At 36.9% G+C, this 72,089-nt stretch overlaps 1 pseudogene; it reads right to left on the bottom strand.

The window, feature by feature from the left end:
- Positions 1 to 13,251: 13,251 nt before the first annotated feature.
- Positions 13,252 to 24,959, bottom strand: LOC110635296 (branched-chain-amino-acid aminotransferase 2, chloroplastic-like; annotated as a pseudogene).
- Positions 24,960 to 72,089: the final 47,130 nt, after the last annotated feature.

Below are 72,089 nucleotides of genomic sequence, written 5' to 3'. Positions count from 1 at the left end.
AATGCCTCCATATCTTCAGTGCGAAGATAATTTTGCAAGCTCTAGATCATGGGTAGGGTAATTCTGTTCATGTGGCCTTAGCTGTCTGGAAGCATAAGCGACCACCTTTCCCTCTTGCATCAATACACACCCTAACCCATTATGAGAGGCATCACTGTAGACCACAAAGTCCTTTCCCGACACTGGCTGTGTTAATACTGGTGCCTCAGTCAACATAGCCTTCAACTTCTCAAAACTGGTCTGACACTTATCATTCCAGTCGAATCTGACATTCTTGTGTAACAACTTGGTCATTGGAGCAGCTATTAAGGAAAATCGCTTCACAAATCTTCTGTAATACCCAGCTAGCCCCAAGAAGCTTCTGACCTCAGTTGTATTTCTGGGAGGCTTCCATTCCATCACTGCTTCTATTTTCTTGGGATCCACTCTAATCCCATCCGCTGACACTATGTGTCCAAGGAATGCAATTTCATTTAACCAGAAGTCACACTTGGACAACTTAGCATACAGCTTCTTTTCTCTCAGGGTTTGCAGAACAATCCTCAAATGCTCATCATGTTCTTCACTGGTCTTGGAATACAATAGAATATCATCAATAAAGACCACTACGAATCGATCTAAGTGTGGATGGAAGATATGGTTCATAAGGTCCATGAATACCGCTGGTGCATTTGTTAGGCCAAAGGGCATCACCAGAAACTCATAATGCCCATACCGGGTCCTGAATGCAGTCTTTGGCACATCTACATCCTTCACCCTCAACTGATGATACCCTGATCTGAGATCAATCTTAGAAAATACTCCTGCTCCCTTCAACTGATCAAACAAATCATCAATTCTAGGCAACGGATATTTGTTCTTCACAGTCAATTTATTCAACTGCCGGTAATCGATGCATAACCTCAAAGTCCCATCCTTCTTTTTCACAAACAGCACTGGAGCTCCCCATGGTGACACACTGGGGCGTACGAACCCCTTATCAAGCAACTCTTGCAACTGAGTCTTCAACTCCCTCAATTCAGTGGGTGCCATCCTATAAGGAGCAATGGAAATGGGTGTGTGCAGCATTACCTCAATAGCAAACTCGACTTCCCTTTCTGGTGGCAAACCAGGCAATTCTTCAGGGAACACATCTGGGAAGTCTTTTACTATGGGTATGTCACACAGATCTGGCTTAGCCTGCCTAGTATCCACCACATGTGTTAGGTAAGCTTCACAACCTTTTCTCATCAGTTTTCTCGCAACTGTGGCTGAGCTAACATTGGACAGGAAATCTGTCCTTTCACCCACAACAGTGATCTCATTACCCTCAGAAGTTTTCAGAGAAATTCTCTTCAATTTACAATTAACTATTGCCTGATGACGTGACAACCAGTCCATTCCCAAAATCACGTCAAACTCGTGGAAGGGCAACTCAATTAGATCTGCCGAGAATTCATACCCCTGAATCCTTAACGGGCAACCCTTGTACACTTTGTTCACCACTACACTGTGGCCCAACGGATTAGTGACCAGAATGTCTTGGTCACTCTCCCCTACTAGTATCCCCCTTTCTACGGGTAGGTTGATGCAGATGTATGAATGAGTGGATCCTGGATCCACCAATGCATGCACAGATGTAGTGTAGAGGGAGAATGTACCCCTGATGACGTACGGGGTATCTTGCTCCTCCTGAGCTCTAATGGCATAGGCTCTGGCAGGTGGTCTGCTCTCAGCCTCTCTGCTGGCTCAGATGCAGGCCTCTGTGATGGTCCCACTGCCTCAGATTTGCCAGATTTCCTACCCCTTTGTGGTGCAGGAGTAGGTCTGTCTGCTTGTGTTGGAGCAGCTGTAGTAGTTCTGCGTGGACAGTTCCTCAGCTGATGCTCTGTCGACCCACACCTTAAGCAGGCACCAGTCACTCTCCAACACTCCCCCTTATGCCATTTCAGACAATGTGGATATGCAGAAGATCTTTGGGCTGGTCCTCGAACCCCATCCTCGAGAGCGCCACCGATGGTGTGGTGACCTCTCCTAGGGGTAAGCGTAACTGGGCCTGGGCCCCAAACCACGACCTTGTGATTGACTGAACTGCGTGCGGTGGACCCTTGAACTTCTTCCCGGATGCGGAGATGAACTAAACCGATCCGGGCCCCTCTTCTTGTCTCTCTCTTCCAGTGCTCACTTATTCTTACTTTTTCAACTTTTATTGCAGCTTCCACTAACTTGGTGAAGTCGGTGATTCCCAAGGCAGTGATCATGATCTTTATATTGTCATTTAATCCCTCTTCAAATCTCTTACACCTTTCAGCTTCATTAGGGACTATCTCCCTTCCGTAGTGGCTCAATCTGACGAATTCCTTTTCATACTCGGCCACTGACAGCTGTCTCTGCCTCAGATTAATGAACTCTCTTCTTCTCTCTTCCAGGTATACACTACCCACATATTTCTTCTTAAATTCGGAGAGCAAGAAGTCCCAAGTTATTACTTCTGGATGTACTTCACTGGACACCGTATCCCACCATTCATATGCATCATCTTGCAACAGAGATACAGCAGCTTCTAGATTTTGCTATAGAGTGCAGTGGAGTTGTTTTAAAACTCTGCCTGTTCTGTTCAACCAATTTTTGGCTGCAACAGAATCATCTTCTCTCTTGCCAAAGAAGTCCACTGCTCCAAATTTTCTTAATCTTTCCAGATGTGATTTCTGCTGTAGAGGTGGTGGTGGTGGTGGTGTTGGCATTACCCCAGCCATTTGTCTGAAGAATTCAGCCATTTGCTGGAACATGGCCTGTGGAGGCTGAGCAGGCTTTGCTTGAGCTGGCGGAGTAGGTTCTCCCCTACCCCCAGTCTCAGCTGCTGCAGGTGGAGCATGACTCTCCACTTCTTCCTCAACTGCTCTCTGTGATGTAGGGTCCATATCCTATTCAAAATAACAAAGACAAACAGATCTGCATTAGTGTTACCTCAACTCTTACAAATGCAATGCATGGTATGGACTCAATCTAGGCCCAGAAACGCCTAAACCGTGCTCTGATACCACTAAATGTGACACCCCTTACCCGTCTACAGTATATTCGAGTAAGCTATGTCACACGGTGTACCGGAACACTCCATTTTATCTTAATTATTTTTATTCTTCCTTAATTAATTTTTAAGATAGTTTTGAATATAACTTGTGAAATATAATTTATTTAAGTCATTTATTAAAATTATAATTTATTTGAGATTCCAAAAATTTTATAGAAAATCGGCAGAGTACCGGCTAAAAATGGAGAAAACAGTTCTTCAGAACCTGTGAAAAACACTTCCAATAATCATATTCAATCATTCTCAAACTCCAATATTAAAATCTCAATATAATTTTTATTGTCAACAACATCTCCATTTCTCAATCATTCATTTCTCATGGTACTCATATATAAGCAGTAAGTAAATACTCAAATTTTCCATTCATAATCACAATTTTCATTATTTACGTGAACATCGAAATACATTACATAAGTTTCATTTACCCAAAAGAAAATTAAAGTTAATTACAAAATACCAAAATGAAACCTAGTGTCCTACCAATGCACTGAAAATGGTGAGGTGACACGGACACTCTGCAGAGCTGTAGGAGGTCTCACCCAGTCTGTGGTCTACCGGGCTCTCGGTCAGGATCTCCAGAACCTACGCGTGGCAAAAGCAACGCGCTAAGCAATAATGCTTAGTGGTGCCAGTAATAAAATAAAAAGAAATAACATAAAATAAATATGCAGTGAATATAATGGTTTATTATTGCAAATAAATTTCCGATGAGTATTTGTAGTCTTACTTATTTTGTACTTGTCATATTCATTATTTCATTAAATTTGTCTACTTTTATTTTTGGTTGCCCAAGTAACCTATACTGGACGACTGGACTGGATAAACGGGTAAACTGCCACTGGGTATCAAGTACCTCGGGCCGTCACACCATCGGTCACATATGTATCTCCCGGTGTGCAACAGAACAGCTAATAAGCTGTAATAACATCAGGTACTAGGCCAAATTTGATACAAGGTCAGAATGGCTAAAAGCCATGAAATAACAGAATGGCATAATGCCATGTGCAGTACTGCTAACTGAACCCTATTGGCATGCCAAACTATCCAAACCAATCTTGTTAGGTATACTAGGGCATTTGTCACTTTGGAATCTTTCAATTTTTGAATTTCAAGTTTTGGTGTTACTATTTCCTTCATTAGTCAACAAAAATGTTGACTTTTGTAAAGAAAATAGGTATATTAGTTTTAACACTCCCAACATACCACATTTTGCATTCAAAATTTGTTGGCATTGATTACCAATACCATTTCTAAGCTTAAAATTAATGGAGCAGAATTTTCAGTTTTTATACCCTATCTTTACTATTCCATTAGTTACTGTTGCAGTGGGAATTTGAGAAAATGATAAACATGAAAGTTGTTCCTTATTTTATCTAGTTGAATTTATTTTTTTGAATCACTCCATTTGGAGTTTTGTATCTCAAGTTATGGTCCAAAAACCACAACTGGCCGGATTGAAAAATTTCAGAACTGACCATATCTATAGTGCAGTAAACAGTAACTCCATCTCCCTTGTTGGATAGGTTCTGGTCATAATTTGGGGTAGGTTCCTTCATGAAAGTTGTTGGTCTATATCTCAACTAGTTGCTGGTAAAAGTTCAGGTAAATTGGACCATTCTACACTGAGTTATAATAAAATGAACAATCACTGTTCATTTGGTCATTCTGCAGAAACTGGTTGCAGGACACTCGGGTTGAGGCAAGTTTTTGGTCCAATTGGTTTGGTCTTTTGGGCTGGGTTTCTTCACCAAAGTTGTGCCATTATGTGTCTAGTTTCATGTCCAAATGGCCAAACACCAATTGAACTTACACAGCCCAAGTTATGGCTGTCCAAACAGGCTGGACTCACAGCCACACCTGCAAGTCACCTAGGGCAGCCACACTAATCCTAATTCCTATCACTAAACACACTTCAATTCTTATTTACCAATAGCCAAATGGTCAGTAATTGACCATTAAAACTTTAGTTTATGTCCATTTTTATCCACCACCAAAATTAAATTTCAAAACCCTAACCCTAATTGACCAAGCCTCCAATTCATGCATCTTACTCCTTATTTGCTATACTAATCATATAATTTATAAGAGGGGCAGCTAATATGTCACTTTAAACCAAAGAATTCTCCTAACTCTAACTCATATCAAGGCTGCCAACATTTCATGGAATATAACCATGCTTCATTAATTCAATTTTTGTCAAATTTTCAACTTAACTTAGCTCAAATTCATGATTAGAAAGATGTAAAAGCAAAGAATATGGCACTAACCTTAGTAGGGCAGAATTTTCTCTTATGAATTCTTCACTTTTTTTTGTTTTCTTGGCTGCCAAACACTCTAGCAAGGTTGGGTAACAAATTTTAGTGAATGACTTTATAGAATTTGGGATGAGAAATCAAAGGATTGAAGGTATGAAAGAACAAGAGTTATGGAGGAAGAGGGAAAGGAATTTCGGTTGGCTGAAGAAGAAGGAAGACACCAGAATTTTTTTTGTCCATTTTCTCTCTTTTAAGTGTTTTAAGAAGGCTTGTTAAATTTTGATTGGTTGGGAGTATGTAAATGACATCATGTGATGTCATTATCCCTAATTTCCTTCATTTTTCTTTTCTTTTCTTTTCTACCAAATTTCAATTTAATTTTTAGTAATATTTATTCATATTTTATGTTATAATAATTATTTACTTAACTGGACAAGTAGGCCAAAAATCGCCTCTGAAGGCGAAATGACCAAAATGCCCTCCGTTTGGCTTAACGGGTCAAAATTGTCCGTACCGATTGAAAATTTTTTCTAAATATTTTCTTGGTATTCTAATGCCATAGGAACCTCAATGACCCTTCTCTGGAGTCCCAAAAATTATTTTATAAATTTTTTCCCTGGGTCTAGGGCTCCTAGTTGCGAGAACCGCAACTTCTCACTAGGTTACCCATCGCTAGGGCACCGGCTCATTTAACTTGGTTATATTTTATTTTTAAAATTTTTCCTAAATTTTTCTTATTAATATTTGAGTTAATTATAGTTCCTCACTTTAGTTTAAATATTTTTTCAGACGTTCTAGCTGTCCGGACCGACACTGGTCACCGGGACAGTAGAATGTACAGAGTTGCTACAGGGAGGGTGTTACAAGAGCCATCCTTTAAGGAGGAATAGATATAGGTCTAGTACTAGGCACTAGATCAATTTCAAAATCTATCACCCTCTCAGTTGGTAGACTAGGTCGTTCCTCAACAAACACATCTGGAAACTCTCTTACCATAGGAACTGATTCTAGTTCTCCCCTATTCTCCACAACTTTTCTAACATGGGCTAAAAACTCTTTACATCCTTTTTGGAGCATCTTGCCTCGCAGAGATCATCCCTTTTACTGCTAATGTTTAATCTCTCTAGAAAACTACTTATGCCCCATCCTGTCCTCTAAACCTTACTACTTTGTTTCTATAGTCTAAGGTGGTATAAATGGCTGAGAGCCAATCCATTCCCAGATTAATATCAAAATCCGTCAATTCTAAGACCGCCAAGTCAGCTGGAAAACATTTATCCTCCATCATCATTGGACAGGCTTAACAGATAATCTTTATCATCGAAGAATCACACTTAGGCCCATTGATAAGTAACAGACATTGTAGACTCAAAACTACTAAACCCAACCTTAAAACTATTTCAGGGTTAACAAAAGAATGAGCTGCACTAGGATCAATCAAAATATGCACATTAAAACTTCCAATGCATAGGTTATCTGACACCACAGTGTTAAAGGTATTAGCTTCCTGTTGTGTCATGGTAAACAGCCGTGCCAGTGCTATTGAACCCTTTCCTTGAGAGCTTGTTGTACAGGAAGAAGAGCCTCGTCCTCTACCCTATCCCCTTCCTGATGATGGACCCACAAAAGTTTGCCTCACTGCTAGTTGAGCCACACTGCCTGACCCAGTCTTTCATTGTAAAGCCACCCTTTCCATGTTAGGACACTCCCTACACATGTGCCCCTCATGTCCACATTTGTAACATTGGGAAGTTCCAAACCTATAAACTCCTCGATGAGGCTTCCCACATCTGATACAATTAAAGGTATCTGAACTCGAACTAGAGTCGCATCCCATCCCAAGGCTTAACTTGATTCCGTTCCAGAACTTATTCTTCTTTTACTTCTTTCTAAACTTCCTTCCTTTATCTTTCTTAGTTCTAAAGGAAAAAAATAGTCTGGGTTAGGTGATCAAACCTCCCTGCATAAGTGGCTTTAAGAATTGCATATTGCTCAGCTTTTGTACTTTTCAGCTTCAGACTCTCTTCAATGATAGCCCCAGTCTCCATCTTTCTTACAGCATCTACTGTAGAATAGAAGCTGTGGGTTTCTGCGACCAAGATCAATAAGAAGTATCTAGAGTGCAACCTCTGAATATACCTTTTCACATTCTTCTTATCTATATTATACTTCTACCCCACATATTGCAAAAGCTTAACAAAGTTGGCTATATGCTTTCCACGCTTATATCAGCAGTTCATCTCAACTGTTCAAACTCTACTACCTTTAGTTCTCTAGAGCTTTTTAGAAAAGCCCAATTTGTAAACTCTTTTTTAAACTGAGACTAGGTCATACTATCAACCCTATCTTCAACATAGGACTCATACCATTCCTTTGCCTTCTTACATTTTAAAGTAAAGCCGGCCATTGGTATCACACCTTACCCCTTTATAAGATATGACATATTCCCCTAGTATACCTAATGAATTACTGAACTTCACCTACCGATAACCCATTAAATATACTACAAGGGATTTTAACTTATCAAATTCATTTCTAAGTTTAGCATGGTGATAAAAGAATTATTAAAGAGGCTTTGATTCAAGTATAAGCCATAAAATTTATTTAAGAAGAAATAAGAATTTTTAAAACTTTTACAGAAAATTCGTGTGGTAACGACTATAAATACGCAAAACCAGTTCTTCCAAACCTGTTAAAAATCAATCTGTAAAAATATATTATGCACAAACTGAATTCAATTAAGCTCAAATCATTTCCTATCATTCAACCAACATCAAGAAAATATACTTATTTCATTTACAAATCAAAAGAAATATTCATATACAAATTTACAACTCAAAAGATATCAAAATATCATTACAAGTTTGTTTATACAACTGCTCATTGTCTTTTATATACATATGGGCTAATTTACATCAAAATGAATCTAAAAAGGGCATAACTAATATACTAAAAAAATAATCCAAACACAGCTACAAGCAGCTCACTCTACTACTTTGAATTTCTCTTTACCCGCGACAGCATAAATAAGCTATCATTGAGTATATCACTCAGCGGTTTACAACTATAATTTTAAACTCAATATAAAATATGCTTATGTAAGGCATAGCCAAAATTTTGAAATATCCAAATTTCCATAATTTATAAAACCAATCTCAATATTTTCAATCATATAAATCAATTGTTTCAATAACATTTTATCAAAGCAATTGCAAACAAAGGTGTTGCCAATAATTCACACAGTTAAGGCTATGACACAAAATTTCACGATCAATGTCGTGTTGTACATCAAGACAAAGTAATCTACAACCTCACTAACCAAAATTAATGAGGGAGGTGGCTAGCTAGCAATATGAGCACTCATCCGAACTCAACCTCAACTGGCGAGCCAGAGAGGGAGGAACACAATATCAAGGCTAGCTAGCAATATGAGTACTCATCCAAACTCAACCTCAATTGGAGAGCCAGAGAGGGAGGAACACAATATCAATTTCACCTCATATAATGAGGGACACAAATCAAATTACCAACTGTGGTTTCAAAACAAATTCAAATAATTTCATTCCAAGAATCACATTGCAAATCAAATAATCACATTTTATTCATCGAATTCCCCTTATAGGGTTGGTAACATATAATTTCTCAAAACACTTCTAAAAGCATTCAAAATCGGCTCACCCCCTTGCTACAGTAAAATTGATAGCCAACATCTGCCTTTCCACAATCATAAATTCATTTCACAATTTAAAGTTTTCAAATGCAAAGGAAAATCGTAACTCATTCAAATCAATTACAAATTTAAAAATATAGAAAAAGGTTAGTTGTGCACAAACCTTCAATGAATCTCCTTTTTCTTTACTTAATTCTCCTTGTCCTTCAAAGCCTCTATTTCTACTGAAAATACACAAGTAGAATGTCTCAATAATTATCCCAACTATTGCCAATAACTAATCAAATAAACGTCTAATGAACCCCTGAGTTAACTTTGCAATTTTAATGAGTTTTGGGTTCTAGACAGTTTTGTACCCTGACTTTTGATCTCAATTTTAATAGTTCAAATCATAATTTGATGAGATGTTCTTCATAAAAATTATTCCTTTATGTCTTACTTTTATTTTTCTTTTTTGAATCACTCAATTTAGAGTTCTGGATCTCAAGTTATAGAAAAATTACTAAACATTATTCTGGGTGCCATATCTTAAAATTCTAGATTTTCTAAGTTTATACCTTAAAATTGCATTCTATATCCGGGCATCTTAAGCTCATAATTTGGCCCTAGTCCCTAAAATAATGTTTTAGGGCTTTGTCATAGGTTTCAAAATCAATTTGAATCACTTCAATTGGAGTTTTGTAGAGGAAGTTATGGCCTAATAACCATTCAAAGGTCATAGGACAATTTTGTTGAAGTGCAAGATTTCCAGATTTGACATTCTTGAATTTTGTCAACATTTTCCCTATGTTGCCCTATAAATTGGGCTCTGGTCAAAACATGAAGTTTTAGTTCTATGTCTTATGAGAATTTTGGCTATGAAATTACTACATTTGCAGTTTTGTAGCTCAAGTTATGGCAATTTTGGCAAAACTGGTCGGATAGCTAATTGTTCAGGGTTTCTAGGTTAGTCCAGAATTAGGATAGGTTTGTTGGACTAAATTTTTCTAGCAGTTTGATAATGTTAAGGTCATAATTAGGTTTCCTGATCTCTAGGTAAATTGTTCTCCTATGTCTCAAGTTTCCATAGGTTCAAAAATCACCTAAATTGGAGTTTTCTAGGGTGAGTTATGCTTAATTGAATAAGTACTATTTACATGGTCATTTTCTCCAAATTCAGAATTAGTAACTCGGATTCAAGCCTAATTTGAGGTAACTTATGATCATTTTCTGGGCAGAGTGTCTTCATGAAAATTTTAGCATTATGTCTTAGGTTTCATTTTTAATTATTTTCACACCAATTAGAGTTGTGTAGCTCAACTTATAGGCTTTTAAGTGTGTTGGACTCAAGTGTCCAGAATTCCAGACCTAATGCACCACATCCAATTCATCACTTCCCTCACCAAAACAATGTCAATTCACACTCAAGACACTTCAAATGACCATAATTTGTTATTATAAACACTAATTGCATTTCATATAATAAAAACTCTAATTTCACCAAAACCCTAATTGCTAAACTTCAATTTCAACAAATCCAATCAATTCCAAACATATAAATCATATATACATCTCCATGCAACACGAAAATCAAGTTTAATTAAGCTAAAACATCAGAACCCTATCCTTCACAAGGCTGGTTGAAATTCATGGTCTTCCATTCATGCATGATTCTTCAATTTCTCATGTTATTTCTACTCAATTAAACCTAAATTCAAGTAATATACCTATAGCTAAGCTTGAAAGTTAACTTACCTTAATTGGCAAATCTTGTATCTTCAAATTCTTCAATTTTTTTCTTCAATTCCTTGCTTCCAATCTTCAAAATAAGGTTTATTTTCACTTTTCCTCTTGATAAACTATAGGATTTATGAGGGAAATGGAGATCTCAAAAGCTTAAAATGGGTTGATAATGAAGGGAGAGAGAAGAGAGAGCATGGCCAGCCAAGAGGGAGAGAAAAAGATGATAGATTTTTTTTTTAATTTTAATTATTCCTTGTCTTCTTATATAGATATTTATCCCATAATTTAATTAATTTAAATTATAATTTTAATTGTGTCATGATGATGTTATTATGATGTCATAATTGCAAAATTTTAATTTCTTAATTCCTTTGTTTTTCTTTTCTTCCTTTCCATACACTTCTTCATATTTTTAATTTCTTTTCAATATTTTAATCTCACTCATTTTAATTGACATTTAGGTCAAACGTCAACTCTTGGAGTGAATTGATCAAAATGCCCCTCATCGGGTTATAGTCCATCTTTTTCCATAGTACCCAATGAGTCCTTAAGTTTTGATTCACTTAATTGTATTTCTTTCCTTTTTATTTCTTTGATTTCCAAATTCCCAATAATTTCTAATTAATTCCCTCATTAAGGTCTCCATATGGCGCCACACGAATATAGGATAGCAACTGATCTTACAGCCACTTCTTGTATCAGTCACCCATCGCCGGGACCTCAGCTCATTTAACCTATTTGTACTTCATTTTATTTACTTCCAATCTCATTTAATATTTATCAATTTTATTTATGGCTTTTCTATTTGATTTAGTGATAGTTCCATACATTCTAAATGTCTGAACATGCATTAATCACTGGAACAGTAGAATGTACGGAACTACTTAATATGGGGGGGGGGGGGGGGGTTACAATTCTCCCCTCCTTAAAAGAACTTTGATCCCAAAATTTACTTGCTCTCAATCTCTGAATAGCTGTGGGTACTGTCTCCTTATGTCCTCTTCACATTCCCATGTAGCCTCCTAGCTCGAATGATGGTTCCATAGCACTTTAACCAGTGGTATCTGCTTATTTATCAGCTTTTTCACCTCATATGCTAAGATCTTTATGGGCTCTTTATCATAGGTTAGGTCTGGGTTTATTTTAATCTCTTCTACTGGTAAGACATGAGATGGGTCTGATTTGTCCCGCCTTAACATGGAGACATGGAAGATATTATGAATCTTTTCCAACTCCGGAGGCAATGCAAGTCTGCATGCTAACGGACCCACTCTTTCCAGAACCTCATATGGTCTGATAAAGCGAGGACTTAGTTTCCACTTTCTGCCAAATCTTACAAGAGTTGACTATAGCTTTTAAGATGTAGAGCGAGCATTTATTCTGCATTTAATTCGGGCATTCTATAAAGTTGCAGTTTTAGTTTCATTAAAATTATTTAATTTTGGTTTTGAATAAAAGGCTTGATATAACCATTAAGGTATAAGTTTGCCCAAAGAGGTATCGACGAGCTACTTAAGGTATAAGTCCATCCAAAAAGGCATTGAGAAGCTACTTAGGCATAAGTCTAACATAAAGACATTGACAAGCCACCTAATGCATAAGTCTGCTCAGAGAGACGTCAATAAGCCACCTAAGGCATAAGTCACCGAAGAGACATTAATAAGCCACCTAAGCAAAATTTTGCTTAAAAGGTGTCAACATCGCCACTAAGGCATAAGTCTGCCCAAAGAGACATTAACAAGCCACCTAAGGCATAAGTGGCCAAAGAGACATTGACAAGTCATCTAAGGCACAAGTATACCTAAATAGGTGTTAAAAAGTCATGCAAGGCATAAGTTTGCCCAAAGAGATGTTAGTAAGCTATCTAAAGTACAAGTCTACCCAAAGAGGCATGACAAGCAACCTATGACACAAGTCCACCTAAAGAGGCACCAATAAGCCACTTAAAGCATAAGTTTGCCATTAAGGCATTAGAAAAGCCACTTAACATGATAAAAGTCCACCATATCAAGATGTGAGACCCCTAACCGTAAAGGTAACAAACCACCACTTAAAGATTATTAAGACAAAAGTCCACCACTTCAATATTTTTAAGACAATAATCCATCACTCATTAAGGCAATAGTATGTCAACAAAACTTTTAAGGTACTGATTTGCCTAAAATCTCAAAAGGCTTTATGACATGGCCAAAGCACCACCTAACAACGAACCTAATATGATACCACCCCAAAATACTCGAATAATAAAATCCTAATCTAATACGAATATTATCCACTAGGTATAAACACTATTATTTATGCGGATTCCAAATCCCACTCTAATTGGACTACCTCAAAAATAGGAATTTAATATGATCACACTCCTCATCTAAACAAGAGTTTATTTAATGCTATATAAGGAGCTAAATCATCCATAGTTAGATATATTGTTCTCTCCTATCAATTATATACTCTATTCAATTCCAATTACTGACTTAAGTATCGAAGAGGTTATCTTAGTTAACCCACTTGGTGTTTTATCTTGTCTTTTAAGTTCATATACGTAGGAAAAATACATAAACAATATCACTTAGTGAAGCATAATTGCTAATTCTTTTTGTTCCTTCGGCTCCGCCATGAAAAGTGCGGTGGTACTTATCATCGACATATAAATTCAATGTTGCCAATCCATTCTGTTTATAAAATGAAAGCAACTAAACGAACCCTTCAATTTTAAATGAATGCTAAATTGAAAAAGAATAAGAAAACACCTACCTTGAAGCAGCTGCCAATAGGGACAGCATATAAGATGAATGTGTATTCAAATGATGGTGCTTAACACAATACAAGACCAATACCCATTAGCAATGGCCTACTATATAATGTCCTTTTCCCTGGAGGAGCAGTCTACTCATAACAAAGCATATAGTTATGGTAGAAAGTGAAACAATATTCTCCAGTGTGTCATCAATGCTTTGAGCATCATTTCAAAAAGAAAAAAAGAAAGCAAAAGAATCACCCAACGCTTGTTGGCAAGGGAAGTTTGTTTCACTGCATCAAATAATTGATTGATGGAAGGAGAAGGCATGCACATTCTTTCAACACTAATCTTCATTCGGATGGCATTTTGTGTAACATCCTCACTTTAGCTAGTCCGTACGTTCTACTGTTCCGGTGACCAATATCGGTCTAGACAGCTAGAATATTTGGAATCATAATTAGACTAGAGTGAGGAGTTATAAATAAACCAAATAATGATAAGAAAAATTAAGGAAAATTTTTAGAAATGAAATGCACTAAGGTTAAATGAGCCGTAGCCCCAGTGATGAGTGACCTTAATGGGAAGTGACGGCGAAGGCCGTTAGTAATCCTAGACCCGGGGAAAACTCCATGAAATAATTTTTGAGATCTCAGAGAAGGATTATTGGGGTCTCAATGACAATAAATTGCTAAGAAAACACAAGGAAAATTTAATCAATCGGTACACACAATTTTAGCTCGTTAAGCCAAACGGAGGGCATTTTGGTCATTTCATCTTCAGAGATGATTTTTGACCAACCTGCCCATTTAAGTAAGTGAGATTTATGACATAAAATGTGAATTAATATTGATGAAAAATTTATTAAAAATAAGTAAAAGGAGTAAGGAAGAAAAACAAAACAAAAAAAAAATGAAATAAAAGTCAAATAATGACATAAGCATGATCTCATTAAAAACTCTCCCACCAATGAGAATTAAATAAACTCATTATAAGAGATAAAGAAGAACAAAATTTACTTCATCTTCCTCTTCCATCCATGGTGGCCAAAATCCCTTCCTAAAGCTCTCCACTATTTTCATTCATTCCAACTTGATTTCCTTAAGTTTTTCACCATAAAATCCATCTTTGTCTTCACAAAAAAATTATCCATACACCTTGGGCAAGCTAAAGACAGCAAAAAGAAGTAGAAAAGGAGGAGCTTTTACAAGCTTGAAATAGACTCCATTAAAGGTTAGTGTCCAATCTCTTCCCTCTCTTATTCAATTCATGTTTAAGGCCATGGGATAAGTGGAAATTGTAAGAAAAACAGAATAAAATTTATGTGTATTCATCCCTACAATTTCGGCAACTTAGGGATGGTTAGGTTTTGATGAATTTCCTTGGAACAAAGTGTATGTGAGCTGCCCTTGACATGAGTTGAGTGATTGAACAATTAAGTGCGAGTGTAATGCATGAATGGAACTTGAAAATTTGGAGACTTGAACAAAATTAGGGTTTGCTCATGTAATGGTATATGAACATTGTAATGGTCAATTAGTGACCATTTGACTATATGTGAGGAGGAATTGAAGTGATTTAGGACAATGGAATTGAGGTTAGGCATGCTGCCCTTGGTGACCTGCAGGACTGGGTGTGAGTCCAGCAGGTTTGGGCAGCTATAACTAGAGTTGTGTAGGGTCAATTGGTGAAAGGCCAATTGGGCATGAAACTAGACACATAATGGCATAACTTTGGTGAAGAAATCCTGCCTAGAAAACTAAATCAATTTGACCTAAAAACTACCCTAATCTGGGTGACCAACATGCTGTGCCTAGAAAATGACCAAATGAATAGTATTTGTTCAAATGGTCATAACTCAGTGTAGAAAAGTTCAATTGACCTAAAATTTTACCAGTGGAAAGCTGAGACATAACCCTAAAACTTTAATGAAGAAAACAAACCCAAATTTTGACCATAACATGTTCAAAAACTGACCTGCAGTCAGTGTATAAAAAACTGCAGAATGGATTCTGCTCAGAAATTCTGGAAAAATTGCAATCCAGCCAGTTTACGTGTTTAGGCTATAACTTGAGCTACAAAACTCCAAATAGAGTGATTCAAAAAAAGAAATGTAACTAGACACAATAAGGAACAATTTTAATGAAGAACATTTGGTCAAATTCTCACTGTAGAATGGCCTAAAGGAATAGTGAACTCTAACACTCAAAACTGAAAATTTTGAATTATTCTCCATTGGTTTTAAGTATGGTTTGGCAACTAATGCCAACACTTTTGTAAACTAAAATGTGGTATTTTGGTGAACTTAGATTTAACAAATCTATTATAAATTAAAAAGTCAACCTTTGAGTGAAATTAGTCAAGTGAATAGTGACCTTTACATTATAAAAAATAAATAATTGAATCATTAACTGTGTAAAATGCCCTAGTATGCCTAGAATGATTGGTTTAGATAGGTTGGCATGCCAATAGGGTTCAGTTAGCAGTGCTGCACATGGCATTATGCCATTCTATGATTTTATGGCTTTTAGCCATTCTGATATCAGTGTGATACTTGGCCTTGTGTCCAATGTTTACTACAGCTTATTAGTTGTTTTGTTGTACGCTGGGAGACACAATGTGACTGATGGTGTGATGGCCCGAGATACTTGATACCCAGTGCTAGTTTACTCATTTATGCAGTCCAGTTGGCTAGTATAGGTTACTTGGGCAATCTAAATAAATCTTACGAAATTTTAATCAAATAATACTAGAATAATTGCTAGGAACTGAATCTACAAAAATGTCTGCATACATTCTGCACATTGATTTTATTTTAGCTATTTTATTTTATATTGGCACCACTAAGCAGAATTGCTTAGCACATCGCTTTTGCCATGCGCAGGTACTGGAGACATAGCTGGGGAGTCCAACAGACTTTAGACCGGGTGATTGTCAGATCTGCACAGAGTCTAGAGTCACCTCATATCTGTAGTGCACTTGGTAGGATATTAGGATTTTGGGTTGTATTTTGTACTTTGCATTTTGTACTAGTTTTTGGTTGTAATTACAAACTCATGAAATCATATGATAATGTAAATATATAAAATTTCATGTTATTATAATTATCAGTATATTTTGTTGAAAAAAATAAAATGTTGAGGAGTTATTCATGAAATTAATTCAAATTGTGATGTGAACAAAAATTTTGAAATTTGTGATGAGAATTGGAGATTGAGTTGATATGTATGTATATTGGAGTTCTGGATTTGAAAACCATATTGGAAGTGTTTTAATAGGTTCAGAAGAACTGTTTTTTTTTTTTTCAATTTACAGCTGGCACTCTGCCAGATTTTTTATAGAAATTTATGGAAAAATTCAGATAAATCAAAGTTGTAAATAAATGATATAATTGGTAAAATTTAGCACTTGGTGAATAATAAATAAATTAAGAAGGATAACTTGTTATGAAATAAGATATGGTGTTGCGGCACACTGTGTGGCATATCTTGCTTGGCTACACTGTAAACGGGTAATGGGTGTCACATTTAGTTGTATCAGAGCATTAGTTTAGGCGTTTCTGGGCCTAGATAGAGTGCGTACTATTGCATTGCATTTGTAAGTGTTGAGGTGACACTGATGCAGATCTGTTTGTTTTCTTATTTTGATTAGGATATTGATCGTGCTTCTCAAAGAGCAGTTGATGAAGAGGTGGAGAGTCGTGCTCCACCAAGGGCTGAATCAGGAGGCAGGAGAGAAACTGCTCCACCAGCAGCTGAGGCACTTGCCCAACCTCAGTTTGCATTATTTTAGCAAATGACTAAATTTTACCAATAAATGATGGGGGCAATTCCACCACCATAACCACAGCCACAACCTCCACCACCACCACAGAAGTCCCATTTAGAAAAACTACAAAAACATGGGGCTGTAGATTTCTTTGGGAAGAAGGAAGATGACCCCATGACAGCTGAAAATTGGTTAGATAGAACTGTAAGAGTGTTAAAACAGCTTCATTGCACCCCCGAGCAAAACCTGGAGGGTGCTGTATCCCTACTTCAAGATGATGCATACCAGTGGTGGGACACAGTATCCAGTAAAGTTCAACCAGATCAGATTACCTGGAATTTCTTCCTCACAGAGTTCAGGAAGAAGTATGTCAGTAAAGTGTATCTAAAAGAGAGAAGAAGAGAATTTATCAGCCTGAGACAGAGGCAGCTATCGGTGGTAGAATATGAGCATGAATTTATCAGACTGAGCCAGTATGGGAGGGAGATAGTCCCTACAGAGGCTGAGAGGTGCAAAAGGTTTGAAGAAGGGCTAAATGACAATATCAAGGTCATGATAACAGTATTGGAGATTATGGATTTTGCTAAATTAATTGATGCTGCATTGAAAGTGGAAAGAGTCAGAATAAATGAGCAAAATAGAAGGGAAAGACAGCAGAAGATGGGTCCAGGTTAGTCTAGTTCATTCTCTGCACCCAGTAAGAAGTTTAAGGGTCCTTCTGCTCAGAGTTCGAGTTAGCCTCAAGGTCAGGGTCAGTCCCAAGGGCCCAGACCACAGTTCACACCTAGGAGAGGTCAGTCCACACCATTAGTAGGCAGCTCTCCAAGAACGGTGTTCAGAGGACCTGCCCCAGCATCATTTGCCTGTCCATACTATCAGAAGTGGCATAAAGGGGACTGTTGGTGAGTGACTGGTGCTTGCTTACATTGTGGGTCTATAGAACATCAGATAAAAAATTATCCGAAGAGGACTACTACAGTTGCCCCAACACAAGCAGATAGGCCTACCCCTGTACCTCAAAGGGGTAGGAAGTCCGGTAAATCTGAGATAGCTGGTCCATCCGTGAGGCCTACATCTCAGTCAGCCGAGAGGCCAGAGGCCAGAGTATCAGCCAGAGCTTATGCCATTAGAGCCCAGGAAGAGCACGATGCCCCAGATGTTATCAGGGGTACGTTCTTCCTCTACACTTTACCTGTGCATGCATTGGTGGATCTAGGATCTACCATTCATATATCTGTATCAAGCTACCCGTAGAGAAGGGAGTTTCAGTAGAGGAGAGTGACCAAGACATTTTAGTCACAAATCCACTAGGCCACAGTGTGGTAGTGAATAAGGTGTATAAATGTTGCCTGTTGAGGATTCAGGGGTATGAATTCTCGGTAGACCTAATTGAATTACCCTTCCACGAGTTTGATGTGATTTTGGGAATGGACTGGTTATCACGTTATCAGGCAATAGTTAATTGTAAATTGAAGAGGATTTCTTTGAAAACTCCTGAGGGTAATGAGATTTCAGTTGTGGGTGAAAGGACAAATTTTTTTGTCCAATGTCATCTCAGCCACAGTTGCAAGAAGATTGATGAGAAAAGGCTGTGAAGCCTACTTAGCACACGTTGTTGATACTATGCAGGCTAAGCCAAATTTGTGTGATATACGCACAGTAAGAGACTTCCCAGATGTGTTTCCTGAAGAATTATCTGGTTTACCACCAGAAAGGGAAGTCGAATTTGCTATTGAGGTAATGCCGGGTACAACACCAATTTCTATTGCTCCTTATAGGATGGTACCCACTGAATTGAAGGAGCTGAAAATTCAGTTGCAGGAGTTACTAGATAAGGGGTTCATATGCCTCAGTGTGTCACCATGGGGAGCTCCGGTGCTGTTTGTGAAGAAGAAGGATGGAACCTTAATATTGTGCATTGATTACAGGCAGTTGAATAAAATAACTATGAAGAATAAATATCTGTTGCTCAGAATTGACGATCTGTTTGATCAGTTGAAGGGAGCTGGTGTATTTTCAAAAATTGATCTCAGATAAGGATATCATCATTTAAGGGTAAAGGATGTAGATGTGTCAAAAACTGCATTCAGAATTCGGTATGGGCATTATGAATTCCTAGTGATGCCGTTTGGATTAACAAATGCACCAGCAGCATTCATGGACCTTATGAACTGTATCTTCCATCCATATCTAGATCGATTTGTAGTGGTCTTCATTAATGACATCCTGGTGTATTCCAAGACCAGGGAAGAACATGATGAACATTTGAGGATTATTCTGCAAACCTTATGAGAAAAGAAGCTGTATGCTAAGTTGTCCAAGTGTGACTTCTGGATGAGTGAGATCTCCTTCCTTGGACACATAGTATCAGTTAAGGGGATTAGAGTGGATCCCAAGAAGATAGAAGCAGTGATGGAATGGAAGCCTCCTAGAAATACAATTGAGGTCAGAAGTTTCTTGGGGCTAGCTGGGTATTATAGAAGATTTGTGAAGGGGTTCTCTCTCATAGCTACTCCAATGACCAAGTTGTTATACAAGAATGTGAAATTTGGCTGGAACGATAAGTGCCAAGCCAGTTTTGAGAGGCTGAAGGCTATGTTGACAGAGGCACCAGTGTTAACATAGCCAGTGACGGGAAAGGACTTTGTGGTCTATAGTGATGCCTCTCATAATGGGTTAGGGTGTGTATTGATGCAAGAAGGGAAAGTGGTCGCCTATGCTTCCAGGTAGTTAAGGCCACATGAACAGAATTACCTTACTCATGATCTGGAGCTAGTAGCAATTATCTTCGCATTGAAGATATGGAGGCATTATTTGTATGGTAAAAAGTGTTACATCTATACAGACCACAAAAGTCTAAAATATTTGCCAACCCAAAAGGAGCTCAACCTTAGACAAAGGCGATGGATTGAGTTCCTAAAGGACTATGATTGTGTGATAGATTACCACCCTGGGAAAGCAAATGTAGTTGCTGATGCCTTGAGCAGAAAGTCAATCACAGCTTTAAGATCACTAAATGCCCATCTGTCTTTAGCTCAAGATGGAGCTATTTGGCCGAGTTACAAGTGAGGCCAAACCTGCTACAACAAATACAAGATGGGCAGAAGGCAGATGAAAAATTAATGGTTATTATGGGAAAAATCTCAGAGGGGAAGGAAACTGATTATGAGGTGAAACTACAACAAATACAAGATGGGCAGAAGGCAGATGAAAAATTAATGGTTATTATGGGAAAAATCTCAAAGGGGAAGGAAACTGATTATGAGGTGAAAGTAAATGGGTGTCTGTACTACAAAGGAAGAGTGTGTGTACCAGATGATGGGGAATTGAGGACTAGTATTTTGAAAGAAGCACACACCAGTGTTTATGCTATGCACCCAGGAAGCACAAAAAGCCTTGGGCACACAACTCCACTTTAGCATGGCTTTTTATCCTCAGACGGATGGACAGTCGGAATAAGTAATCCAAGTAAACTTAAAAACCAATTGAATTCTTACAAATAATAAATTGAAATGATAGTAACAATGTGAATTATGTGATAGATCCTTGAGGACATGTTAAGGAGTTGTGTCATTGAGTTTGAGGGGAGTTGGGATAAATATCTCCCACTGGCAGAATTCGCATATAACAATAGCTACCAAGCTAGCATTCAAATGGCCCTATATGAAGCACTGTATGGGAGGAAGTATAGAACCCCAGTATGTTGGACTGAATTGGGTGAAGATAAGCTGGTTGGGCCAGACCTGGTGAAACAGACTCAGGAGAAAGTAAAGATAATCAAAGTTAATTTGAAGATTGCCTCAGATAGACAGAAATCATATGCCGACTTAAAGAGAAAAGAGATTGAGTATGCAGTTAGTGATAAAGTGTTTCTCAAAGTCTCACCGTGGAAGAAAGTACTGAGGTTTGGAAGGAAGGGTAAGTAAAGTCCTAGGTTCATTGGCCCATATGAAGTTATTGAACGGGTGGGATTAGTGGCCTATCGGTTAGCTTTATCACCAGAACTAGATAAGATCCATAATGTATTCCATGTTTTTATGCTAAGAAGATACCGCTCAGACCCTTCACATGTCATCTCCATGGAAGAGATTGAAATTCAACCAGACTTGACATATGCAGAAGAACACCCACTGATTCTGGCTCGAGAAGTGAAGGAACTGAAAAATAAACAAATTCCACTGGTGAAAGTACTTTGGAGGCACCACAATACCGAGGAGGCAACTTGGGAAAATGAAGAAACGATAAGGCGACGGTTCCCTCAACTGTTTACATCAGGCAAATTTCGAGGATGAAATTTTTATTAGAGGGGAAGAGCTGTAACATTCTCACTTTAGCTAGTCCATACGTTCTACTATTTCGGTGACCAATGTTGGTCTAGACAGCTAGAATATTTAGAATCATAATTAGACTAGAGTGAGGAGCTATAAATAAACCAAATAATGATAAGAAAAATTAAGGAAAATTTTTAGAAATGAAATGCACTAAGGTTAAATGAGTCGTAGCCCCAGTGATGAGTGACCCTAACGGGAAGTGACGGCATAGGCCGTTAGTAATCTTAGACTCGGAGAAAACTCTATGAAATAATTTTTGAGATCTCAGAGAAGGATTATTGGGGTCTCAATGACAATAAATTGCTAAGAAAATACTAGAAAAATTTAATTAATCGGTACACACAATTTTAGCTCATTAAGCCAAACGGAGGGCATTTTGGTCATTTCGTCTTCAGAGATGATTTTCGACCAACCTGCCCATTTAAGTAAGTGAGATTTATGACATAAAATGTGAATTAATATTGATGAAAAATTTATTAAAAATAAGTAAAAGGAGTAAGGAAGAAAAATAAAACAAAAAAAAATAATGAAATAAAAGTCAAATAATGACATAAGCATGATCTCATTAAAAACTCTCCCACCAATGAGAATTAAATAAACTCATTATAAGAGATAAAGAAGACCAAAATTTATTTCATCTTCCTCTTCCATCCATGATTGCCGAAATCCCTTCCTAAAGCTCTCCACTATTTTCATTCATTCCAACTTGATTTCCTTAAGTTTTTCATCGTAAAACCCATCTTTGTCTTCACAAAAAAATTATCCATACACCTTGGGCAAGCTAAAGACAACAAAAAGAAGTAGAAAGGAGGAGCTTTTACAAGCTTGAAATTGACTCCATTAAAGGTTAGTGTCCAATCTCTTCCCTCTCTTATTCAATTCATGTTTAAAGACATGAGATAAATGAAAATTGTAAGAAAAACAAAATAAAATTTATGTGTATTGATCCCTACAATTTCAGCAGCTTAGGGATGGTTAGGGTTTGATGAATTTCCTTAAAACAAAGTGTATGTGAGCTGCCCTTGACATGAGTTGAGTGATTGAACAATTAAGTGCGAGTGTAATGCATGAATGAAACTTGAAAATTTGGAGACTTGAACAAAATTAGGGTTTTCTCATGTAATGGTATATGAACATTGTAATGGTCAATTAGTGACCATTTGACTATATGTGAGGAGGAATTGAAGTGATTTAGGACAATGGAATTGAGGTTAGGCATGCTGCCCTTGGTGACCTACAGGACTGGGAGTGAGTCGAGCAGGTTTGGACAACTATAACTGGAGTTGTGTAGGTTCAATTGGTGTCAGGCTAATTGGGAATGAAACTAGACACATAATGGCACAACTTTGGTGAAGAAACCCTGCCCAGAAAACCAAATCAAATTGACCTAAAAACTACCCTAATCCGGGTGACCAACATGCTGTTCCTGGAAAATGACCAAATGAACAGTGTTTGTTCAAATGATCATAACTCATTGTAGAAAAGTTCAATTGACCTGAAATTTTACTAGTGGAAAGCTGAGACATAGCCCTAAAATTTTCATGAAGAAAACAAACCCGAAGTTTGACCATAACATATTCAAAAACTAACCTGTAATCAGTGTACAAAAAACTACAGAATGGATTCTGCCTAGAAATTCTAGAAAAATTGCAATCCGGCCAGTTATGGTGTTTAGGCCATAACTTGAGCTAAAAAACTCCAAATAGAGTGATTCAAAAAAAGAAATGTAACTAGATACAATAAGGAACAATTTTGATGAAGAATATTTGGCCAAATTCTCGTTGTAGAATGGCCTAATGGAATAGTGAACTCTAACACTCAAAACTGAAAATTTTTGAATTATTCTCCATTGGTTTTAAGTATGGTTTGGCAACTAATGCCAACACTTTTGTAAACCAAAATGTGGTATTTTGGTGAACTTAGGTTCAAAAAATCTATTATAAATTAAAAAGTCAACCTTTGAGTGAAATTAGTGAAGTGAATAGTGACCTCTACATTATAAAAAAAAAATAATTGAATCATTAACTGTGTAAAATGCCCTAGTATGCCTAGAATAATTGGTTTGGATAGGTTGGCATGCCAATAGGGTTCAATTAGCAGTACTGCACATGGCATTATACCATTCAGTGATTTTATGGCTTTAACCATTCTGATATCAATGTGATACTTGGCCTTGTGCCCAATGTTTACTACAGCTTATTAGCTGTTCCGTTGTACACCGGGATACACAATGTGACCGATGGTGTGATGGCCCGAGGTACTTGATCCCTAGTGCCAGTTTACTCGTTTATCCAGTCCAGTCGACTAGTATAGGTTACTTGGGCAATCTAAATAAATCTTACCAAATTTTAATCAAATAATACTACAATAATTGCCAGGAACTTAGTCTACAAAAATGTCAGCATACATTCTGCACATTTATTTTATTTTAGCTATTTTATTTTATATTAGCACCACTAAGCAGAATTGCTTAGCGCGTCGCTTTTGCCATGCGCAGGTACTGGAGACATAGCTGAGGAGTCTAGCAGACCTCAAACTGGGTGATTGTCAGATCTGCATAGAGTCCAGAGTCACCTCATATCTACAGTGCACTTTGTAGGATATTAGGATTTTGGGTTGTATTTTGTACTTTGCATTTTGTACTAGTTTTTTATTGTAATTACAAACTCATGAAATTATATGATAATGTAAATATATAAAATTTCATATTATTGTAATTATCAGTATATTTTGTTGAAAAAAATAAAATGTTGAGGAGTTATTCATGAAATTAATTCAAATTGTGATGTGAACAAAAATTTTGAAATTTGTGATGAGAATTGGAGATTGAGTTGATATGTGTGTATATTGGAGTTCTGGATTTGAAAACCATATTGGAAGTGTTTTAACAGGTTCAGAAGAACTGTTTTTTTTTTTTTCAATTTAAAGCTGGCACTCTGCCGGATTTTCTATAGAAATTTATGGAAAAATTCAGATAAATCAAAGTTGTAAATAAATGATATAATTGATAAAATTTAGCACTTGGTGAATAATAAATAAATTAAGAAGGATAACTTGTTATGAAATAAGATATGGTGTTCCGGCATACTGTGTGGCATATCTTGCTCGGCTACACTGTAGACGGGTAAAGGGTGTCACATTTTGATACGGACGGAAATAGAAGAAGGCCTCCATCTCTTTTTCTATATGATTTTGTGCCTCCAAAGACTCCCTAAATAGTTTTGCAGGTAAACAATATTAGGAATTTCCATGTTTTAGTAACTTGAATTTATGAAAATTGAAATCAAAAGCAATTTGGTTGTCCATAATTTAGGACTCTTGCAGAATGGCTTAACTTAATGTTGCCATAGTGACTTAGCTGTCCTTGTTCAAATTTCCCATCCTTAAAACATTTCATCATGTACATATAATCAATTGGCGAGAGACCAAATCCAAGATTATCTCAATCTAAATCAGCATATTCACTATTACTGAGATCATCAATAGTTCTTGGAGGTTTAAAGAAAGCAAATCAAGCATCTTAAAAACAAAGAACAAACAGGGCAATGGCTAGGAGGACAATTTCGTATGCAACAACATATATAATTAAGAGATCGAGAGAGAGTCCTTACCCGAATTCTCTTAGCTAAAGTTCTAATAAAAATATTTTAAGAGATTGAGAGAGAGTCTCTTAGCTAAAGTTCTAATAAAAATATTTTAAGAGATCGGGAGAGAGTCCTTACCCAAATTCTCTTAGCTAAAATTCTAATAAATATATTTTAAAAGATCGGAAGAGAGTCATTTCCTGAATTTTCTTAACCAAAATTCTAATAAAAATATTTTAAGAGATCGGGAGAGAGTCCTTTCCTGAATTTTCTTAGTCAAAATTCTAATATTCTAATACACACTACACCCTCAGTTATTTGAATGCCAATGATAAGGTACATAATGTGTGAGCCGAGAGTCCTCCTCACTCGTTATGAATCTTTAGGGACCAAATAACACCTCTTTAGAATTAAAGTCCTAATTCGAAGAGGGAGGAATTTGATAAAATATTTAAGAAACCAAATAAACATAACATCAATTCACTGTAGGGTCATCCCATATTCCCGCGTTCTTGGAAAACCTAAAATGGTGAAATATCAAATGTTTCTTTTATTAATAACAGGGACCAACATTATAACTCCAACCCCAAAATTATCAATCTTAAGTTATGAAGAGCACATCATTAAATTTGCTTACCCTCGTTGAGGGACGAGGTGGGGTGCTTAACACCTTCCCCACCCGTGAACGGATCCCGAATCTTAGAATCTCTATTTTTTTTAAAGTGATTTTTATAAATTTATAAGTTTTTATTTTCATAAATGTTTTTCTTTAATTTTCCTCAAAATTAAAGTGGTGACTCTTCACTTTTTCCACTTTGGTGAGAATCATCTAGCGATCGCAAAACCCTTGCGACAGCTTGGCGACTCCACTAGGGAGGAACCAAAATAACCCTGGTTTAGAAGTCCAAAAAGTGAATTTAATCCTGTGCTCTTATAAATTAAAATCAACAATTATGGGGGTTAACTTATGAAATCAAAATTCTTAATATTTTGATTATTACTATTCTTTCTAACCATTTTGTTTGTTTTGATTATTTGATTTATTGCAATAATCCTCATCTAAATTCTCCTGAATAAGGAAGAGGTAAATGTATCCCTTCACACACTGTTCACTTACACAATGTCCTCATACACTTTAGCCATAAACCCGAGCTTTCTTACCCTTTAGGAAGTAAGAAGGAGTCAAGTAGCGGTACCCGTGAGTTTTATCCCGTTAGTATCTGTGAAGACTTCTGCTCAGATTAGAACTTGTTTCACTTTTTTAATACTCGTGGATTTTTCCCATTAGTATCACAATGATGAAATGAGGCTCTAATGTTTACAGTAAGGACAATTGGGGACCTGTTACCTTAGAAAATTAGACCTTGAGCTAAACCGTCACATTAGTTGAAACTATAGTAAGCCATCCTTAAGGGTAGAGCCATCCATTTAAATAGTACCTACCCGGTGTTACGGCTTCCCTAGTTTAGGGCAAAAGGGACGTATTTGCTTTCACCTTTACTCTGTTTATATCTTTAGACTTTTCTTTAATAATATGAGGGTAATTTTGAATCATACTGTCAGGATAGTCTAAACACCTTCCTACTTTGATAGGTGTATAGACATTGTCACACTAGCAGTATAATTCAAAATTACCTAAATCTATTTTTCTGACTTATTTTCTTTGCAGATATTATAAATTGGTGTCTACGGAGGGTAAGGAAAACTCTAAAATGGCATCTTCGAGTCAGTCAGCCGAAGAGGTTTCAATATCCAGATTAATCCATGACTCAGAATCTTTACAATCTTTACACACTGATGAAATAGAAGTAGAAGCCCGTCCATTACCTCCATTTGATCCTAGTAAAATTGAGATCAGAATAGCTGGTCTTGATGATTTATTAAATAGTTTGAAATTATTGCCCAATCATGCCCAAGCAAAGTTCGAGGAAAAGTATGGGAAGATTGCCTCTTTGACACGGGTTAGAGCACAAACTCCTAAACTAAAAGCCATGTTATCTACTTGGAATCCCAGTTATAGATTATTCTCTTTTAACGATGTTGATACGACACCCACGGTATCGGGTGCTATTGGAGATCCCTTATGTAGCTTAGAATCGCATTTATCTCCATCTTGATCATAGACATACATGGAAATGGTTCACGCACATAATAGGAGCCCCGACAGAAGAAGTGAAGGTAAAAGAAACTGTTAAGGGAAACTCACAAGGGTGGTTTTGGACTTACATTAAGAAACATTTAGACCAGCATATTCAGGGTAAGAAATGGAACAAGGCTTTGTCAGCACTAGCTCTGGGAATTTATAGACTGGTTTTGTTCCCCGGACCTTTGGGAATTGTAACTCATAATGTCATAGAATTGATTTGGGCAGTAAAGAAACACAATGTCAATCCAATACCTGCCGTCCTCGCTGAAACCATTTTGACTTTGATGTATTACCGACAACAAGGTAAGGGAGTCATTAAATGTTGCTTCCTGTTGCTGTATCTTTGGATCCTCAGCCATGTCTGTCCACTAGAAACAAAGGGTTTAACCTGGTACTCCGATCAGCCTATCATTGAAAAGATGGCAAAGTTAGCAATAAGTCTAAAGAATGAACAACAATGGCAAGAGCAAATTCTAAGTTTTAATAGTCATAGTTATTACTGGAGGAAGTTGTGGACTACGGGCCAACCCATCTTGATCAGTACAGGAGATTATCATTTTGTGACTTTGGTAGGGCTAACTGGATGCACGAATTATATCCCAGCTACGGTAATGAGGCAATTCAGCTCGACTCAATTCATTCCCAATATTGAAGGGTTTTATCGAACTCATTTCTATCATGAACCCAGTAAAGAGGACGAACTGAAAGCCTTGTGCAAATTCTGGGAAAAGGTAATCTTGATGAAATGGTCACCTAAAGGGCCAAGTACAACAGGAGAGTATCTCCTATGGAGAAACAGGAGGGGCAAGGAGTATCAAGTCTCCAAACTGATAGGGTCCGAGGGTAGCATATCTCATCAAGAAGTCCATACCGGATTGGTTAGTCACCGAGAACCAGCAACTGAAGAAACGCATAAAACAGTTAGAAGATCAACAATAAATCCTAAAAAAGGAGGTAAAAAGGCTTAGAGAGGGAATGACGGCAGGGGAGGCAGAGCATGAGTTACAGAAAATCCAATGGGAAAAAGAGAAAGCCTTGCTCCAAAGCATGGTAAAAGAAGCAGGGATACAAAATGGCAAGTTACGAGAAAAATTGGAATATCATGAGATACTGGTGGAAGAATACAAACAAGAGAACAAAAGGAGGAAGCTTGAGCTTAAGGATCAGGCACAGCTAATCAACGATATCTCGAAGGAATATGCTAAGGAAAGAAAGGAAAAGGACAAACAAGCCACCCTCTATCAAGAACTGCGAGGAAATGTTGACCGGTTAGAAAAGAAGATAGCACAAGGGAAACGACAACTACTGCCAGAATTTGAATATGCTTTGAAGACGTTCAATCCTACAAAGAAAGAAGCAAGATTATATGAGTACCTCAAAAGATGTCATTGTATTTTAAGGAGCCTTCTCAAGCCTAGGCAATAGCACAACATATGTATGCTTTACGAGTAATAGAATCATGTTTTGGGGCCTTAAAATTTATGAATGAATAGTGTAACTCCCGTGGGATTTATTCTCGTTAGAGCTATGCAAAAAGACGTATGTGCCATATGAACAAATATCATAGCCACGCATACACCCCGTCATTCATGGTTGGACTATCGAATGATGCCATTATAAAGATTAACGTGATTCACCCTCGGCAGACACCATTTTGGCAATTACTTACTGCAGTATCCTTTAATCAGTCAGGACGTTAGTCACGATAAAATTATTTTAAGAAATAAAACTGATAATACGTTTTCTCTGTAGGAAACCAATATTGCTCCCAACTAAGCAAATCTGATTGAGCAACCAATTGTACTAAAGAGAGTTTACTTAACAAGATCTCGAACGAAGAGGATGATGGAAGAATAAGAACAAGTACAAAACTTGTAGGGACAAGTTTCAGAATTGAGGGAACATATCTCAATGCTAATGAAAATGATGAGAGAAATGTCCCAAAGCAAAGAAACCACCCGATTGGCACTAGAACCAAATCTACTAGTAATTCCCCCACTTATAACAACAATTGATTCTCATGCCCAAAAGCTTCATGATCAAGCCTCAACTTCTTTCACCTTCCAAACTCCCATCCCTGATCCAACAATCACCTTCAATCCAATATTCTCAAACAGTGAATTACCTGTCTCCTACCATCAAGCTATCCCAAACACAAAATTTCATCCTTCAGCATCAATCCCTTCAGTTTACCCTACAACTAATCTTCCAATTGGGGGAATAGCAGTAGGGGGAGAAAATAAAGAGAAAGAGAATGAGAAATTGTTTGCTCTAGAGGAAAGACTAAGAGCTATTGAAGGGTTGAATATGTATGGCTTAATTGATGTGTCTTCACTAAGATTAGCACCAGATGTAGTGGTACCACCAAAATTCAAAGTCTCAAAATTCAACAAGTACAGCAGAAACTCTGACCCTCGCATCCCCTTGGCCACCTACATAGCTAAGATGTCCTCTCTTACAAAAGATGATAGACTCTTAGTACACTTCTTTTATGAAAGCCTCTCATGAGCAGCCTTGCGTTGGTGCATACAATTGGATAGGAGTAAATTACACTCCTAGAAGGATTTGGCAGATGCTTTCCTCAAGTAATATAATTCAATTGTGATGTCGCCCCCGCATGGAGAGACCTCCAAAACCTGGTGCAGAAAGAAAGGGAGAGTTTTAAGGAGTATGCCCAAAGATGGAGAGAAAAGGCAGCTGAGATTTATCCTCCTGTGACAAACAAAAAACTTTGCTCTTTGTTCATTGAGACCCTGAAGGCCCTGTATTTCAAATTGATGATTGGAAACACTTCCAATAGCTTCTATGATATTATCTAGATGGGGGAAGGGATTGAAGCAAATCTCAAATTGAGAAGGTTACAGGAAGTAGCAGGAGAGAGTTTTGCGAAAAAGACTACTAATTTTGGGAAAAGGAAGGAAGGGGATGTACACTCCATTTCTAAGCAGACTCACTCACCACCACAAAATAATTTTCGCCCATACTTTACAGCCCAAAGCCTAATAGTAGCAAACATTCCTCCTCCATTCCCAAATTATGCTCGCCCATAATATCCTCCCCAAGCTGCTTATAATCCTAGACCACCTGACCAACCTGCTCTATTCAGACCACCTACTCCTCAACCATGTCCAAGACTATAAAGGAATCCTGACCCGCCATTACCTCACCCACTCAGTGAAATCTATCGTTACTTGATGGGTATCAATCAGATAGTGTCCGCCATATCCCAAGTGGTACGATGCCAGCGCTATATGTGAATATCATGGCGGGGTTGTGGGACATTCAACAGATAACTATGAGGCACTTCTAGGAAGGGTACAATCCTTGATTAGGAATTGGTGGCTGAAGATTGAAGGGAATAGCTCCTAATGTCACTTCAAACCCATTACCCCATCATGATACGTGTAACACCCCTAAGTTCGGTAGTGCGTTCTGCTGTTCCGGTGACCAGTGTTGTCCGGACAGCTAGGATGCCTAGAACTACACTTCAATATGAGTGGGGAGACATAAAATAATGAAATACAAGAAAAGAAAATACAAGAAAAACAAAGGAAAAATAATAGCAAAGAAATGTAGCCAAGTTAAACGAAATGAAACCTAACGATGGGTGATCAGATCGAAGTCACGGCGTGGACCGTTGACTAGCTCTCGATCATGGGAACCCCGAAAACATTTTTAGGACTTAAATAGACCCTTATTGAAGAATAAATATCATTAGAAAGATCAAAGAAAAATTAAATAATTAGTACAAAGAAAAGTGAAATCGAAAAACAGACAAAACCCGGTATTACCGAAAAATCGGGAATGCAACCCGAATAGGGGCATTATGGTCATTTGACATCCCGAATTGTCTTTTGACCTAAATGTCCATTAAAAATAAATAACATTACACTTAGAAAATAAAATGAAAAGTTAGTTTAGTGGTACCTAAAGTAAATAGCCAAAATAGAGTAAAAAATGTGTAAATAAAACATGTAAGCTTATTATATAGTTAAAATTGAGTGAGTGGGCCACTAAAGGAATATAATAAACACATAATGGGGCAGGTGTAAGTCCACTATATCCAGCAGAATGTTCATCTTCCTCACTCCCTTAACTTAGACGAATTGAAGAAGAAAAATCCTCCATGGCCATTTTTCAATCAAGCTCCATGCACTCCTCCATTTCAACTCCAATCACCTAGGGTTCTTCATTAAAGTTTGTTTACACATCACAAGGAAGAGTTTGATACCAAATTTAAGAAGTTTAAGCAAGGTTTAACAAGCTCCAACCATAAGGTAAGTTAGCATTTTTGAAGATTTCTTTGATAAACTTTGTATACATGTTATGGGTGTTGGTTTTATGAAGGAAATTTTTAAGTTTGAAGAGTATTGACATATCCATTTTTGGGCAGCCATGTAATCAGGTATTGATGAAGTAATTGTACATATATTTGATGAGAATTATGTTAGTTATGATGATTTAATAAACCTAGTGAATTACTTCATATTTATATGGTGATTTTTGGCACTTGGATGGGAATTGATGAATTGTAGGACAATTTGGTGTTGAAGAAGATTTTCGGCAGCTTGGGGACACTTGAATAAATGTATGTATTCATGGAAGTGTTGGTAGAATATTGACATAGAAGGATTGATGGATATGTATATGAACTTGTTGTGTAAAGTATATGCAAAAATTTGTAATGGTTAGGTGTGTATGTGATTGTACTTAGAACTTGTAAATTGAGTGTTAATTGGTGTATTGAGGATAATTGTAATCTGCCCAAAATGATGTTAATGTAAAGGGGAATGTGTTTTTGGTAATGTACCAAAACAGATTTGGTAGGGAAGTAAACATAGTGCAAGGTAAATGTGTGTAATTGATGTGTGTTAAGCAAAGTAACCAAGGGCAGTGTACATTTTAGCCAATAAGTTTAAATGTGTAACCTCAATTGGTATGAGACCAATTGGAGGTGGAACTAGGCACAAAATTTGCCAACTTTCATTGAGAAAACATACCAAAATTCTGCTTGCAAGGTGACCTAAGAAAATGACCAAATTCGGATTAGGTACAATTAGGACCTGAAAAATGACCAATTGGGCAGCAGTGAGTGTTTAGGCCATAACTCACTCAAAACAGGTCCAATTGACCTGAAATTTTAACCATGAATAGTTAAGACCGATACCTACAAGTCTTATGAAGACACCAAAACCCAGAAATGACCAGAAGCAAGTCAAAAAGCTTACACAAGTTCGGGTCCAAAAACTGGCCGAACCAAAGTTGACCAAATTGACCTAAAATTGACTTAATTTGATGCCATTTGACCAGCAATAGTATAATGACCATAACTTGGTCTACTTAACTCGGATTGACCTGAAATTTTGCCTCGCGTGCAATAAGACATAGATCTACAAGTTTGTAGTTTTGACCGAAACCCGAAAACCGAGGGAACTAGGTCGTCCGGCTAGGTCAAACTAGTATCCCTGATCCAAAGAAGTTGCATTAAAATGCACTGAACAAGGAAATGACTTTGGTAAAACGTACCAACCCTAAAACCCTATCGAATGTGACGTATTAATGACACTGAAACCTAATTTACCTAGAACGCATCGAGGGTCGGTATATTAGGTGATTAAGCAAATAAAGGTATTCAATGAATTGTTTATCGAACATTATCGTTAGAGACAATTTAATTTAGTACTGAAACACTTCAAATTGTGTTTCTCAGTTACCAAAGACTCAGGAAAAGGGAAGGAAACACTGAGTCCGGACTGTGAGACAATTATCAGAGGTTTGTGCACAACTAGTTTTTAACTGATTTTGTTTTGAATATTTCATATGATTAAATGACATATTTTTCTTACGTATTATGTTTAACAAGCATTGGATTTAATTCCATGATTATTGAAATTGTTATAGTAGGTATGAATTTAGCTTTGTGAAATGGTATTTCCACAAGTATTAAGCATTGTTATGGATTGAATAAATTATGTTTTAGAAAATTGTGATAGAACATGTTTTGAATTGTGATGGCAATTTTCATGGAAAAATGCAATTGTATGATTTGAATTGTGATGAGCATAAAACTTTATTGGATATTGAAATTGACTTTGAATCGAATTGTATTGTGATTTATGCTCACTAAAGGGATTGTGATATTGTTTTATATCTCACTATAGATGCTTGACTAGGTTATTACCCGTCTCTCTCATTTGTTGAGAAGACAATGGAGTTAGTTGTGTTTTGATTACCATGGTACATGCACAGGCTTAGATTTTCCTCTGATTTGAGGTTAGATCTAAGTTTATTTTATCGTTATGGCCCTTGTGGAAGATTCATTATTGTGATGGTATCAGGCACGATGATTCGACCTCCCCGACCATAGGGAGTTAGAATCTGATTCGACCTCCCCGACCATAGGGAGTTAGAATCACATCGAATATGGCCCTTTCGGATTAGTCTTGCATGGTTAGTGAGATAAAGAATGATTTTTGAGATAAAGAATGATTTTTGAGATAAAGAATGATTTTTGAGATAAAGAATGATTTTTGAGATAAAGAATGAGTTTTGAGATACAGTATGATTTTTGAGATACAGTATGATTTTTGAAATACATAATGATTTTTTAGATACAGAATGGCTTTTGAATGGTAAGGAATTTTGATTTCCATTATGGTTTATGTATAATTGATTTCGTTAGAATTATTTAAATGGTTAGTCATGATTTGATAAATTGAATTTTGTGATCAATGTCATTTATACAAATGATTTACATTATTGGCAATGAATATTTTGAGTTTTGGAATTTGATGAGTATTCAGATTCCCAAATTATTTATCAGAATTTTGTCAATGTATATTGTACTATGTTTTAAATTATAGTTGTGCACCATCGAGTTCACCACTCAATGATAGCTTTGTATGTCGTCGCAGTAAGAAGAGCATAGAGCAAGAAGTAAATTTCCTTGAAGATATATTCAGATCACCTGTGTATATCATAGGTATACCCATGTACATAGGTTTTGATGTATGCATGTAATAATATGTATGTAAATTATTTGAGCAGTTGTATAGAAACTCTTGTAAAATATTTTGGTATGTAATTAAATGTAAATTATTGTAAATGTAAATTTGAGATTTCATTTACTTGAATAGTTTTGTATTATATTTCTTGTATCTCAGTCTTTGAAAAATCATTGCGGATTTGAGTTGAGAAAAATGTTGTGTTGAGAAATATGTTGGAGTTGAGATTTGCAAATATATATTGAAGTGCTTTTTACAGGTTTTCTGAAGAACTGTTTTATCCAAAATACAGATGGCACTCTGCCAAAATTTTTACAGAAACTCCAAATAAGTCAAATGTGTTAGTTCTATCACTTCAGTTCACAAAAGTTTTTAACACCTGTAAATAGTGCTCACCACTGTAAAAGAAGTAAGAAAAGTTTTGAAAATCCCTTGTAGTGTATTTAATGGGTTATCAGTAGACAGAGTTGGTAATTCATTAGGTATACTACGGGATCATGTTATACCTTACAGAGGGGTAGGGTGTGACAATACGGGAAAAGGGAACGGTGTGAATATGGCAAAGTCCCTAGACGAGAACTTGATTATGGAAGTAAATCAGTTGATCCTGTACTTTGATGAAATTCTCACAATAGCAGTACAAGAAGGGCACATACACCCACGAGGATTTGACTCTGAAAATGATCGGCCAGGCCCAGGATGTCCCTATCATAATGGAGTAGCCAATCATGAGCTGCAGAACTGTGATGAATTCAAGGAGGAAATCCAAAGAATGTTATCGCTTAGAATCTTGAGGTGTCAATTGAAGTCAAAAGAAGAAAAGGAAGTAAACACTGCCACATATGGTGAAGACATCTTAAGATCTGCTCCAAAGATGGTTTTTTTGCACCTACCACATCAATACCACCAGCACCAACCCTGATAGTCATACGAACCCCACCACAGCTGCCTGTTACAAATACTCATGCTGTACCTTGGAATTATAATTTCCAAGTTTTTACACAGAGTGCATCTAGCAGCACTTATACTCCTACCCTCAACCATACCTACACTCAACCCATCATCACCCCTAAACCATGTTTCACCCCCCATACTCACTTCAAATTGACCTATGTAGGCCCCTCCAATGATACTGCTCTCCAATTCACACAAAAACCTGTTGTGACAAATGACTCACCTAAAGGAGTGAAAGCATGGATTAAAGGGCATTAGAACCTTAAATTTCAAAATTATTTCTAGGGTTACATGCACCATACCAAGTGTCTTATGATCCTAATCAATTTCCAATGCCCAATTGCATACCAAAACACATTTTAGCATGCATTAAAATTTTATTTGCCATTAAAGATTGTGAATTAATATTTAATTCAATTAAACTCTAATTAAAAGAAGGATTTTTAGGTACTAACTTCTTGATGCACAATTGATGCAATTCCGACTCTTAGGATGTTCTTAGGACCCCAAATGTTGTCCCTCTAGTTTGTCCACCACAAGCACACACCAAAGTTGCAATGGCAGCCCCTAGATTGGCTTCTCAAGCCTTGTCAACCAATTTTGAGATGTAGTTTACGCCTTGTGAAGGTTGTATGAATGTATTGGGAGTTAGAAACACTTTCTAATAATTTTAATTCAAGAGGAAATCAAAGTTTTTCCCTTGAATCAATTGAGAAATTGAAGAGGAGAGGGAGACACCATGTTGCCTTCCAACTTGAGAGAAAAGAGAGAGAGTGATTTTTTCTTTATTACTTTTCCTTATATGCTTAGGTCAAACCCTCACTAACTCCCTTGCCACATGTCATCACAAGATCCCATCTTGTTATTATTTGATTTAATCCTATGAAGCCAAGTGTCAAGCTCCATTTAAATTATGACATGTGGTCTTCCATCATAGAAAGACAAGTGGCAAGATCATATGGTGCCATGTGTCACCATCTCATGGTGCCATGTGTCACCATGTGAAAAGACCAATTTGCCCTTACTTTTTAATTTGAGTTCTCAACCCAAAATTATAATTTCTCCTCTTTAAATCAATTTATATCAAATATAAATAAATAAATTAATTAATCTCTATTAATTAATTTCTCATAATTAAATTCATATTTAATCAAATTAAATATAAATTTAATTTATACTATACATCCAATAACCTAGATTTGGTTTCAAGTCATGTTAGGGACTTTACAATCTTATTATAAACTAAAGCTTTTTAATTAATTAATTAAACTCTTTAATTAATCAATTAAATCACATTTTAAATGGTGATTAGCTTGTGTAAATGTGTGACTTACTAGGCTCATTACTTATTGGCAATGAGAAATGATATTAACTCTTAATATCATTAGAACTCTTTCTAATCGTAAATGATTTCTCTAAATCATTTCAGGCATCTCATAGACCATCGTTGACACCTAGCATAGTATGCTATGGCCACCCAATCAGTAATAAAGAATACCTTAAATGAACATTTAATCATATGTTACCATACACTAGAATCTCTCCATTATAAAATCCCAATTCGAGCTAGAGTCATGGTTAATGTCAAACCCCATTTGCTATGACCTTTATGTTCTCTTTTAATTCCAGTTATTGATTAATTAGATTTTCTGGCCAGGAACTTGAAACATAAAGAACAATTAAATGAACATAAGATTTTATCCCTATTTACTTAGGGTAACGGATTCCATCTTGATCAACACCTATCTCCATATATAACTAGTAGGAGCCAACACATGCCTATATACCCATACACAGTACAAGTATGAAAGCAGTATCAAACTCAAACCACCTATATATAAGATAACTGTGTTATCTCAGATCTAAAGAATATATGCACTGATATGATATATGACAATGCATTGACAAGAGTATACTCTATGTGCTTATCATATGTGTCACTGGTTTGGCCTACTTATTGTGTATAAGTGCCTATGATGTTTCTTATGTGGCATGTGACTCACCATTCCAACTTATTAATATCTTATATTAATACTTTGAGAACAAACATAATTACAATCTTTCTAGATAAGTCATGTCCTTTGTGAAGTATCCTCGATTGTGATCCGGTTTATGATACTTTATGTTAGAAATATTGTCACTCATATTCTTAACAACTTAAGAATAGAATTTTCAATAAAATATCAATGGGCCTTTTCAATTACATATAAATAGTTTATGTAACTAGAAAAGTGAAAATGTTGATATGCTCTAGGGCATACTACTAACAATCTCCCACTAGCACTAGAGTCATTCATTACAGTATCTCAGACCCATCTTATCAAGATGTCGGTCTAACTGAGCTTATGGCATAGGCTTCGTGAATGGATCAGCTAGATTTTCAGCTGATGCTATCTTCTACATGGCTAGATTGCCTCACCGAACTATCTCTCTGATAATATGATAACGCCTTTCTATGTGTTTGGATTTCTGGTGAGACTGGGGTTCCTTAGCCTGTATGACCGCTCCAATGTTGTCACAGTAAAGAGGAATTACTGACTCAATGGAAGGAACTATTGCAAGTTCTGTCAGGAACTTCTTTATCCAAACAACCTCTTTTGCAGTAATATACTCAGCCTCTATAGTGGAATCAACAGTCGTACTCTATTTGGAATTCTTCCAACTTACTGCACCTCCATTACAAATGAACACAAATCCAGATGTAGACTTTCTATTGTCAATATTTGATTGAAAATCAAAATCAGTGTAACCATCCAGTTGTAGGTTGCCACCTCCATAAATCAAGAATAAATCCTTAGTTCTTCTCAAGAACTTAAGGATATTCTTGACAGCTATCCAATGTTCCAAACCTGGATTGGATTGAAACCTGCTAGTCAAACTAATAGCATATGCGATATCTGGCCTAGTACACGACATTGCATACATTAAACTTCTAATAGCCGAAGCATATGGAATCCTGGCCATTTTATCTCTTTCTTCTAGTGTCTTTGGAGACATCTCTTTAGAAAGGTGGATACCATGTCTTACTGGTAACAATCCTCTCTTGGAATTAAACAAGTTAAACCTCTTTAACACCTTTTCTAAATATAGATTTTGGGATAAACCAATTATTCATCTCTCTATCTCTATAGATGCGAATTCCAAGAATATAGTTTGCTTCCCCTAAGTCTTTCATGGAGAATGTATTTGAGAACCATACCTTGACAGTTGTCAACATACCTATGTCATTGCTATCAATAAAATGTCATCTACATATAAAATAAGGAAAGTGACAACACTCTCACTAACCTTCTTATATACATATGGCTCATCCATATTTTTGACAAAACCAAATGATTTAATGACTTCATCAAAATGGATGTTCCAATTCAACCCATAAGTGGATCATTTTAGCTTGCATACCTTGGAACCATATTGAGATTCAAAACCCCTAGGTTGTTCCATGAAAATGTTTTCATCAATGTTTCTATTGAGAAAAGCTATTTTGACATCCATTTGCCAAATCTCATAATCATAGTATGCAGTTATTGCTAATAAAATCCTAATTGATTTAAGCATGGCAACGGGCGAGAAAGTCTCATCATAGTCGATTCCTTACCTTTGGCGAAACCCTTTGGCAACTAGCCTTGCTTTATAAGTCTCTACCATTCCATCAGAACCAATTTCCTTCTTGAAAACCCATTTATTCCCTATAGGTATAAGACCTTCAGGTGGGTCAATAAGGTCCCAAACTTGGTTTTTATGCATGAAATCAATTTCGGATTTCATAGCTTCAATCCATTTTGAAAAATCTATATCTGATATAGCTTATTCATAGGTAAGAGGATCATCTCCATGATCTATTTCTTCATGAGTAAACAACTCTTGTTCATCTTCATGAAGAAAACCATATCTCTCTGGTGGGTGAGATATCCTGGTTGATCTGCGAGGAATTACTGTAGATGTTTCATCAATAGGTGTAGGTTGACTAGATGGATCTATATCCATTTGATCTGTTGGTTGATCAGAATTCTTAAATTTTAACTCTATTTGCCTCTCTTTACCACGTTCTTGAATAAACTATTGTTCAAGAAATATGGCATCTCTGCTTACTATAACCTTTTGTGATGTAGGTAAATAAAAATAATATCCAAAACTTTGTTTTGGATATCTAACAAATCTACCTTTTTCTGATTTGATTTCCAATTTATCAGTGTTCAACTTTTCAATATAAGCTGGACAACCCAAAATCTTGACATACTTAAGACTCGGTTTTCTTCTATGCCATATCTCATAAGGTATGGAAGAGACTGATTTTGATAGAATCCTATTCAGAATATGCAAAGCTGATTCTAATGCAAATCCCCAAAAGGACACTGGCATATTAGTATAGCTCATCATACTGCATACCATATCTAATAGGGTACGATTTCTCCTTTCAGATACACCATTCAATTGTGGCATTCCTAGAGGAGTCAGTTGGGAGACAATGCCATGATCTTTCAAGTATTCATCAAATTCAGTACTTAAGTATTCACCTTCATGATCTGATCAAAGAGTTTTAATACTTTTTTTTATTTGATTTTCTACTTCACATTTAAATTCTTTGAACTTTTCAAAGAATTTATGTTTGTATTTCATCAAATACAAGTACCTAAACCTTGATTTATCATCAGTAAAGGTAATAAAGTAATGAAAACCGCCTCTAGCCATTTCCTTATCAATTCCAAAATATTTTCAGCTCTTAACCCTTGTCCAATAAAATGTGATCTAGTCATTTTGCCTTCAAGGCAGGATTCATAAGTTGGAGTAGATTCAGAACCCAATGAGGATAAAATCCCCATTTGCTCCAACTTTGCAATCCTATCTTCTACAACATGACCTAATCTTAAGTGCCGAATATATTTTAAACTTGAGTTGATTTTCATCATGGCATTACATTCATTTAGATTGCTTGTATTAGATTTGTATTTAACATTATTATCTAAATAATAAAGTCCATCATGTATATAACCTAAGCTAACATATTTATTTCCAAAATGAATATTGTAAACATCATTTGTGAACTGAAATTTATAGCCATTTCTAGTCAAACTAGATATAGAAATGATGTTCTTAAAAGCATCAGGTACATACAAAAAATTATTTAAATACAAAACATGTCCATACATGTATAAAGATTTAGATCTTATGGCTAAAGCTTCAACAGTTGAGCCATTGCCAACCCGGAGTCTAATATCTCGTGACTGCAAGTTGCTACTATTTGCTAGTTCCTGCATATCAAAAGTAATGTGAGAACTAGCACCAGTATCTAAAACCCAAGCTGTAGATGAACTATAAGCATCATCAGAATCTAAATAACAAGACACAGATATACCTTCTGAAGGTCTATCCTTCTTGTCCTTCAGAGAAGCAAGATACTCTGGGCAGTTCCGCTTTCAGTGCCCATCCTGCTGGTAGTGGAAACACTTTCCCTTTCCTCTGTCAGCTTCGATCTTGCCCTTCTATTTGGCTATCTTCTTGGAAGGTCCAAGAATTTAAAGTTTCTTATTCTTATTGCCCTTCTTCTTTTTAGACTTTCTAGTAGAAGAAGAAGATGCAATCAAAGCCACCTCTTTTCCTTTATTACTCGGCATATTCTTTTGGGCAATAACAAGCATGTTAAGCAACCCAGCCAGAGTACATTCTTGCTTTGTCATATGAAAATTTGGCACAAAATTCCCAAATGACTCAGGCAGGGACTGAAGGATCAGATCCATCTGCAGTTGGAAATCCATGTGAAAATCAAGATGTTCCAGTTGCTCAATAAGCCGAATCATCTTGTGGACATGATCTCCTACATTCTGTCCCTCAGACATCCTCATGAGGATTAGCTGTCTAGATATCTTATACCTAGCATTCCTGCTGTGCTCACCATACAACTCTTGCAGGTGAAGGAGGATCTCACTTGCACTCTGCATATTTTCATGCTGCTTCTGTAACTCATTAGTCATAGAAGCAAGCATGTAACATTTGGCTCTCATATCATGCTCCTTCCACTTGTCCAAAGTGTCAAGTTCCTCTTGAGTGGCCTCTGGAGCTAAGGGACTAGGAACCTTTGAGTCTAAAATATATCCAATACGTTCTAGGTTCATGATAAGTTTTAAATTTCTGAGCCAATAAGAAAGATTAGGTTCCGTCAACCTATTGTGATCAAGTATACTCGCACGGATATTGGATGATGGTGGTTGTTGTGTACTCATTATTATCAGAAAAATTAACTGCAGAAAATAACTAGATTAATTAGTAAATGTATCAAGTAATTAACCAAAATGATTATAGTTTTTTAATCAAATTGATCCTCCCACTAACTTGGCAAATCCTACACTTCTAAAGTAGGAAACGGACATCCTAGTTGGATGGATTTCTAGTGGGTAATTAAATTCTTATAGTCTTATTGATCATCCTCAGGCACATATATTATTGGAATTACAATAAACTATAAGTGAGCAACTCCTTGCCCATCACATCTCATGTGAGGTTCAATCATTTATTTAGCCCCTAATGCTCAAAATCTCAGGCACATCCGTTATTGATTTATCTTGCATTAGTTAAGTTGATCCCATTGAGCCAGTAAACATGCAAATAATTTTAATGTCCTTTGGCACATCCATTATTGGCCACCAACTATTTACATATTTACAACATCTTATGCTTAACAATTATTCTTAAGAAAATTTCTTAAATAAATACATCATTCCTAAGCTTATATAGCTAATAATGTAAGTATTTAAAATTTTTTAAAATAATTGCCTCAATGGAGGGCCATGATATAATTACCATAATTATACCATTACCAACTTAATCATTTGCTTGGAAGATTTTGTGGTCAGCCTAATTACTATTATTGTCTCACTTTGCACATTATCCAATTGGCATGCATATATCATATATTTGCATATATTCATACACATCTCATGCATATATGGATAAATAAATAATATGGTATGATCATGGACTTTCTAAGAGATTCAATTTTGAGCCATCAAGAATTGAATCAGGGCATTCCTAGATGTATTTCATTCATTCATGTTACAAGAGTTGCTGAAGGAGTACATAATCAACCCTTGATCTTGATCTCCTCCCACTAGTTCCACCTATGCTCTTTACCTCCTTGTTTTTCTTGCAATCCAATTACATTGTAATCCTTGGCATACCAAGGCGAGTTTACAAGAATATGGACTTTAAAGTCCTTAAATGAATGAAATTACAACCTAAATTATCACAACATTTATAATACATGCCACTAAAGTAAAATTAATTATTTTACATCCCAAAGAAAAATAAAAGAAATAAATCCAATCACATAGGTCTTTTATTATCCATGATTATCCATCATGCATATTTAAAATTTAACAATTAAATGAAATATACATGCTAAAAAAAAAATTGAATATCACATATTCAACTAAAATTCAAATTTGAATCTTATTCAAATAAATTTAAATTTATAAACCCTTTTCCAAATTTAATTCTATGAAAACAATTTTCATAAATTAATTGTGTGATTAAAATTCCTAATTAAATAATTTAATTAGGTATGGGCTTAATTATGGGCATTAAAATATACAACAATTGCATAATGGGCCCAAAAAGCCCAACACGCCCCTGTACGGATTCAATCACACAATGAAGCCTCATAAACAATCTTAATGGCAAATATAGTGGCTCTGATACCAATTGAAGGAGTGGAAGCGTGGATTAAAGGGCACTAGAACATTGAATTTCAAAATTATTTCCAGGGTTACATGCACCATACCAAGAGTATTATGATCCTAATCAATTTCCAATGCCCAATTGCATACCAAAACACATTTTAGCATGCATTAAAATTTCATTTGCCATTAAAGATTGTGAATTAATATTTAATTCAATTAAACCCTAATTAAAAGAGGGATTTTGAGGTACTAACCTCTTGATGCACAATTGATGCAATTCCGACTCTTAGGATGTTCTTAGGACTCCAAATGTTGTCCCTCTAGTTTGTTCACCACAAGCACACACCAAAGTTGCAATTGCAACCCCTAGATTGGCTTCTCAAGCCTTGTCAACCAATTTTGAGATAGGATTTATGCTTTGTAAAGGTTGTATGAATGTATTGGGAGTTAGAAACACTTTTTAATAATTTTAATTCAAGAGGAAATCAAAGTTTTTCCCTTGAATCAATTGAGAAATTGAAGAGGTGAGGGAGACACCATGTTGCCGTCCAACTTAAGAGAAAAGAGAGAGAGTGATTTTTTGTTCACTAATTTTCTTTATATACTTAGGTCAAACTCGCACTAACTCCCTTGCCACATGTCATCACAAGATCCCATCTTGTTATTGTTAGATTTAATCCTATGAAGCCAAGTGTCAAGCTCTATTTAAATCATGACATGTGGTCTTTCATCATAGGAAGACAAGTGGCAAGATTATATGGTGCCATGTGTCACCATTGTTAGTAGTATGCCCTAGAGCATATCATTTAGTATGAGATTGTAATCATGTTTATTCCCAAGTTATTTATATGAGATGTAAATAAGATGGAATGGTGAGTCTCATGCCATATAACAAACATGATAGGCATTAATACATGATAAGTAGGCCGAACCAGTGATACTTATGACAAACACATGGAGTTTACTCTTGTCAATGTATTGTCATAAATCATATCAGTGCATATAATCTTTGAACCTGAGATAGCATAATTATCTTGTATATAGGTGGTTTGAGTTTGATACTGCTTTCATACTTGTACTGTGTATGGATATATGGGTATGTGTTGGCTCCTACTAGTTATATATGGAGGTAGGTGTTGATCAAGATAGAATCTGTTACTCTAAGTAAATAGGGATAAAATCCTATGTTCATTTAATTATTCTTGATGTTTCAAGTTCCTGGCCAGGACAGATAGATTTAATAAAAAAAGAGTTTATGGTGAGAAAATCTTTTTAATCAAGAACTGGAATTAAAAGAGAACATAATATTCATAGTACATGGGGTTTAACATAAACCATGACTCCAGCTCGAATTGGATTTTGTAACAGAGAGATTCTAGTACATGGTAACACATGATTATAGGTTCATTTAAGGTAAACCTTATTACTGATTAGGTGGCCATGGCATGCTATGCTAGGTGTTAACCATGGTCTATGAGGTGCATAAAATGATCTAGAGAAATCATTTATGGTAAGAAAGAGTTCTGATGATATTAAGAGTTGATATCATGTCTCATTGCCAATTAGTGATGAGCCTAGTAAGTCACACACATACACAAGTAATCACCAAATTAAATATAATTTAATTAATTAATTAAAAAGTTTAATTGATTAATTAAATAGGTTTGGTTTGCAATTAGATTGCAAAGTCCCTAGCATGGCTTGAAACCAAATCTAGGTTATTGGATGTATAGTATAAGTTAAATTTATATTTAAAGTATTTAAATATGAATTTAATTAATGAGAAATTAATTAATAAAGATTAATTAATTAATTTATATTTGATATAAATTGATTAGAAGAAGAGAAATAATTATTTTGGGTTGAGAACTCAAAATTAAGACACAGCGGTATTTTGGTCATTTCACAGAGTGACATGTGGCACCATGAGATGGTGACACATGGCATTACATATAAGCTTGCCATATGTCTTTTAATCATGTAAGATGATCAAAGTCAAGATTAAATATAGGTTTGACACTTGGCACAATGTGATTGAGTCAATTAAACCTAGAGCTAATCAAAAGGTGACATGTGGCAAGGATTTTAAGTGGTGACCTAGCTATATAAGTGTAAGGATGAAAGAACAAATAGAACAAGCTGCCATTCTCTCTTTGTGCCGCCACCCTTGGCTGCCTTCTCCCCTCTTCTTCTTCATCTCTCATCAACTCAAAGAGATTAGCAAACAATCTCTTGAATTAAAAATACTAGAAATTGTTTCTAGTGTCCTGTTTACATTTGTAATCTCTTAAAAGGCAAAACTTGATTTTCTAATTCATAGAAAAAGCTTTAGAAGCTGTTCAAGGGCTGTCATAGGTGATCTTGTTGTGGACAAGCTAGATGGACAACATTTGGTGTCCTAAAGACGCGTCCCAAAGGTGCCAAACACACTGCAGTGTATCAAGAGGTTAGTGCACTTATTCTTGATCTAATATAGGGTTCTTAAAATTAATCTGATTAATTCTAAAATCTTAAATGCAAATGTAGATCCAAAAACATATTAAAAGAGTTTTAATATGCTATTTATCATTGAAATCAAATAGATAAAAATAAATCTTGCATGATACATGTGACCCTAGGTGAAAAATTTTTTAATTCAATGATATAAGCTTATGTTTTTTATGCTTCTGCTCCTTCAATTGGTATCAGAGCCACTATATTGCCATTTAGATTGTTGATTATATGATTTAATTGTGTGGTATGATCATGACATGATAGATCCATTGCTGGTTGTAAAGAAAGGTGGCGGCTTGGTGATGAACACCATTGTTTGCGTAAGGTTTGTTCATCTCTTATGGTGTGCATGGTTTTGAGCAATGTTTGTGCAATTCTTGTATGATCTAATGCTCATAATTATGTCCATTTTATGTCTAATTAAATTGTTTAATTAGAGTTTTAAATCACACAATTAAATTTTGATTTAAATCTGAATTTTAAAAATTGTTTGAATGTGATTCAAATCTGAATTTTAAAATTTGTTTGAATGAGATTCAAATGTTAATTTTAAATTTGTTTGAATGTGATTCAAATCTGAATTTTAAAAGTTATTTGAATGTGATTCAAATCTGAATTTTTAAAGTTGTTTGAATGTGATTCAAATCTGAATTTTTAAATTTGTTTGAATGCGATTCAAATATGTATTTTTAAATTTTTTTGAATCATATTCAATGTAGCACCCCTATGTTCGGTAGTGCATTCTACTGTTCCGGTGGCCAGTGTTGTCCGGACAGCTAGGATGCCTATAACTACAATTTGATATGAGTGAGGAGACATAAAATAATGAAATACAAGAAAAGAAAATACAAAAAACACAAAGGAAAAATAATAGCAAAGAAATATAACCAAGTTAAGCGAGCCGAGAACCCTAGCGATGGGTGACCGCACCGGGAAGTCACGGCGTGGACCGTTGACTAGCCCTGGACCGCGGGGAACCCTGAAAAATATTTTTAGGACTTAAATAGACCCCTATTGAAGTATATACACCATAAGAAATATTAAATAAAAATTAAATAATTAGTACAAAGAAAAGTGAGAAATCCAAAAATGGACAAAATCCGGTGTTACTGAAAAATCGGGAATGCAACCCGAACAGAGGCATTGTGGTCATTTGACACCCGAGTTGTCTTTTGACCTAAATGTCCATTAAAAATAAATAATATTACATCTGGAAAATATAATGAAAAATTAATTTAGTGGTACTTAATGTAAATAGCAAAAATGGGGTTCAAATTGGGTAATTAACATTTAAAACATATAATATAGTTAAATTAGGGTGAGTGGAGCCCTATGGATTTAAATATTCACTAAGTGGGCAGATGTATGCCCATTATACTTTATCTTCAACCTTTCAAAACCACCATTGCCAAAATGAAAAGCCTCCAAAATCCTCCATGGCCGCATTGTTGAAAGCTTCCTAATCTCCTCCATTTTCACCTCCAAACACCAAAGTTTCTTCACTAATCTTGATCCCCACCTCACAAGGAAGAAGTAGATACTAAAATCAAGGGAGTTTGGTAAAGATTTAACAAGCCCCAATAATAGGTAAGTGTTTAAATTGATTTATTTCTTAAGTAAAGTTTATAAGAAGCTTGAGATGAACAAATTGATGAAGAAAATTTGAGGTTTTGGTGAGTTGTTATTATGCACTAGTTAGGCAGCCATGGTACTTAAATAACTTGAATTATTTTCACATGCATTTGATGGGTATTAGTGTTGATTAAAGTAAATCAAAGTTTAGTAGGTTAATTATTGATGTATGTTAAATTGAACACTTGAATTAGAAATTTTTGTTGAATTTGGAATTGTATGCGTGATTGTCTAAATGGACAGCCATGGGATTGTAAACTAAATGAAATATTATTACATGTATTGTGGAGAATTAACTTTGACTAATGTGATTCAAAGTTTTGGTAAGTTAACTTCATGTATATGGAATGGTGATCAAGTGAAAAATTTGAGTTTGAAGGCAATTATGAAGGTATACCATTGCGGTAGTTTGTTAACTCTTGAAGAATGCTGGAATTCATGCTTGGTTTATGGAAAAATAATGATGAATTGTGATAGTGGTTATGGCAGTTTGAGTGTATGTATGATGGTGTGAGGTTGGACATGTAAAAGTGTTATGGTTAGGTGATTGAATTGTTGTAAATTGGGTTTGAAAAATTCTGTACTAAATGGTGCACATTGAATGTAATTGTAAGCTGCCAAAATGACCTATAATATGTTGTGAATTATGTTTAGGCTATGGTACAACCAGAATTGGCTTGAATGTTGAGTTTGGTAAGTGTTAAAAGTGATCCTTGATGTGTATGAAGGAAATGCAATAAGGCAGTTTGTATTTTGGGCCTAGAACTTTAAGTGTGTGGCTCCAATTGGTATGAGACCAATTAGAGGTGAAACTAGGCACAAAATGTGCCAACTTTCATGAAGGAAGCTTGCCAAAATTCTGTTTTCAAGGTAGCTTGAAAAATGACAAAATCCGGATTAAGTACAAATAAGGCCTGAAAATTGACTATTTGGGCAGCAGTTAGTGTTTAGGCCATAACTCAGTCAAAACAGGTCCAATTGACCTGAAATTTTGACCATGAATAGTTAAAGCCCATATCTACAAGTCTTATGAAGACACCAAAGCCCAAAAATGACCATAAGCAAGTCAAACAGCTTGCACAAGTTCGGGTCCAAAAACTGGCCGAACCTAAATTGACCTAAAATGACCTAAAGTGACCAATTTTGATGCAATTTGACAAGCAATAGTAAAATGACCATAACTTGGTCTACATAACTCTGAATTACCTGAAATTTTGGCCCGCATGCAATAAGACATAGATCTACAAGTTTGTAGTTTTGACCGAAACCTGAAAACCGAGGGAACTAGGTCGTCCGGCTAGATCAAACTAGTATCCCGGAATCCAGCAAATTGCAAGAAAATGCAAGATACATAGAAATGAATTTGGTAACATGTACCAACTCTAAAAGACTATCGAATGTGACATATTCGTAACATTAAAACCTAATTTACCTAGAATGCATCGAGGGTCAACATATTAGGTTGACTAAGCAAATATTAGAATTCAGTGAATTAATTATCCAGCATTATCGTTAGAGACAGTTTAAATGAGTACTGAAACACCTCAAATTATGTTTCTCAATTAGGAAAGACTCAAGGAAAGGGAAGGAAACACTGAGCCAAGACCAGGAGACAGTTATCAGAGGTTTGTGCACAACAGTTATTTCTTTTGAATTTTTCAATTGAAATAAACATTGACTATTTGAATATTATTGTTTTAAATTGTGGAAATGTGTTTGAATGGATATTTATTGCTTGAAAAGCATTGTAAATGGTTTGAAACTGTAAAAAAATTGTTTGAATGATATTGATGGATACTTATTGATTGAAAAGCATTGGAAATGGTTTGAAACCATAGTTATCATGTATATTGATTGTATTCCTCGCTAGCTTGTCTAGTGGGATGAATTGAATTCCCTCTCTGGCTGAAGTGTTGAGGTGTGTGCCTGTTGAGGACGAATAGAATGAGCACTCATATTTTTGCTAGCTAGCTATGTTATTCCTCATTAGTCATCGACTTTTAGGACGAATTGAATACCTCATTAGCCATCGGCTTTTGGGACGAATTAAACTTTGGAACATGATTAAGCTGTGTGTGATTTATTGATATGTATTGTGAGATTGTGAAATGGACTTTAAATTCTTATTGACATTCATTGTCTTTTGAATTTAACTATGTTTTGATTATTGAGATTTATTGTGATATTGTGAAACAGAGTTTAAATTCCGTATGACATTTATTGTCTTGAATTTAACTATGGTTTTAAGTATCCACTATTTATTTAACTTATGATTTGTGATTTAAAGTTGTATTTGGTTAATGTTGTGCACCACTGAGACATTGTCTCAGTGATAGCTTTTCATTGCTGTCGCAGGTAGACAGATGGACAGGGCAGCAGACTAGGCTGCTAGTACATCCAGCGAGAGACCATCGGGTATATCGAGTATACCACATTTTGCATTTTGTACTGTAATGTATGTTCACTGTATGTATATATTGTTTTTGGTTTTGAGCAGTTGTAAATTAAAATTGTACATTGAAGTTGTAAAATAAATTATGAGTTATTTTGGCTTGTAAAAATTGTACTGTATTTCTTTTATCTCAGTCTTTGAAAAACTATTGTGGATTTGAGTTGAGAAATATATTGTGTTGTTTAATTGTTGGAGTTGAGATTGAGAAAAATATTGAAGTGCTTTTTATAGGTTTTTGAAGAGCTGTTTTATCCAAAATACAGATGGCACTCTGCCAAAATTTTTACAGAAATTACTAATAGTCCAAATGTGTTAACTGTTTCACTTCAGTTCACAAAAGTTTTTAACACCTGTAAATAGTGCTCACCACTATAAAAGAAGTAAGAAAAGTTTTTAAAATCCCTTATAGTGTAATTAATGGGTTATTAATAGACGAAGTTGGTAATTCATTAGATATACTACGGGATCATGTTATGCCTTACAAAGTGGTAGGGTGTGACATGTTTTAGTGGTATCAGAGCAAGTTTTTAAATTCTGTTTTCGCATGTTATTTGAATATTCTTTCTTCATAGTGCAACTGCTCAATATCATTGTTTGATACATACAGTACATTACATTATAAATATGCACTAACGGGAGGAAATCTCCTTGTGTTATTTGTTTAGGAGGTCTAAGATCCTCGAATTGACTATGGAAGAGGGTAATCGTTCAGTCGATCAATCTATAGAGGCTGAGGTGCAAGGGGATGCTGACCCTACATAATGTCGATGGTTCAACCCCGCATGATGCAGCTTTCCTACTCGGTTGCTCGTGAGATGGCTGCAATGTTCCAACAAATGGCTGGTAATGTGCCTACTCAAGTCCAAATACAGACACCAGTGGTACAACCACAGTCTCCTGCTAGACAGTATGACAAATTGATGAAATATGGGGCTACAGAGTTCAAGGGGACAGTAGATCCTCTAGAGGCAGAACAGTGGTTAGAGAGGATGGATAGGGTATTCAAGAAATTGCAATGCACAGAGGAGCTCAGATTTGAATACTCAGTATCTTTGCTACAGGGGGATGCTTATGACTGGTGGAAAACCATTCCCCACAGTCTGGTAGAACCTGCAGTGTTAACATGGAATGACTTTCTCAGGGAATTCAAACAAAAATATGTTCCCGATGCTTATGCAGACCAGAAGTTACAAGAATTCCTAAGTCTGAAACAGGGGAGCAGATCAGTGGCTGAGTATGAAAGAGAATTTTCCCGCCTAAGCCATTATGCAGTAAGTCTACTTTCTACCAGCAGGGAGAGATGCAAGAGGTTTGAAACCGGCTTGAATCCCAGTATCAGATTACAAGTAGTCGGATTCAAACACACTAACTTCTCTAAACTTGTTTCTCAAGCCCTAGAGTTGGAAAGAATTGAGTCTAAAGCTGCTCCTGAGAAAAAGAAATCAGAGAAGACAGAGAAAGAGGGAAAATCTGTAGAATAGAGTTCCAGTGGTGCTACTAGAAAGAGGAAGAACTATGGGGGACATAGCAGAGGTGGCAAGAAGTCTGGTAGGGGAAAATATTCAGGATAGAAACCTCCTCTATCTGGTCAGCAGAGTACTAGAGGTTCCTACCCTCCCCGCCACTGTGAAACTTGTGGAAGAAATCATGGTGGGATATGTTATAAGGCTATTGGAGCCTGTTATAACTGTGGAGGCACAGGACACTTTGCCAAGGACTGCACCAGTAGTCGCAGAGTTGGACCACCTCCTACTACTGCAGAAGTCGATTGAGCCACGTCACGAAGTTCACAACCACCCAACAAAGGTAGAGGCAGGGGTAGAGGTAGCCCAGCAGGCAGCCAAGGCACAGTGAAACAGTTAGAGCAAGACAGTGCTCCAGTCAGAATCTATGCAATGAGGCAGAGAGAAAAGGTCGAGACATCTGATGTTGTGGCTGGTACCTTCTCAACTTTTAATCAGGATGTGTTTGTGTTATTTGATCCGGGTTCTACCCATTCTCATGTGAGTGCTAGCATCATTGATTGCATTGCTGTTCCATGTATAAAAATGGACTTTGAGGTGCTAGTAACAAGTCCGTTAAGACAGGAGGTCAGGGTTAATAGAATGTATAGGGATTGTCCTTTGGTGATCCAAGGACACACTTTTCTGTCTGATTTCATTGAAATGCCCTTTAGAGATTATGATATCATCTTGGGCATGGATTGGTTGGCTAGGCATCATGCCATGATTGACTGTAGGCTGAAGACAGTCACTTTCGGTCTCCCTCAGTACAGTGATGTGGTAATACACGGGGAGAGGCAGCTATTGCCATCCAATATCATTTCAGCTGCACTAGCCAGAAAAATGATAAGAAAGGGGTGTGAAGCATACTTGGCACATGTGGTAGACACCCAAGTGGGGAGTCCAGCATTGAGGGACATCCCTAAAGTATATGACTTTCCAGATGTGTTTCCTGATGAATTGCCAGGATTACCACCGGAAAGAGAAGTGCAGTTTGAAATTAATGTTATGCCTGGTGTGGATCCAATCTCCATAACACCATACAGAATGGCACCAGCAGAGTTGAAGGAGTTGAAGATACAGTTGCAAGAACTACTTGAAAAGGGCTTCATCCGCCCTAGTGTGTCACCTTGGGGAGCACCAGTATTGTTTGTTAAGAAGAAAGATGGTACTCTCCGCTTATGTATAGACTACCGGCAGTTGAATAAGGTGACAATAAAGAACAGATATCCATTGCCTCGCATTGATGATCTGTTTGATCAGTTGAAGGGTGTAGCTGTATTCTCCAAAATTGATTTGCGATCTGGTTATTATCAGTTGAAGGTGCAAGAGCAGAGTATTCCAAAAACTGCTTTCAGAACTCAGTATGGCCACTATGAGTTTCTTGTAATGCCATTCGGGTTAACAAATGCTCCAGCTGCTTTTATGGATCTGATGAACACTATCTTCAGACCATATCTTGACCAATTTGTGGTGGTGTTTATTGATGACATTTTGATATATTCGAGGAATACAGAAGAGCATGATAGACATCTGTGGATTGTACTCTGAGACTTTAAGGAGAAAGCATTTATCGCCAAATTATCGAAGTGTGAATTTTGGCTGAAAGAAATCTCCTTTTTGGGACATGTTGTGTCAGCTGAAGGGATCAAGGTAGACTCCAGCAAGGTAGAAGCTATCCTTAATTGGAAGCCGCCCAGAAACATCACAGAAATTCATAGTTTTCTGGGTTTAGCTGGATATTACCGCCGGTTTGTGAAAGGGTTTTCTATGTTATCTTCTCCACTGACCAAGCTCCTTCGGAAAGATGTAAAATTTCAGTGGACAGATAAATGCCAGTAGAGTTTTGATGAGTTGAAGAGGTGTTTGACTGAAGCTCCTGTCCTCACTTTACCTACTCCGGGTAAAGAATACACAGTTTATAGTGATGCTTCTCACAATGGGTTAGGTTGTGTACCAATGCAAGATCGGAATGTCATTGCTTATGCATCACGCCAGCTAAAACCGCATGAGAGGAACTACCCAACACATGATCTGGAGCTAGCAGCTATTGTTTTTGCTCTGAAGATCTGGAGACACTATTTGCATGGGAGAAATGCTACATTTACACAGATCACAAGAGCTTGAAGTACTTAGGCACCCAGAAGAAATTGAATTTGAGGCAGAGGATATGGTTAGAACTCATTAAAGACTATGATTGTTTAATAGACTATCAGCCAGGGAAAGCAAATGTTGTGGCTGACGCCTTAAGTCGCAAGACTATGGCAAGTATTAGAGTTTCTCCTTTGTCCATGGTGTATGAATTGAAAGCACAGCATGCCAGTTTAGAGATTGATGATGAGGGACAGACAGTAGTTGCATGGCATGTACAGCCAGTGTTGATTGATCAGATCAGAATGGCTACTTAGAGTGATGAAAAATATCAGAAGCTACTGAAAGAAGTCCAGCAGGGCAAGAAACCTGAATTCTCTGTGAGAGATGATGGTTTATGGCTACATCAGGGCAGAATGTGCGTTCCTAGTGATGTGGAATTGAGACAGATCATTATGAAGGAAGCACATGAATCTCTTTTTGCTATGCACCCTGGTGGAACTAAAATGTACAGAGGGCTGAAAGAGCATTACTGGTGGATGGGTATGAAGAGGGATATAGCTGAATTTGTTTCCAAATGCCTAACTTGTCAGCAAGTAAAGGCAGAACATCAAGTTTCAGCTGGTTTGTCACATCCTTTGTCAATATCAGAGTGGAAATGGGAACGAATAACTATGGATTTTGTTACAAGACTTCTAAGAACACAGAATAGTCATGATGCAGTATGGGTTATAGTTGATAGATTAACTAAGTCTGCTCACTTTTTGCCAGTTTGGATGGACTATAGCCTGGAAAGATTGGCCAGATTGTACATATATGAGATTGTAAAATTGCATGGTGTGCCAGTATCAATTGTATCTGACAGAGATCCTAGGTTCACTTTTAGATTCTGGGGTAGTCTTCAGAGAGCCCTAGGAACTAGATTGAACTTCAGCACAGCATTCCACCCACAGACAGATGGCCAGTCTGAAAGGGTAATTCAGATATTGGAGGATATGCTACGGGCTTGTGTGATTGAATTTGAAGGTAGTTGGGATACACACTTGCCTTTGATTGAGTTTGCTTATAACAACAGCTACCAATCAAGCATTGGGATGCCTCCATATGAGGCTTTGTATGGCAGAAAGTGCAGAACTCCCTTATGTTGGGATGAAGTAGGTGAAAGGAAGATGATTGGGCTAGAAATTGTTCAGCAGACAGAGGAAAAGATCAGAGATAGACTCAAGGCTGCATCAGACCGTCAGAAGTCTTATGTTGATCTGAAGAGAAGAGATATTGAATATGCAGTGGGTGATAAGGTATTCCTCAAAGTTTCTCCTTGGAAGAGGATTGTGAGATTTGACAGAAAGGGGAAACTGAGTCCTCGTTTCATCGGACCATATGAGGTTCTGGAAAGAGTAGCTCCTTTGGCATATCGGTTGGCATTACCTCCGGAGTTAGCAAGGATACACAGTGTCTTCCATGTGTCCATGTTAAGGAGGTACAGATCAAACCCATCTCATGTACTATCAGTTGAAGAGATTGAGGTAAATCCAGACCTCTTCTATGAGAAGAACCCATAGAAATTATGGCTTATGAGGTGAAGCAGCTGAGGAACAAACAGATAAACCTGGTTAAAGTGCTGTGGAACCATCATTCGGGCCAGGAAGCTACTTGGGAACGTGAAGAGGATATGAGGAGACAACACCCACAGCTATTCAGAGACCAATGCTAGGTAAAATTTCGAGACGAAATTTATTTTAGGGGGGGGGGGGGAGAATTTTAACACCCCTATGTTCTGTAGTGCGTTCTACTGTTTCGGTGGCCAGTGTTGTCCGGACAGCTAGGATGCCTAGAACTAAACTTCGATATGAGTGAGGAAACATAAAATAATGAAATACAAGAAAAAAAAAATACAAGAAAAACAAAGGAAAAATAATAGCAAAGAAATGTAACCAAGTTAAGCGAGCCGAGAACCCTAGCGATGGGTGACCGCACCGGGAAGTCACGGCGTGGACCGTTGACTAGCCCTGGACCGCGGGGAACCCTGGAAAATATTTCTAGGACTTAAATAGACCCCTATTGAAGTATATATACCATAAGAAATATTAAATGAAAATTAAATAGTTAGTACAAAGAAAAGTGAGAAATCGAAAAACGGACAAAATCCGGTGTTACCGAAAAATCGGGAATGCAACCCGAACAGGGGCATTGTGGTCATTTGACACCCCAAGTTATCTTTTGACCTAAATTTCCATTAAAAATAAATAATATTACATCTGGAAAATATAATGAAAAATTAATTTAGTGGTACCTAATGTAAATAGCAAAAATGGGGTTCAAATTGGGTAATTAACATTTAAAACATATAATATAGTTAAATTAGGGTGAGTGGAGCCCTATGGATTTAAATATTCAGTAAGTGGGCAGATGTATACCCATTATACTTCATCTTCAACCTTTCAAAACCACCATTGCCGAAATGGAAAGCTTCCAAAATCCTCCATGGCCGCATTGTTGAAAGCTTCCTAATCTCCTCCATTTTCACCTCCAAACACCAAAGTTTCTTCACTAATCTTGATCCCCACCTCACAAGGAAGAAGTAGATACTAAAATCAAGGGAGTTTGGTGAAGATTTAACAAGCCCCAACAATAGGTAAGTGTTTAAATTGATTTATTTCTTAAGTAAAGTTTATGGGAAGCTTGAGATGAACAAATTGATGAAGAAAATTTGAGGTTTTGGTGAGTTATTATTATGCACTAGTTAGGCAGCCATGGTACTTAAATAACTTGAATTATTTTCACATGCATTTGATGGGTATTAGTGTTGATTAAAGTAAATCAAAGTTTAGTAGGTTAATTATTGATGTATGTTAAATTGAACACTTGAATTGGAAATTTTTGTTGAATTTGGAATTGTATGCGTGATTGTCTAAATGGACAACCATGGGATTGTACACTAAATGAAATATTATTACATGTATTGTGGAGAATTAACTTTGAATAATGTGATTCAAAGTTTTGGTAAGTTAACTTCATGTATATGGAATGGTGATCAAGTGAAAAATTTGAGTTTGAAGGCAATTATGAAGGTATACCATTGCGGTAGCTTGTTAACTCTTGAAGAATGCTGGAATTCATGCTTGGTTTATGGAAAAATAATGTTGAATTGTGATAGTGGTTATGGCAGTTTGAGTGTATGTATGATGGTGTGAGGTTGGACATGTAAAATTGTTATGGTTAGGTGATTGAATTGTTGTAAATTGGGTTTGAAAAATTCTGTACTAAATGGTGCACATTGAATGTAATTGTAAGCTACCAAAATGACCTATAATATGTTGTGAATTATGTTTAGGTTATGGTACAACCAGAATTGGCTTGAATGTTGAGTTTGGTAAGTGTTAAAAGTGATCCTTGATGTGTATGAAGGAACTGCAATAAGGCAGTTTGTGTTTTGGGCCTAGAACTTTAAGTGTGTGGCTCCAATTGGTATGAGACCAATTGGAGGTGAAACTAGGCACAAAATGTGCCAACTTTCATGAAGGAAGCTTGCCAAAATTTTGTTTGCAAGGTAGCTTGAAAAATGACCAAATCCAGATTAAGTACAAATAAGGCCTGAAAATTGATCATTTGGGCAGCAGTTAGTGTTTAGGCCATAACTCACTCAAACAGGTCCAATTGACCTAAACTTTTGACCATGAATAGTTAAGACCCATATCTACAAGTCTTATGAAGACACCAAAGCCCAAAAATGACCATAAGCAAGTCAAACAGCTTGCACAAGTTCGGGTCCAAAAACTGGCCGAACCTAAATTGACCTAAAATGACCTAAAGTGACCAATTTTGATGCAATTTGACCAGCAATAGGAAAATGACTATAACTTGGTCTATATAACTCAGAATGACCAAAAATTTTGCCCCGCGTGCAATAAGACATAGATCTACAAGTTTGTAGTTTTGACCGAAACTCGAAAATCGAGGGAACTAGGTTGTCCGGCTAGATCAAACTAGTATCCCGGAATCCAGCAAATTGCAAGAAAATGCAAGATACATAAAAATGAATTTGGTAACATGTACCAACCCTAAAAGACTATCGAATGTGACATATTAGTAACATTAAAACCTAATTTACCTAGAATGCATCGAGGGTCAACATATTAGGTTGACTAAGCAAATATTAAAATTCAGTGAATTAATTATCCAGCATTATCATTAGAGACAGTTTAAATGAGTACTGAAACACCTCAAATTGTATTTCTCAGTTAGCAAAGACTCAGGGAAAGGGAAGGAAACACTGAGTCAAGACCAGGAGACAGTTATCAGAGGTTTGTGCACAACAGTTATTTCTTTTGAATTTTTCAATTGAAATAAACATTGACTATTTGAATATTATTGTTTTAAATTGTTGAAATGTGTTTGAATAGATATTTATTGCTTGAAAAGCATTGTAAATGGTTTGAAACTGTAAAAAAATTATTTGAATGATATTGATGGATACTTATTGATTGAAAAGCATTGGAAATGGTTTGAAACCACAGCTATCATGTATATTGATTGTATTCCTCACTAGCTTGTCTAGTGGGATGAATTGAATTCCCTCTCTGGCTGAAGTGTTGAGGTGTGTGCCTGTTGAGGACGAATAGAATGAGTACTTGATGTGAACCTTCAAGTAATTGGTAGCTTGAAAACCCACATTCAATAATTAAATGAACAATATGGAAAGCACCAAATCAAGATGTATGAATTTGATTCTTTGAACCAGCACAATCAAATTGTTGTGTAATTCAAAGAAAATATCAGAAATGGGATTCTTGACCTAATTCATATGGAGAATGAATAAACCAAGAATATTATGCACATTAAACCTTGCAAGATAGAAATCTCAGCAAGTTAATGAGCTTCACAAGAATTAAGGCAACAACCAATTTACTCACTAAAGGAGCAGAAATAATCTTTCATTAATATTCAAAGTGTGTCCTCCTCTCTCTCATTACACTTGTATTTATAGTCTCTAAGCTCCAAAGCTAAAGAAAAAAATATCCCTACTTTAATAACAGCTGCAAGGAGCTTTAAGTCCAAACAAAAATTAATCTATCAAAAGTCTAAAAACTCCTTACAAAAAGTAAATTTAATACAGCAGCAAATAAGGGCATTTAAGTCCAAAAGAGAGGTGGTTATAACAGCAAGGAATATTCTTTCAAAAAGGTGCCAGCAGATGCATGTACATGGGTTGGATCTGGTACATGCATGTCCACAGTTTATTCCATGTAACTTAATGCTCCACATGACACCTGGTCACTTCCAAGCCTAATTTTCACCAAATTTAATCCTTTATAATTTTCTTCATGCCATTCCCGCTTATAATCCTTGCTTCTTAAGATTTCACAAATTAAATTATGAAGTGATTTGGCTCTAGGTCTAGTAATTGGACCTTGGATGTAATCCTTTGGCATGGATGTAGCTCGATTCTCATCATTCCCCTTCGCTTCAAAAGGATTCATCCTCGAATCTGTTCCTTTGAGATAAGGCATCAGCAACCACATTTTCTTTCCCATGTTTGTATTGAATCACATATGGGAAGGTCTCAAGGAACTCAACCCATTTTGCATGACGCCTACTCAACTTATTTTTCCCCTTGATATGCTTCAATGACTCATGATCTGTGTGGATGACAAATTGCTTTGGCCAAAGGTAATTTTGCCACGTTTCTAAGGCAAGTACCAATGCATACAACTCTTTGTCATATGTAGAATAGTTCAAAGCTGCTCCATTAAGCTTCTCACTAAAGTATGCTATTGGTCTCTTATCCTGTATTAAAACGGCTCCAATACCTATTCCTGATGCGTCACACTCAATCTCAAAAGTCTTAGAAAAATCAGGTAAAGCCAACACAGGAGCGGAACATAACATCTCTTTAATTTTGTGAAAAGTATCATCTTATTTCTGTTCCCAAACAAAATTAACATTCTTTTTGACAAGATCATTCAATGGTGCTGTAATGGTACTAAAATTCTTAATAAATCTTCTATAGAAACTAGCTAGTCCATGGAAACTACATACTTCAGATGCAGACTTTGGAATGGGCCAGTCTTTAATTGCTCTAATTTTTTCATCATCAACTTCAACACCATTAGCACTAATGACAAATCCTAAAAAGACAACCTTTTCCATGCAAAATGAACATTTCTTCAAGTTAGCATATAATTTTTCCTTTCTTAACACATCGAATACAGCTCTTAAATGATGCATATGTTCATTCATATCTCTACTGTAAACCAATATATCATCAAAATAAACAACAACAAATCTTCCAATAAAAGCACACAACACATGATTCATCAATCTCAAAAAAGTGCTAGGAGCATAAGTTAGCCCAAAAGGCATCACTAACCACTCATATAGTCTATGCTTTGTTTTAAATGCAGTCTTCCATTCATCACCTACTTTCATGCGAATTTGATGATATTCGCTTTTCAAGTCAATTTTGGTAAAAACACACGCACCACAAAGTTCATCCAACATATCATCCAATCTAGGTATAGGGTGGCGATACTTTACAGTGATTTTGTTGACCGCCCTACAATCCACACACATGCGCCATATGCCATCTTTCTTTGGTACCAAAAGGACGGGTACAACACAAGGGCTCATACTTTCTCTCACGTAACCCTTAGCTAGCAATTCCTCAACTTGCCTTTGTAATTCTTTGGTTTCTTCAGAATTAGTTCTATAGGTTGGACGGTTGGGAATAACTGCTCCAGGTACAAAATCAATCTGGTGCTCAATCCCTCGAATAGGTGGTAGTCCAGCTGGCATCTCCTCAGGTAGCACATCCTCATATTCCTGCAAAAGAGAGACAACAACACTGGGCAGATTGGGGTCAAGGTCAGATATGGATAAACAAGAGTCCTTAAACACAATTAATAACATTTGCTTGTTGGCAAACATGGCATTCCTCACATCTCTTCCTTTAGCATACAAGTTTAATTTTCTCTCTCCTCTTTCTGTACAGCTCTCCTTTTGCGCCGAAGTTTCACCTTTTTCAAGCACTCTTGGAATGTTTTCTTTACTCTCTTTTCTTTCCTCACTCACAACATTTTCAGTCAATTTCTTTTCACTCCTTCTTTTCTTCTCTGCTCTCTTTCGGCCACTCTTGATTTTACCTCACCCATTGCTTGCTTAAGCCTTGTTTGGTCTTCATAAATCTGTTTTGGTGTCATAGGTGCCAAAATGATTTTCCTTCCATTCATTTCAAAAGAATACCTATTTTTAAACCCATCGTGGATCACCTTTCTATCAAATTGCCATGGTCGGCCAAGTAACAAATGGCCAGCTTGCATTAGAGCCATGTCACACATAACCTCATCTTGATACTTTCCTATTGCAAAGGAAATCAGCACTCGTTTTGTTACTTTCACCTCACCGTATTCATTCAACCATTGCAATTTATAGGGTCTAGGGTGTTTCAAAGTCCTCAACCCTAATCTCTGCACCAAAATAGTACTAGCAACATTGGCACAACTTCCCCCCATCAATGATGACACTACAAGCTTTGTCTTGGATAAGACACCTTGTATGAAAAATTGTTTCTCTTTGCAATTCATCACCAACATCCTCCTTTACTTGAGTATTTAATGCTCTCATAATCACTAGAGCACTTCCTTCAGTTGTAACACCCCTCCATGTAGCAACTCCGTACATTCTACTGTTCCGGTGACTAGTGTCTGTCCGGACAGTTAGAACGTCCAGAAAAATATTTAAACTAAAGTGAGGAACCATAATTAACTCAAATATTAATAAGAAAAATTTAGTAAAAATTTTAGAAATAAAATACAACTAAGTCAAATGAGCCGGTGCCCAAGTGATGGGTAACCCAGTGGGAAGTTGCGGTTCTCGCAACTAGGAGCCCTAGACCCGAGAGAATATTCATAAAATAATTTTTAGGACTCCAGAGAAGGGTCATTGAGGCTCCTATGGCATTAGAATGCCAAGAAAATATTTAGGAAAATTTTTCAATCGGTACAGACAATTTTGGCCCGTTAAGCCAAACGGAGGGCATTTTGGTCATTTTGCCTTCAGAGGTAATTTTTTGGCCGACTTGTCCAGTTAAGTAAATAATTATTATGATCTAAAATATGAATAAATATTGCTAAAAATTGAATTGAAAATGAGTAAAAAAGAAAAGAAAAGAAAAATGAAAGAAATTGAGAATAATGACATCACATGATGTCATTGCAATGCCCTCCACCAATCAAATTTCAACAAGCACTTTAAAAGGAGATAATTGAGACAAAAATTGAAAACAAATCTGCATCTTCTCTCCTAAACCAGCCGGCAGCCACCTCTCCCATTTCCACCATTGTTATCCTTCATTACACCTTGCTAACTTTGAATTTTTCACCATAAAATCCCTACCTTCCTTCATAAAAATTTAATATTACATCTTGAGCAAGTGTTTGGCTGCCAAGAAAAGCCAAGAAAGTGAAGGAAAAATTGAAGTTAGCTAAGGAAAAATTCTGCTCAAAGAGGTTAGTGCCCAATTTATTCTCTCTCACTCAATTCATGTTTAAGAACATGATTTAAGTTGAAATTGTAAGTTTAATGTATAAATTGAACTTTGAGAACTTGGAGACTTGAACAAAAATTAGGGTTTGCTCATGAAATGGTATATGAACATTCTAATGGTCAATTAGTGACTATTTGAGGTAATTTGATCATAACTTGGAGTGAATTGTAGCATTAGAAAACTGATTTGGTATGCTGCCTAGTGAAACCAGTAGGGTGGCTGTGAGTCCAGCCTGTTTGGACAGCCATAACTTGGGCTGTGTAGGTTCAATTGGTGTTTGGCCAATTGGACATGAAACTAGACACATAATGGCACAATTTTGGTGAAGAAACCATGCCCATAAGACCAAACCAAGTGGACCAAAAACTTGCCCCAATCCGGGTGTCCTGCAACCTGTTTCTGCAGAATGACCAAATGAACAATGGCCATAACTCAGTGTAGAATGGCCCAATTGACCTGAAATTTTACCAACAACAAGCTAAGATATAGACCAACAACTTTCATGAAGAAACCCACCCCAAATTATGACCAGAACCTATCCAACAAGGCAGTTGCTATTCTTTATTCACTTGCTTTGTAGATATGGTCAGTCCAGAAAAATTCCAATCCGGCCAGTTGTGGTTTTTGGACCATAACTTGAGCTACAAAACTCCAAATGAAGTGATTAAATAAAATAAATTCAACTAGAAAAAATAAGGAACAACTTTCATGTTTATCATTTTTCCAAATTCCCCTTTAGACGATAACTAATAGAAACGATAAAAATAAGGTATCAAAACTGAAAATTCTGCCCCCTTAACTTTAAACTTAGAAATGGTATTGGCAACCAATACCAACAAATTTTGAATGCAAAGTGTGGTAAGTTGGGAGTATTAAAACCAATGTACCTATTGTCTATGCAAAAGTTAACATTTTTGTTGACTAATGAAGGGAATAGTAACACCAAATCTTGAAATTAAAAAATTGTAAAACTCAAAAGTGTCAAATGCCCTAGTATACCTAACAAGATTGGTTTGGATAGCTTGGCATGCCAAAAGGGTTCAGTTAGCAGTACTGCACATGGCATTATGCCATTCTGTGATTTCATGGCTTTTAGCCATTTGGACCTTATATTGAAATTTGGCCTAGTGCCTGATGTTATTCTGACTTATTAGGTCATTACATTGCCTGCCGGGACATACATATGTGACCGATGGTGTGACGGCGAGGTACTTGATACCCGGTGCGGTTTACCCGTTTATCGATCCGATCGTCGGTATAGGTTACTTGGGCAACCAAAAATGAAAGTGAATAAATTTAACGACATAATGAATATAACAAGTACAAAAATAAGTGAGACTACAAATACTCATTGAAAATTAAATTGCAATAAGACATCGATACATTCACTGCATATTTAATTTCTATTATTTTTATTTTATTTTATTTTATTTTATTTTATTATTGGCACCACTAAGCATTATTGCTTAGCGTGTTGCTTTTGCCACGCGTAGGTTCTGGAGATACTGACTGAGAGCCCAGTAGACCACAGATTGGGTGAGACCTCTTGCAGCTCTGCATAGTGTCCGTGTCACCTCACCGTCATCAGTGCATTGGTAGGACACTAGGTTTTATTTTGATATTTTGTAATTAACTTTTATTTTCTTTTGTGTAAATGGAACTTATGTAATGTATTTTGATGTTAACATAAATAGTGAAAAATTGTGTTTATAAATGGAAATTTCTTTTATTATTATTGCTTGTATATGAATGCTATGAGAAATGAATGTTTGAGTAATGGAAAGGTTGTTGAAAAATAATTGAGACCTTATTGATGATTATTGGAGTTGAGAGTGATTGGATATGAATATTGGAAGTGTTTTTCACAGGTTCCGAAGCTTCATTTTTAGCCGGTATTCTGCCGGATTTTCTATAAAATTTTTGGAACCTCAAATAAATTGTAATTTTAATAAATGACTTAAATGAATTATATTTCACAAGTTATATTCAAAACCATGAGAAAAATAAATTAAGGAAGAATAAAAATGATTAAGATAAAATAGAGTGTTCCGGTACACCGTGTGACATATCTTACTCGGATATACTGTAGACGGGTAAGGGGTGTCACATTTAGTGGTATTAGAGCACGGTTTAGGCGTTTCTGGGCCTAGATTGAGTCCGTACCATGCATTGCATTTGTAAGAGTTGAGGTGACACTAATGCAGATCTGTTTGTCTTTGTTATTTTGAATAGGATATGGACCCTACATCTCAGAGGGCAGTTGAGGAGGAAGTGGAGAGTCATGCTCCACCTGCAGCAGCTGAGACTGGGGGTAGGGGAGAACCTGTTCCGCCAGCTCAAGCAGAGCCTGCTCAGCCTCCACAGGCCATGTTCCAGCAAATGGCCGAATTCTTCAAACAAATGGCTAGGGTAATGCCAGCACCACCACCACCACTACCTCCATAGCAGAAATCACACCTGGAAAGACTAAGAAAATTTGGAGCAGTGGACTTCTTTGGCAAGAGAGAAGATGATTCTGTTGCAGCTAAAAATTGGTTGAACAGAACAGGCAGAGTTTTAAAACAACTCCACTGCACTCCAGAGCAAAATCTAGAAGCTGCTGTATCTCTGTTGCAAGATGATGCATATGAATGGTGGGATACGGTGTCCAGTGAAGTACAGCCATAAGTAATAACTTGGGACTTCTTCCTCTCCGAATTCAAGAAGAAATATGTGGGTAGTGTATACCTGGAAGAGAGAAGAAGAGAGTTCATTAACATGAGGCAGAGACAGCTAACAGTGGCTGAGTATGAAAAGGAATTCGTCAGATTGAGCCGCTACGGAAGGGAGATAGTCTCTAATGAGGCTGAAAGGTGTAAGAGATTTGAAGAGGGATTAAATGACAACATAAAGATAATGATCACTGCCTTGGGAATCACCAACTTCACCAAGTTAGTGGAAGCTGCAATAAAAGTTGAAAAAGTAAGAATAAGTGAGCAGACCAGAAGAGAGAGACAGCAGAAGAGGGGCCCAGGTCAGTCTAGTTCATCTCCTACATTTGGGAAGAAGTTCAAGGGTCCACCTGCACAGAGTTCAGGTCAACCATAAGGTCGTGGTCACCTCGGGGCCTGTGCCACGCTTACCCCTAGGAGAGGTCAGTCCACACCATCAGTGGGCAGCTCTGTAGGGATGGAGTTCAGGGGACCAGCCCCAGCATCTTCTGCATGTCTACACTGTTTGAAGTGGCACAAGGGGGAGTGTTGGAGAGTGACTGGTGCCTGCTTAAGGTGTGGGTCAACAGAGCATCAGTTGAGGAACTGTCCACGCAGAACTACTACAGCTGCTCCAACACAAGCAGACAGACCTGTTCCTGCACCACAAAGGGGTAGGAAATCTGGTAAATCTGAGGTAGTGGGACCATCATAGAGGCCTGCATCTGAGCCAGCAGAGAGGCCTGATAACAGACCACCTGCCAGAGCTTATGCCATGAGAGCTCAGGAGGAGCAAGATGCCCCAGATGTCATCAGAGGTACGTTCTCCCTCTACAATACATCTGTGCATGCATTAGTAGATCCAGGATCCACTCATTCATATATCTGCATTAACTTACCCGTAGAAAGGGGGATACTAGTAGGGGAGAGTGACCAAGACATTCTGGTCACTAATCCATTGGGCCACAGTGTGGTAGTGAACAAAGTGTACAAAGGTTGTCCGTTAAGGATTCAGGGGTATGAATTCTTGGCAGACTTGATTGAGTTGCCTTTCCATGAGTTTGACGTGATTTTGGGAATGGACTAGTTGTCACGTCATCAGGCAATAGTTGATTGCAAATTGAAGAGAATTTCTCCAAAACTTCGAGGAAATGAAATCATCATTGTGGGTGAAAGGACGATTTCTGTCAATGTCATCTCATTCTGATTGCAAGAAAACTGATGAGAAAAGGCTGTGAAGCCTACCTAGCACATGTGGTGGATACTAGGCAGGCTAAACCAGATTTGTGTGACATACCCATAGTAAAAGACTTCCCAGATGTATTCCCTGAAGAATTGCCTGGTTTGCCACCAGAAAGGGAAGTCGAGTTTGCTATTGAGGTAATGCCGGGTACATCACCCATTTCCATTGCTCCTTATAGGATGGCACCCACTGAATTGAGGGAGTTGAAGACTTAGTTGCAAGAGTTGCTTGATAAGGGGTTCATACGCCCCAGTGTGTCACCATGGGGAGCTCCAGTGCTGTTTGTAAAGAAGAAAGATGGGACTTTGAGGTTATGCATTGATTACCGGCAGTTGAATAAAGTGACAGTGAAGAATAAGTATCCATTGCCCAGAATTGACGATCTGTTTGATCAGTTGAAGGGAGCAGGAGTATTTTCTAAAATTGATCTTAGATCAGGGTATCATCAGTTGAGGGTGAAGGATGTAGATATGCCAAAGACTGCATTCAGGACCCGGTATGGGCATTATGAGTTCCTAGTGATGCCCTTTGGCCTAACGAATGCACCAGCAGCATTCATGAACCTTATGAACCGTATCTTCCATCCATACTTAGATCGGTTTGTAGTGGTCTTTATTGATGATATTCTGGTGTATTCCAAGACCAGGGAAGAATATGATGAACATTTGAGGATTGTTCTGCAAACCCTGAGAGAAAAGAAGCTGTATGCTAAGTTGTCTAAGTGTGACTTCTGGTTGAATGAGATTGTATTCCTTAGACACATAGTGTCAGCTGATGGGATTAGAGTGGATCCCAAGAAAATAGAAGCAGTGATGGAATGGAAGCCTCCCAGAAATATAACGGAGGTCAGAAGCTTCTTGGGGCTAGCTGGGTATTACAGGAGATTTGTGAAGGGATTTTCCTTAATAGCTGCTCCAATGACCAAGTTGTTACACAAGAATGTCAGATTTGACTGGAATGACAAGTGTCAGACCAGTTTTGAGAAGTTGAAGGCTATGTTGACAGAGGCTCCAGTGTTAACACAGCCAATGTCAGGAAAGGACTTTGTGGTCTACAGTGATGCCTCTTATAATGGGTTAGGGTGTGTATTGATGCAAGAAGGGAAGGTGATCGCTTATGCTTCCAGGCAGCTAAGGCCACATGAACAGAATTACCCTACCCATGATCTAGAGCTTGCAGCAATTATCTTCGCACTGAAGATATGGAGGCATTACTTGTATGGTGAAAAGTACTACATTTACACAGACCACAAAAGTCTAAAATATTTGCCAACTCAGAAGGAGCTCAACCTTAGACAGAGATGATGGATTGAGTTCCTGAAGGACTATGATTGTGTAATTGACTACCATCCTGGGAAAGCAAATGTAGTTGCAGATGCTTTGAGCAGAAAATCCATCACAGCTTTGAGATCATTGAATGCCCATCTAACTTTGGTTCGAGATGGAGCTATTTTGGCTGAGTTGCAAGTGAGGCCAAACCTGCTACAACAGATTTTAGATGGGCAAAAGGCAGATGAAAAATTAATGGCTATTATGAGCAAAATCTCAGAGGGAAAAGCAACTGACTATGAGGTGAAAGCAGATGGGTGTCTCTACTACAAAGGAAGAGTATGTGTACCAGATAATGGGGAATTAAAGGCCAGTATTCTAAATGAGGCACATACCAGTGTTTATGCTATGCACCTAGGAAGTACAAAAATGTATCATGATTTGAAGCTTCAGTATTGGTGGCCTGGTATGAAGAAAGACATAGCTGACTATGTGACTAAATGCTTGACATGTTAGCAAGTCAAGGCAGAACATCAAGTTCCATTAGGTTTGCTACAGCCTATGTGCATACCTGAATGGAAATGGGATCGGGTCACCATGGATTTTGTAAGTGGCCTACCTCTCACCCAGAAGAAACATGATGTAATGTGGGTGATAGTAGATAGATTGACGAAGTCAGCACACTTTCTGCCAGTTAGGACTGACTACTCACTGGAGAAGTTAGCAGAATTGTATATCAGTGAGATAGTTAGACTGCATGGAATTCCACTTTCCATCATATCTGATCGAGACCCAAGGTTTACATCGAGATTTTGGAAGAATTTGCATGAGTCCTTGGGTACACAAATCCACTTCAGCACAGCTTTCCATCCTCAGACGGATGGGAAATCAGAAAGAGTAATCCAGGTAAATAATTGAACCAATTAAATAAATACAAATATTGAACTAAAATGATAATAATAACATGAAATATATGTCAGGTCCTTGAGGATATGCTGAGGAGTTGTGTCATTGAGTTTGAGGAAAGTTGGGATAGATACCTCCCACTGGCAGAATTTGCATACAACAATAGCTACCAAGCTAGCATCCAAATGGCCCCGTATGAAGCACTGTATGGGAGAAAATGTAGAACTCCAGTGTGCTGGACTGAATTGGGCGAAGACAAACTGGTGGGGCTAGATCTAGTGAAACAGACTGAGGAGAAAGTAAAACTAATCAAAGCCAATCTGAAGGTTGCCTCAGATAGACAGAAATCTTATGCCGATCTGAAGAGAAAAGAAATAGAATATGCGGTTGGCGACAAAGTGTTCCTCAAGGTGTCACCGTGGAAGAAGGTATTGAGGTTTGGAAGAAAAGGTAAGTTAAGCCCTAGGTTCATTGGCCCATATGAAGTCATTGAACGTGTGGGTCCAGTGGCCTATAGGCTAGCTTTACCACCAGAGCTGGACAAGATCCACAATGTGTTCCACGTGTCTATGTTAAGAAGGTACCGCTCAGATCCTTCACATGTCATCTCCAGGGAAGAAATTGAAGTACAATCGGATTTGACATATGAAGAAGAACCCATACAGATTCTGGCTCGGGAAGTGAAAGAGTTGAGAAATAAGCAGATTCCATTGGTGAAAGTGCTTTGGAGGCACCACAACACCGAGGAGGCAACTTGGGAAAGTGAAGAGACGATGAGGCAAAAGTTCCCTCAACTGTTTGCATCAGGTAAATTTCGAGGACGAAATTTAAATTAGAGGGGAAGAGTTGTAACACCCCTCCCTGTAGCAACTCCGTACATTCTACTGTTCCGGTGACCAATATCGGTCCGGACAGTTAGAACGTCTGGAAAAATATTTAAACTAAAGTGAGGAACCATAATTAACTCAAATATTAATAATAAAAATTTAGTAAAAATTTTAGAAATAAAATACAACTAAGTCAAATGAGCCGGTGCCCAAGTGATGGGTAACCCAGTGGGAAGTTGCGGTTCTCGCAACTAGGAGCCCTAGACCCGAGAGAATATTCATAAAATAATTTTTAGGACTCCAGAGAAGGGTCATTGAGGCTCTTATGGCATTAGAATGCCAAGAAAATATTTAGGAAAATTTTTCAATCGGTACAGACAATTTTGGCCCGTTAAGCCAAACGGAGGGCATTTTGGTCATTTCGCCTTCAGAGGTTATTTTTTGGCCGACTTGTCCAGTTAAGTAAATAATTATTATGATCTAAAATATGAATAAATATTGCTAAAAATTGAATTAAAAATGAGTAGAAAAGAAAAGAAAAGAAAAATGAAAGAAATTGAGAATAATGACATCACATGATGTCATTGCAATGCCCTCTACCAATCAAATTTCAACAAGCACTTTAAAAGGAGATAATTGAGACAAAAATTGAAAACAAATCTGCATCTTCTCTCCTAAACCAGCCGGCAGCCACCTCTCCCATTTCCACCATTGTTATCCTTCATTATACCTTGCTAACTTTGAATTTTTCACCATAAAATCCCTACCTTCCTTCATAAAAATTTAATATTACATATTGAGCAAGTGTTTGGCTGCCAAGAAAAGCCAAGAAAGTGAAGGAAAAATTGAAGTTAGCTAAGGAAAAATTCTGCTCAAAGAGGTTAGTGCCCAATTTATTCTCTCTCACTCAATTCATGTTTAAGAACATGATTTAAGTTGAAATTGTAAGTTTAATGTATAAATTGAACTTTGAGAACTTGGAGACTTGAACAAAAATTAGGGTTTGCTCATGAAATGGTATATGAAAATTCTAATGGTCAATTAGTGACCATTTGAGGTAATTTGATCATAACTTGGAGTGAATTGTAGCATTAGAAAACTGATTTGGTATGCTGCCTAGTGAAACCAGTAGGGTGGCTGTGAGTCTAGCCTGTTTGGACAGCCATAACTTGGGCTGTGTAGGTTCAATTGGTGTCTGGCCAATTGGACATGAAACTAGACACATAATGGCACAATTTTGGTGAAGAAACCATGCCCATAAGACCAAACCAAGTGGACCAAAAACTTGCCCCAATCCGGGTGTCCTGCAACCTGTTTCTGCAGAATGACCAAATGAACAGTGATTGTTCATTTGGCCATAACCCAGTGTAGAATGGCCCAATTGACCTGAAATTTTACCAGCAACAAGCTAAGATATAGACCAACAACTTTCATGAAGAAACCCACCCCAAATTATGACCAGAACCTATCCAACAAGGCAGTTGCAGTTACTGTTCACTGCACTGTAGATATGGTCAGTCCAGAAAAATTCCAATCCGGCCAGTTGTGGTTTTTAGACCATAACTTGAGCTACAAAACTCCAAATGGAGTGATTCAAAAAAATAAATTCAACTAGACAAAATAAGGAACAACTTTGATGTTTATCATTTTTCCAAATTCCCACTGGAATAGTAACTAATAGAACAGTAAAAATAAGGTATCAAAACTAAAAATTCTACCCCCTTAACTTTAAACTTAGAAATGGTATTGGCAACCAATACCAACAAATTTTGAATGCAAAGTGTGGTAAGTTGGGAGTATTAAAACCAATGTACCTATTGTCTATGCAAAAGTCAACATTTTTGTTGACTAATGAAGGGAATAGTAACACCAAATCTTGAAATTCATAAATTGTAAAACTCAAAAGTGTCAAATGCCCTAGTATACCTAACAAGATTGGTTTGGATAGCTTGGCATGCCAAAAGGGTTCAGTTAGCAGTACTGCACATGGAATTATGTCATTCTGTGATTTCATGACTTTTAGCCATTCTGACTTTGTATTGAAATTTTGCCTAGTGCCTGATGTTATTACAGCTTATTAGCTGTTCTGTTGCACACTGGGAGATACATATGTGACCGATGGTGTGACGGCCCGAGGTACTTGATACCCAGTGCCAGTTTACCCGTTTATCCAGTCCAATCGTCCAGTATAGGTTACTTGGGCAACCAAAAATGAAAGTGAATAAATTTAACGACATAATGAATATAACAAGTACAAAAATAAGTGAGACTACAAATACTCATTGAAAATTAAATTGCAATAAGACATCGATACATTCACTGCATATTTAATTTCTGTTATTTTTATTTTATTTTATTTTATTTTATTTTATTATTGGCACCACTAAGCATTATTGCTTAGCGCGTTGCTTTTGCCACGCGTAGGTTCTAGAGATACTGACCGAGAGCCCAGTAGACCACAGACTGGGTGAGACCTCCTGCAGCTCTGCATAGTGTCCGTGTCACGTCACCGTCATCAGTGCATTGGTAGGACACTAGGTTTTATTTTGATATTTTGTAATTAACTTTTATTTTCTTTTGTGTAAATGGAACTTATGTAATGTATTTTGATGTTAACATAAATAGTGAAAAATTGTGTTTATAAATGGAAATTTCTTTTATTATTATTGCTTGTATATGAATGCTATGAGAAATGAATGTTTGAGTAATGGAAAGGTTGTTGAAAAATAATTGAGACCTTGTTGATGATTATTGGAGTTGAGAGTGATTGGATATGAATATTGGAAGTGTTTTTCACAGGTTCCGAAGAACTGTTTCTCCATTTTTAGCCGGTACTCTGCCGGATTTTCTATAAAATTTTCGGAACTTCAAATAAATTATAATTTCAATAAATGACTTAAATGAATTATATTTCACAATTTATATTCAAAACCATGAGAAAAATAAATTAAGGAAAAATAAAAATGATTAAGATAAAATAGAGTGTTCCGGTACACCGTGTGACATATCTTACTCGGATATACTGTAGACGGGTAAGGGGTGTCACATCAGCAGCATATTCTACCTCTGCATCCTCCTCCCCTGAAGATGTGGAATCACACACAATTTCCTCCTCCGTTTCTATCTCACCATTTTCTCTCATGACCATGACTCTCTTGTCAGGGCATTGAGAAGCTATGTGTCCACTGCCCAAACACCTAAAACACTTCACATCTCTATTTCGGGTAGTAGTTGCAACCTCCTTTCCTTTACTTTCTACAAATTTCTTCTCCACCTTCTTTTCCTTTTCCTCATTTTTCTTATATTTGCTAACAGCATTTTCTCTATCCTCCTTCTTCTAGTTAGACTTCCAAAATGAAGAAGTACCTGCATTTCCTCCAAAATTTGACTTGCTTTTAAGTTGCCTTACTACCTTCATAGCCATGTGGATCATATCCTCCAACTCAACATAGTGATGTAACTCAACAATATGAGCAATCTCCTTATTTAGCCCATTCAAGAATCTAGCCATGGTGGCTTCTCT

The sequence above is a fragment of the Hevea brasiliensis genome, chromosome 14 (genome assembly GCF_030052815.1).
Source record: "Hevea brasiliensis isolate MT/VB/25A 57/8 chromosome 14, ASM3005281v1, whole genome shotgun sequence".
NCBI lineage: Eukaryota > Viridiplantae > Streptophyta > Magnoliopsida > Malpighiales > Euphorbiaceae > Hevea > Hevea brasiliensis.
Note: the sequence above shows the minus strand (reverse complement) of the source record. Positions and strands in the feature narration are given on the sequence as shown.